This window comes from Arachis ipaensis, chromosome B4, assembly GCF_059453495.1.
Source record: "Arachis ipaensis isolate K30076 ecotype BB chromosome B4, ASM5945349v1, whole genome shotgun sequence".
NCBI classification, from domain to species: domain Eukaryota; kingdom Viridiplantae; phylum Streptophyta; class Magnoliopsida; order Fabales; family Fabaceae; genus Arachis; species Arachis ipaensis.
In genome coordinates, this window is record NC_142439.1 from 13713513 (window position 1) to 13785601 (window position 72089).

General features: G+C 34.4%; 3 protein-coding genes across 4 annotated transcripts in view; all 3 read right to left on the reverse strand.

The window, feature by feature from the left end:
- Positions 1 to 5209, reverse strand: part of EMB1441 (zinc knuckle (CCHC-type) family protein) — a 7882-nt gene extending 2673 nt beyond the window's left edge. The window contains exons 1-11 of the mRNA XM_016342283.3: positions 4894 to 5209; positions 4669 to 4781; positions 4456 to 4552; positions 4245 to 4369; positions 3289 to 3781; positions 2993 to 3178; positions 2465 to 2758; positions 1946 to 2098; positions 1195 to 1349; positions 560 to 665; positions 1 to 443 (exon numbers count right to left, since the gene is read on the reverse strand). The exon at positions 1 to 443 is cut by the window's left edge and continues 502 nt beyond it. Coding sequence (XP_016197769.1) covers positions 1 to 443; positions 560 to 665; positions 1195 to 1349; positions 1946 to 2098; positions 2465 to 2758; positions 2993 to 3178; positions 3289 to 3781; positions 4245 to 4369; positions 4456 to 4552; positions 4669 to 4781; positions 4894 to 4998 — 2270 coding nt within the window. The 5' untranslated portion in view covers positions 4999 to 5209. The remainder of the gene's footprint in view (positions 444 to 559; positions 666 to 1194; positions 1350 to 1945; positions 2099 to 2464; positions 2759 to 2992; positions 3179 to 3288; positions 3782 to 4244; positions 4370 to 4455; positions 4553 to 4668; positions 4782 to 4893) is intronic.
- A 6659-nt stretch (positions 5210 to 11868) lies between these two features.
- On the reverse strand, positions 11869 to 13275 carry LOC148566717 (uncharacterized). Its single transcript, XM_088484397.1, has 5 exons — positions 13234 to 13275; positions 12927 to 13168; positions 12749 to 12827; positions 12380 to 12555; positions 11869 to 12208 (listed from the first exon to the last, which is right to left on the reverse strand). The coding sequence occupies exons 1-5, from the start codon at positions 13273 to 13275 to the stop codon at positions 11869 to 11871; spliced, it is 879 nt and encodes a 292-aa protein (XP_088340523.1).
- Positions 13276 to 28164: 14889 nt separating this feature from the next.
- On the reverse strand, positions 28165 to 43908 carry LOC107638882 (E3 ubiquitin-protein ligase UPL6). Of its 2 annotated transcripts, none has more exons than XR_015880934.1 (26): positions 43287 to 43721; positions 41601 to 41698; positions 39440 to 39567; positions 38283 to 38394; positions 37771 to 37951; positions 37404 to 37586; positions 36656 to 36838; positions 36288 to 36363; positions 35470 to 35585; positions 35062 to 35363; positions 34735 to 34831; positions 33859 to 34002; positions 33338 to 33421; positions 33168 to 33254; positions 32891 to 33031; positions 32674 to 32799; positions 32205 to 32303; positions 31654 to 31721; positions 31083 to 31149; positions 30287 to 30612; positions 30118 to 30207; positions 29637 to 29717; positions 29424 to 29497; positions 29272 to 29343; positions 29071 to 29160; positions 28165 to 28589 (listed from the first exon to the last, which is right to left on the reverse strand). XR_015880934.1 is itself a non-coding variant. In XM_016342282.3 (26 exons), the coding sequence occupies exons 1-26, from the start codon at positions 43443 to 43445 to the stop codon at positions 28523 to 28525; spliced, it is 3096 nt and encodes a 1031-aa protein (XP_016197768.1). In that variant the 5' UTR covers positions 43446 to 43908; the 3' UTR covers positions 28165 to 28522. The 2 variants fall into 2 exon arrangements, 1 of the variants encoding a protein (XP_016197768.1); XM_016342282.3 differs by having other exon boundaries at positions 30287 to 30457; positions 43287 to 43908.
- Positions 43909 to 72089: the final 28181 nt, after the last annotated feature.

Below are 72089 nucleotides of genomic sequence, written 5' to 3' on the forward strand. Positions count from 1 at the left end.
GTTGTTTCAGCGTTGATAGTAGCCGAACCTGTCTGAGATGTGTCTGCAGTAAAGCTTTCGTGTAAGGGCTTCTGTGAATCTGCACTCAAACTACCATTGCTTTCTAAGTCTGCAGCAGATTTTGTATCACTAACATCCTTCTCAGACTCTGAATCAGATTGATCTTCAATTGGACCAGTTTCATCATTATCATCTACTGCTTCCTCTTCTCCTCTTACTCTCCTTTCATTTATATGTGATCCCAAAGAACTCTCATCCAAACGAAATAGCAGTCCAAAACCCATGATAAGAGGGTGTGGTGGAAGAAAATTTTTCTTTCCCCGGATCATGAAACTTCCAACTGTCAGATATTCCCCTGTAGGAGCAGTTTTACTAACCTGATGTGGATAAACCCACCACGCACTAGTAACAATTTTTGAATCCCATGCCTGGCTATGGCATACCTACATTTCAAAATGATAGGCATGGGTTAATGGCTAGCATTTAATTCCGGTCATGAAAATGAAACAAAATAAAGTAAATCTAAATGGAGCATGGGATGAGAAGATGTTTAACATACTGTAAAACATCCTGCTTGGTTTAGTGTAAGAGGTGGAACTGGTTGATCAGGCTTGTGATTCTTGATAACTGTACTGGAAGCACCATGGAGATCGGCATGCACATAGCTATTGCATATATCAAATCAACAAAATAAGAGAGAATCAGACATCAAATTATACTTCAGAATAAAACACTTTGGTATGTTTCAGAGTATCATAAAATCAATATTTACTTCTAAACCATGATTACAGTTGTTTCAGGCGCATCAAACTGCTACTTGGATTAAACATTTTGCTTTATTGACCGAAATGAAACAGTACAAGTAATTTAAATTGCACAATAATGAGAAAAGAAGTTGACTCCAGAGGAAACCACAATAACCAAACATAATTGAGGTGAAATATCTTAGACACCAAAATTTCAAGTCCTGACCCCATACTCTTTTTTTGTTATTAAGATTGCCAAAAAATAAAAAGAGCACAACTAGCAAGATGACCCCATTAACTTTAAGATATACTCAAGTTTTCTTGATATGAAGAATGTGAGTTTAAACCTTATTATTAATCATTACACAATAACTTTTATATGTCAATGTTTTAAACTTCAAAATTTAGTTTAGAGCCATGGTAGTGTAATACATCATTAGATACTTACAGATCTCCTTTTGACATATATCGCTTCACTATCATCTCATTTTGTTGGGCATCACGTCCACTAATAATCAAATAGTTCTCACTGCTAATGAACCAATTAAATTTCTCAAACCAGTGAACTTTTCGCATATGTGAAATTGTGGCAACACTTTTTTCCTGAAAATAAAATTGTTAAACAAATGAGCAAATTACATAAGTAGTCTTTTATTTTAAGATTAAAAAGAATAGATGAAAAGTTGCAAAAGCAGTCATATATAAAATGATGATCAAGAAAAGAAAAAAGAAAAAGACTATTAGCTTGGTTGTCATGCAGTTCTACATATTGCTCATTCAGCGATAAAATGGCTATCTTTATCTAAATATTTATTTTATTTATTTTTGGGTTAGACAAAGAAACTAAAGACTACTGAGGCACCCTCCAAAACAATAAAAGGACAGCAAAAAGGAAGAGCCTAATATCATAGATATAGCAAAAGGATAATTTTATTCCATGATCATAGCATGGATTCATTAGCAATAAATAAAAGCAATGGAGAATATTTATTAAGAAAATAAGTTCATCACATTATAGGAAGAAAAATTTCCAGAGCAGAGGATAAGATCCTCCCTTTTTTTAGAAATAAAAAAGCTTGCAAAGTGGCAGAAATTCCTAGTATTATGATCTGGTAACAGCATCTCTCTAATCGTAATCCAATAACTATTTAGCTATATATACAGTAGATTAAAGATAGGCAAATCCAATTTATATCAACCTGATTAAGCTGTAGGCGAGTCTTTTTCTCTGCAGCTTTAAACGCCTTTTCATGCGCAGTCATAGTCTTTTCCTGTTTGCTCTCTTGCTTTTTCTTCAGTTCATACCACCTCCGAGCATTGGCATGAGCTGAGAGAGCTAAATCAACTTCAACCTTGAAAGCAAACATAATATGGTTACTAATGTCACATATTGAAAAGGGGGGAGGTGGGGTGGGGGAAATCACACATATTCTTTGGGAAAGAAAATTCAACAAAACCAAATAGATGGTGAAACTGACAACAAAAACTAATGGACCTTAGTGAAAATCTGAGAGTAAAAATGACTTATTGGCTTAGACATGGTTTATGATTGAATGCGATAATCGTCTAATAATCGAATCCGTATAACAGATATCCCACATAGTGGGATAAGACTTTGTTGTTGTTGTATAACAGATCTCACCTAGTACATAACAAGATTGTTCTTGTTTTTAGAAATGAATTTCTACTTCAACAAGAAGTGATAAATAAATAAGAACCTTATCTACAGGGAGTGTCTTCTCATCATCATCCATTTCATCAAGATTGTTTGCCAACAGTAAAGTCATGCAGTTCCTCTCAAGATGGAGCTTGTCAATGAGACTAGCAACAGGGTTTCCAGCTTTCTTTTCATCTTTCACCATACGTGAAAGGTCATCCCAGTTCATACCCTTTGCAAGAGCTACACGAACAGCTAATATAGCAGCATCCACATCTTCTAAGTTGTATTCTATCAATTCTGCCATTTTAACACAGTGATCAGCTTCTTTCCTCAATGTGTGCACTCGATTTTCCTACACAGAGAAATGATAGATATAATTGTTTTACATGTTAGCACCATCAATGAAATCAATAATACTTGAACAGCAAGTTTTTTCACTTTTTTCTCAACTTCACATGAAAGCTATGTCTGTTTATTAGATCTGAAAGAGACTTCAAATATTAGGACATAAACGTGTATTTAGTCTTATAAGAGGTACTTCTTTTGGGTTAGAATCCAGGAGTGTGAAACTGGCATGGGTACCAACCTGATCCTGGCGTATTTTATTCAGCTTCTGAGCAGCTGAGTTTTCTTTGGCTTTCTGCTGTTGTTCAGACCTTTGGCTCTCAATTTTGCTGTAGAACTCATCCAAGGAAGCATCAAATGTCTCAAATTTTGTGTAATCCCTTGACTTAAACTGGTTGAGTAAGATTGGGCAGAACTCGTCATAAATCTGCATCAACATATACAGAATACCACAAAATCATTTGAGTATGCATTTTTGTCCCTAATTCTCTCCCATACTCACTATGCCCCCATAATTATAGAGAAATAGAATAAAACCTGGCTAACACTTCCTGTTTGAGAGGAAGAATCCTTTCCCAAATTTTGTTTCTGCATCAAAATGTATCCTTCAGGAACTATTTCACCAGAAATAACATCCAGCATCCAATCTTCAAACTTTGCAACAGCTTGGACCAAAGCCTGAACGGTAGCATCATCCCATGTTTTATCTTTGGGAGCTTTTGTATTGGGGATTAACCCAGCATCTAATATTATATGCTCAGAAAGGGCAGGTCCATAACCAAGTGCCTCCCCAAGGACACTTTTCAATGTGGCAGATGACTTCCCGCCTTTACGGAATCCATGCTTTTCTTTTCCTGTATTAGCAATATCAGCTTCATTTCCATTGGCCTTAACAGCCTCATCATTGTCATCTTCCTTAGAGGTCATTAGCGCTGTCTGCAACTTTTGGGCAGTAGTTCGCTCAAATACTCGACAGCTTTCTATGGGATAACGATGACGTGACATGATTGCAAGCCCCTTATCGTCATCCCTGTTATTGATGAATTGCCATCATTCCAAATACTAGACATTTAAGAATTCCAATAGAAATTCTAAACGAGCACTAATAGTATAACTTAGTCAAAGCAATTGCATTATGATACCCAAGTAAAGTTATGTAATTAGTCCCATTTTCAAAGGACTACCATAAGTCCATAACATTCAGAATAAGGCACAAGAAAATTGACAATCCTACATATGTGCTATGTAAGAAATCAACATCTTATCACAGTATCCTTATCCTCCACAGCTATTCTAATTTGCTCTCTCAAGTCTTGACATATTCTTCTTTTATCACAAACTCCTACCACTGTTAAGCTAGTAAAAAGAATATAAAGTACAAGAATTCGGATTTTCATCTGTTTTGTCTATTAATAATTAATGTCTCACAGTTCTTACTATACATATCAAGGGGAAGGAACGATTTGATATTAGGGACAAGCACAAGAATTAACCTATGAGATCGCAGGAGAGTCAGGACAGTAAAGTTAGCATCTGTAAGGAGGATGTTCCCCTGGGCATAGAGTTCCAATATAACATAGTTTGCATTCTCCCCCAATCCAAATTGAAAGAGAATAATCTGACACAGTTTAAAGAAAACAAAAATCAAAACATAAAATAAATTTCTACAAATTAATAGGAGAACAAAAAAGATAGGGGTAATACCCTATCATAGCCAAGCTGCCTAACATCTTCAAGCCTCCTAGTCCGAATATGCTTCCTCAATTTGAGAGTAAAACCAGAAGGAGTATTGCTCTTATCACTATAATAATCATGATCAAACAACCAATTAAATTAAGATCACTGAATGCTCTAGTATTAAAATTGAAACTATAATAAACAAATTAGAATGTAATGATGTGAAGATTGAAGGATTACCGCATGTACACAGTGGTGTGCAATCTGACGCCACTTTCCATGAGAAGGAGGACCTTTTCGCTTTCGCCGGATTCCGAAACTCCGCTACTGTTCATCAGCTTGAAGACATACGTCTGCATAATAAGATTGAGATCAAAATCAAAATTAAAATAATTAGTAAGGATTTAATTTTGATTGAAGATTAAAAAAAAAAAGAATATGAGAATAGAGAAGTGTTTTTCCTACCTTGGGAGTGAGGTCGTAGACATTGGAGCAACGCATTCCGATCAAGCGACGAAGGCACTTAACCTCCGCCGCCACGTCAGCAGTGTTCATCCGCACCTTCACCATGTTTGTGTTGTGTGGGTTTAGGGTTCGGTAGATGAGAGAAAGAGGTTAGTGTGTTGAAGTTGAAGAAATGATCGGAATGCAGTGCTGTCTATAGAGTTGAGGAAGAAGAACGAAGAAGGAAGTAAATACGTCGTCGTTGTTTTGTAACAGAGTAACCAATCAAAATGGTACCAAAAAACCATCCCAAAACATGATAACAACAAATATGGGCAATTTACTTTTTGAGAGGGTAACAATTATATTTCTTTTACTTGCGTGTCCTGATTTATTGATTTGCATATTAAACTTCAAAACGGCGTCGTTTTGAAGGAAAAAAAAAAAAAAAAAAGGGCTATCAGCTATGCACGAACCCTAATAGCCACCACTCTCAGTATCTCTCAACTCTCACCCTCCCACAGCCCTTCATTGTCGTCGCACCTCTCCTCCATCGCTGTCGCGGAGCTCCTCTCCTCCATCGCCGTCGTCGAGCTCCTCTCCTCCATCGCCGTCGCCGAGCTCGCCACCTCCACCGTCGTCGCCCAGCTCTCCACCTCGGTTCATGTATGCGGGCATGTTTCTGTTCATGGTTCTGTTCCTATTTGAGTTCATGTTCCTATTTATGTTCATGTTTCTGTTCCTCTCTATCACAGAAAACATGCTCTTTGATGTTTATCTGGATTACATGATTTTGAGTTGCTGCTTCATGTTTATCTGGATTACATGATTTTGGTTTCTGTTTGATGAATCTTGAATCTGTTTTTGGCTTTCTATTATGATGCGTTGAAGGCAGCTGGGGATTATTTTTGCTGCTTCATGAATCTGAGTTCAATTTTTGCTGCTTCAATTTTTGCTGCTTCAATTTTGAGTTGTTGTTTCTTCAATTTTGCTACTTCATGAATCTGAGTTCAATTTTTGCTGCTTCAATTTTGCTGCTTCAATTTTGAGTTGCTGTTTCATGAATTTTGCTGCTTCATGAATCTGAGTTCAATTTTTGCTGCTTCAATTTTGCTGCTTCAATTTTAAGTTGCTGTTTCATGAATTTTGCTATTTTATTTTTTGTTTAGTTATCAATTTTGATGTTTGAAGTTGTTTGTAAACCTCTAATCTTAAGTAATGGATAATTTATTATGTGAAATATTAAATTTTATTAAGTTATAAATTATTGAATTTTGTTAAGTTTAATAATTTTATTTAATATTTAATTAAACTGGTTGAACCCCGGTCGAACTAGTGAACCATTGAACCAGTGACCTCACCGGTTTAGTGACCGGTCCGGTTCTCGCAACCTTGATTATTATGTAAATCGTAGGTTATTACGTTTTACAATTTACACATAAATCGTGCTAGTTTTTTACAGTTTATAAATGAAACAAAATGAGCATAAACCGTGCTAGCTTCTCATGGATTATGCATGAAAAACATAGGTGAAAACCGTGCTAACTTCTCATAGTTTATGAGTAAACTGTGTGATCATAAAACTCCTTAAGTTACTACGGTTTATACTTGGAGGTGTATAAATACATAATCCGCGTTAAGTAAACTCTGAGAGTTTGAGAGAGCATTCGGAGAAGTCTTTGGGGTGATTTTTAGCCTTTGGGTGGTGGAGCGATGGAAGACGAAACTCGCATGTACCGATTAAATGGCATTGCGCACGTGACTGGGAACATCGACCAAGAGGTTAGTTATACTACCTTATTATTATTATTGTTATTGTTATTGTTATTGTTAGAGAAAATAGGAAACTAATATGAGAAATATAAAATGTCGTGTTTTAGTTATGGATAAAGAATATATATGGATGGTAAAGTTGTGTTAATGGGTGATTTTAATGCCATTTCTAATCAATTGGAGAAAGCAGGTGGGGGTGCTAATCTCCTTCTTCTATTGAAATTTTTAACAGTTTTATTGATGATAATTCTCTGATTGATATTGGTATGGTCGGAAGACCGTTCACTTGGTCAAATAGACGGAGGGGTGACGAGTTGATACAGGAAAGACTGGACCGATTCCTGGTAGGAGTTGATTGGCAGCAACTCTATCCCAATTCAACGGTTCTTAGACTGTCAGAATCAGGCGCGGATCACTCCTCTCTTCTCTTAGACTCTAATCCGAGAACTGAGAGATGTAAACGCCGATTCAAATTCCAAGAAAGATGGTGTTCCAATGATGAAATAAGGCAGATTGTTAGAGAGGTTTGGCACGAACAGATTGATGGTTCAGCCATGTATATCCTAGCTCAAAAAATAAAACATTGTCGGCATAAGATTGTCAGATGGCAGCAAGAACACAGATCTAATTCGAAGGTGGATATTGATTTACTACAGTCTGAATTAGAGGAACTTCATTTAGCAGGAATTCATGGAGGCGACATCATTTCAGAAATAAAGGACAAACTTGAAAAAGCATTGCAAAATGAGGAATCTTATTGGAAAGATAAGTCTAGAGTCAAATGGCTCAAATCCGGTGATCAGAATACAGCTTTCTTCCATCAGAAATTTAGAAATCGAACCCAAAGGAATAGAATTTGGCAACTAACTGGCAGTGATGGTGAAGTGGCTACTTCAAATGCTGGTATTGCTTCTGTGGCTGAATCTTATTTCAAGGACATCTTTTCCTCCACTTGTCATGAGAACCCTGAACCTCTGTTTACTGATTTTAAACCTAAGGTTACAGCCGTAGGCTTCAAAGACCAGTGACTATGGAGGAAGTGAAACATGCAACATTTAGCATTCATCCTCAAAGTGCCCCAGGAGACGATGGTATGACAGCAAAATTTTTTCAAAGCTTCTGGAACATACTTAGTGGTGATGTGTTTCAAGCAGTTAAGAGCTTCTTTTCAGGGGGTAGAATTTTGAAGGGTTTTAACCACACTCAGATCTGTCTTATTCCCAAGATTTCTGATGCTAAAGATATGATTCAGGTAAGACCAATAAGCCTATCTTCAGTCTTTTACAAGATTATCTCCAAAGTATTTGTACATAGACTTCAGGGTATGATGAATAGACTAATTACCCCTACGCAGAGTGCTTTTATTAAAGGCAGATTAATCTCTGATAATATCCTAATTGCTCACGAGTGTATGCATTACTTGAAAAACAAAAAAAGGGGACTCGAAAATGAAATGGCGCTAAAATTAGATATGAGTAAGGCATATGATAGGGTGGAATGACACTTTCTTTGGTTTATATTGGAGAAGTTTGGTTTTGACTCGCGGTGGATCATGTGGATTCGAGAATTAGTGACAACTGTTTCTTATTCTGTTATTGTGGAAGGACAACCTTATGGTTTCTTCAAACCAAATAGAGGTATTTGACAAGGAGATCCTCTATCTCCCTATCTTTTTCTTTTCTGTGCAGAAAGTCTCTCCTTCTTGCTACACAAGGCAGAACAAAACAGACTAATTCAGGGTCTTCAGATACATAGGCGATGTCCCAAGGTCAACCACCTCCTCTTTGCTGATGATTCCATCTTATTCTGTAAGGCTAATCCTGAAGTATGTTCAAATATCCTGCATTTATTGAATTCTTATGAAAGCATCAATGGCCAGAGGGTAAATCTTAATAAATCTGCTGTATTCTTTAGCCACAACACTTCCTCCACTACTCGTACACTACTGGCTAACTCTATGAATATTAATCATATTGGGGCTCAGGATAAATACCTTGGTTTGCCTTCTACAGTCTCTAAATCGAAAAAGGCTTCTTTTAGTATGATCAAAGAAAAGGTTCGGAAAAGAATCCAAGGGTGGAAGCGCAATCTTCTATCGTCAGGTGGTAGACATGTATTGCTTAAATCAGTGGGAGAAGCTATTCCTATTTATACATTGTCTTGCTTCAAGTTGCCTGATGGTTTAATTTCGAAAATTCACTCTCTACTTTCTCAGTTCTGGTGGGGACAAAAAGGTTATGAAAGGCGAATGGCTTGGATTAGCTGGGACACTATGACTCGCCCACGAAAGGAAGGAGGCCTTGGATTTAAAGATCTCAAAATCCAAAATCTGGCGCTTTTAGGCAAACAGTTTTGGCGACTCGTAACACAGCCTACTTCCTTATTATCCAAAATCCTAAGAGGTAAATACTTTAGCAATGGTAATGCTATAATGGCAGAAATTGGAGTCTTACCTTCTTGGGGATGGAGGAGCATACTGGAAGGCCGAAAGATTGTTGAAAAAGGTCTTAATTGGGCTGTGGGTACTGGAGAGAATATCTGAACCTTTGAGGATCCTTGGCTGCCCCCTCCGTATCCTTTAATGATTTCTGACATGCCAAATAGACAAGCTATTTCTGAGTTGGTTCCAAGAGTTAAAGATCTAATTACTGAAGATAGGAATTGGAATCAGAATCTCATTCAAGAATTATTTTCCCAAGACGTTGCAAACAGAATTTTGTCAATTAAAATTCAGCAGAGTAGGGACAAATTGCAATGGGATTTGAACAAATCCAAGCAATATGATACAGCTTCAGGTTACAGAATTGGCTATTTATTTTACTATCCGCCTCTGGAGCTTTGCCCTAATTATATGCAGCAGAAAAAGCCGTGGATTGATTTATGGAAGTTGAACTTGCCTCACAAAATTAAGCTATTTATCTGGAAATCTCTACATGGCCGGCTTCAGGTGCTTGCTTAGATTCATCACCGCATCCCGTCTATATCACCAATATGCCCCTGCTGTCATGAAGCAACCGAAACAGTCACTCATTGTTTGATCGATTGCTCTAGAATTAAAGATGTATGGTCTCAGAGTTATCTTCGTGACTGTTTCCCCCTCAGAGTCCTAACGACTTTTGGACATGGTGGACTGCATCAACAGAGATGCTTAACCCGTTGAAGAATGCTGACTGTAATCCTCAATTGCTTGCCATCATTTGCTAGAACTGCTGGAAAGCTCACAACCAGTTGATTTTTTAAGGTTCTACTTCAATGCCGTCTACCATTCTAGCAAGCTCTGTCAAGTTGCTCCGTAAAATCCAAAGAACTCCCAATTTAGGTCGTCATTTCCATGAGGCAAGCTCTTAGTTTCATTCAATTTGATTTATCATTCTTTCTTCTTTAAGATTTTTCTTCGTTTTTCGACCACGCACCGTTGGATGAATACCTTCAGTGTAGTGTTTTTGGAAAATCTCCACCTTTCATTACGCTGTCCTGCTTTTGGACATCTTTGTATTTCATTTTTCAATAATTAATGAAATATAACCTACTATCTTTGAAAAAAAAGAATATATATGCTCAAGTTGTATGTTTATACTAAATTTTTTAAATTAGATTTACTCTTATTAATATTTTAAGTATGATGAGGATTACATGATATATGTGAACCACTCTGTTTTATGTTTTGATGTGTGGCAAATTAGTTTTGTCGTTAATGAATCGTAAATTTTTTGGATTTCTTGAGTGTCGAAATAATTCCTTATCCACATGTTCCAACCTACTAAGGTTATTACCTGTGTTAGGAGACAACAAAATATGCCTCTACATGAACAGATTATACCGTATCTGGAGACCGCGGGCTTGTATCACTTGGCTAGGCTGAACAGCCAGTGGTTCTGGATTGATGAGCCTCTACTTAGCGCATTCGTTGAGAGGTGGCGCCCTGAGACCCATACCTTTCACATGCCGTTTGGGGAGTGCACTATCACTTTGCAAGATGTGGCATATCAGCTGGGTTTGCCCATCGATGGGGAGGCCGTTAGTGGGTGCCTGACTGACTTTGAGAATCTGATGGAGAACGGAAGACCAGCATGGGAGTGGTTTCGGGAGTTGTTTAGCGAGTTACCGCCACCGAATAAAGTCAAGCAGATGACGGTTCACTTCACATGGTTCCATGAGAGGTTTCGGGTTCCCCCAGCAAATGCGAGTGAAGAGATCGTGCGTATCTACGCGCGTGCTTATATTATGATGTTGTTGTCGTCTCAACTGTTTGCGGACAAGAACGCAAACCAGGTTCACCTTCGCTGGTTGCCATATTTGGCATCGATGGAAGACTTGGGAAGATATAGTTGGGGCTCGGCTGCACTGGCCTGGTTGTATAGATGTCTGTGTCATGGGACAAACAGAAATGTTGTGAACTTGGCCGGACCGTTACAGCTACTACAGTCTTGGATTTTTTGGAGGTTTCCCAGTCTCAGACCTAGTGGTTTTGATGTGTTTGAATTTTTGCTGGCATCCAGGTATGGTTTATTGTTTTGTGTGGATAACATATTTAATTTGATGTGCTGTCATTCCTAATGAAATGCTCACAATGATACTTGTAGGTGGGCAACATATCTGCCGACAACTGATGCAGGAGATCAAAGAGTGGTGTCAGCACGCCTCTGTTTGGATAGATTTCATGATCGCGACATGAGTCGTTTAGCTTTTGCTCTTAGAAGTAGTCGTTCATGTTTACTGTGATGGTCTTATCTAACATTACCTTCTCCGTTACAGTTTATGTGGGAGCCTTATTCTGCTCCCGATGTGGTAGCTGTTGTTCATCCGGATATACTTATTGAGGAGCACCGTAGGCTATGGATGGCGGTCACGAGTCTAATATATTTTGCTGCGATAGAGTGGCATCAGGTGGATATAGAGTGGTACCGCAGTTCGGCGGAGTTCAGCATCTCCCTCAGTTTGCTCTAAGCATAGATTGGCTCCATCCGAAGGATGGTAGGGGTGGAGATCGAGTGAGCGCAACATGCAATGGCGTGACAACATGGGTAATGTAAAGCCTGAAAGTAGCCACAGTCGCATGTGTGGTCCTTAAGAGAAACTCGATAGCTACCTAGCGAGAAGTTTCCAGTCGGTGTCGTTTCAGCCACCGTATACTCCGATTAGTGCCTGTCGTATAACGTGACGGTGAAGCACCTGGAGTCTCTCATGTTCCGCTCTATTGCTTTCATCAACGCCTGACAAAATTCATGCCCAGTTCCCAGCTGTGCCTCCGCCATGTCCACGGACCACGAATAGCTCAGCAAGCCTCCCGTAAGTTGACTTAACCAATGAAGTGACTGGGAGGTTGCGAGTTCCCTTTAGGACAGAATTCACACATTCACTAATATTGGTTGTCATGTGCCCAAACTGTCTCCCGCTATCCTGATGCTGGGTCCACTTGTCATATTCCATCCGATTTGCCCAATCACACATGGCTGGATTCTCAGTCCGCATAATGTCAAACCAGTAATAAAACTCTGCTTCAGTCTTTGCATAGGCAGCATTCACCAACATCCTCCTTGCGTCTTTACCTTTGAAGCTTAGGCTAAAATTTGCCACCACATGACGAATATAGAACGCTTGAAAAGAATGTGGAGGCAGCTAACCATTCTCGGGGGCCTCAAGGGCAGCCTTGATGCGATTATGCCTGTCGGAGATAACAAGAATACCCTTCTATGGCGTCACATGCTCTCGTAGGTTGGACAAGAAAAAGGACCATGACTCCGCATTTTCTCCCTCCACAAGGGCGAACGCTATCGGGAGGATGTTCGAGTTCCCATCCTGCGCTATCGCCAACAGCAACGTGTCTCCATACTTGCCATACAAGTGGGTACCGTCAATGCTCACAAGGGGCTTGCAATGTTGGAAGGCCTCAATGCATGGTGGAAATGTCTAGAAAAGACGATGAAAGTACACTGTAGACTCATCGACCTGATCCCCAAGTCTAACAGGAGAGGTCTTCAACACTGTAACTGTTCCGGCCATGGTCGACTGGACCCCTAGCATCCAACGTGGCAACTCGGCATACGACTCTTCCCAATCTCCGTATATTTTGTGCTATTGCCTTCTGTTTTGCCATCCAAACCTTCCTGTAACTAGGCCTGAACCCATAATCGGCTTCCGTTGCTTGTTGCAAGACCTTTACCGTTACCGCAGCATCCGCCCTAACCAATGGATAAATCCTCGCACAGATAACGTGGTAAACAAGCTGTCGGTGATAACTGGAAATGGAAGTGGCCAAGCAAGTGTGCGGACCGTTGTACCTCCTGACCTCCCAAGTACCCTTTCGTGCACGAAGCGATACGCGAATCAACCAACTACAACCTTTGCCGAACTTCTTGCATTTCCCATGATACTTCAGATGATCCGACTCTAACATTCTGTACTCAACACCTCGACGGATGCTATAGTCCTTCACACTCAAAACAGCTTCATCTTTATTCTGGAATGATTGTCCAATCTGAAACTCTGTAGAAAAACCCCCAATAGTAGCACCTCCGTCTGCCTGTTGCCCCAAAACCTCCAAGTTTAGAGTGGAGAAGTGAGGAGGATACTACTGTGTGCCAGAACTTGAAGGGCCATGCTGTGTATGTGGATTGACACATGTGTCATTATCGCTGTCCCCAATTATATCTACAGGCTCCTGGTCAAAGTCGTCATCCTACATTGCATTCTCAACTCGATCAGGTTTCCCGAACCCTTGAACATCGTGCATAATGCCACGACCAGTATCCACCTCAAATGTTTGCTACCGGACCCCACGATTCTCGAACGGTACAGAAGCGACTGCCTCCGTTCGATCTAAATCAGCCGCAAAGGAAGGGAATGCAACATGCGAAACAGTTGGTGTGGCCGCAGGCATCGAACTAGACGCACCGCCCACGGCAGTCGAGCTATGAACCGGAGCTGATGCCCCAGAACTATCGACACCATCCTCCAACTTCGCATACAGCTCGTGTATTCTGACCTCTGAAAAACTCCTAATACAATGAAACAGAACCCGAATATCTTCATCGGCCGCTATCACAAACGTATCATACTTAACACCGGTCAACACAACTGCGATAGGAATCTTGTAGAATAGCTTTTTCGCCCACTTGCTCCCAAATACCCCAAACTTCTGCAAGATGCTGTTCTTTATATCTGACAAAGTGCTTGATGAACTGATAAATACACTCAACGGTTCTCTATCAGTAAACTTCACACTGTATTTTTTGCTTCTTTGAATTTTTCCAGAGCAATGCACTAAGACAAGAAAACTCTCTTCCTCACTTGCCATTGTGAAAATGCTCCTCTTCAACAGCTTGAATCTCACTCATATATATAAAATTTTTCTCTTCATAAACCGTGGCAAGTAACAAAGGTTTTCGCATTTACATATCCCTTCATAAACTGTGGCAAGTAACAAGGTTTTATGATCAAAGTTCTCTCTTCATAATCCGTGGGAAGCTACCACAGTTTATGCTCATTTTGTCTCATTCATAAACCGTGGAAAGCTAGCACGGTTTATGTGTAAATTGTAAAATGTGGTAACCTACCACGGTTTACATAATAATGAATCACTACATGCAAGTAAAGGAAATAAAATTGTTACATTTGAGTAAACAATTCTCTCTTTTATTTTATTCAAGTAAATTACCCAACAAATAAGTTTTAATAAATTAGATATCAAAAATATATTCTAAAAATATATTTTAGAGATAAGATTTTAATGTAAATTTTTATGATTATTATTAGAAAAATAAAAAAACTTATTTTTAAAAATTGATAATTTTATGTTAAATGATTTTTTAAAATAAAATTAGTGTGAATGACAATATTTTTTTGAAAAATGAAAAAAATAAAGATCAAATTTTGTTTTGAATTTTTCTATGCACTTACTAAATATTTATTCAAATATTGTGACAAAAATTCGTATAGAATGGATAAGCCGTTTACTAAATTCAAAAGTTTTTTTAAATAATTCAGAAACTGTTTTATCGATAACATATTTCAAAACCATTTTTGTAATATTTCGAGTTCTAAATTGATAATAGTTAATCCTTTTTAATATGAAAAAATATAAAAAAAACTAACAACTAATGATACAGCTAACTGCATCTAACAAAAAAAATGTCCAAACAGAGAAAACAACACCAAAAAATCAACATAATTTCACTCACACCCCAACCCCAATAAAAAAAGCCCACACAAATCCTTGTCCCTCTCTTCTTCCCATTGCCGCCGTTGACAGCTGCACGCCGCTCCTCTCTCCCATTGTCTAGCGTACCCCTCTGCCAGAGCCGCACGTTGTGCCCTTCTCTTCCACTGCCGCACGTCGCGCCCCACTGCTTGTCATCCACGCCCTTCTCTCCCAAATCCAACTGCCACGCGTCCAACCGCCGAGGGTTGCCGCACGACGCTGTTGTTGCTGCACACCACCGCGACTTGCACTAGAACGCCGTGTCTCGCCACATCCAAACGTGGTGCTCTGGTCACATCGCTTTTTTATATTTTGGATGTTTCTTCTCTTCGGATTTTGGATAATTTTTTAATAGTTTTAGATTTTTTTTTTTACTTTGTTTTTAGATGTTATATTTTCTAATATTTTTTTGAATATTTCGTTTGGTTAGATTTTGAAAATTTTTAAATGATTTTAGATATCTCTATTTTATTAAATTTGGGATATTTTTGTTACGTTTGGAATGTTTTAGAAATTTTTATAACGATTTTAAAAATAATTTTATATATTTTTAAAAATTTTAGATTTTTCTATTAAATTTTTAGATGTTTTTTATAATAGATCGATTTTTATTGGATTCTTAAATTCAAGACTAAACTAAAAATCCAAATATTCCCAAAAAAATTTAGATGGATATTTTAATTCATTAGTTGTGGAACTAATTTATGTTATAATAACTGTTTTTGAGATATAATTATTTTATAATAAAATCTGTTAAAAAATTTATAATTATATTATGTATATATAAAAATTTGTCACATATATAAAATATATAAATATAAAATATATATTAAAAATAAATTAAATAATATATGTATTTAACTATTTATATATAGATATACAATAGCTGCTTTTTTGTATACATAATAATTTTAAAAATTTTATTGAGAACAATAAAGTGAATATTTTATCAAAACACTAATTTTTGAAAATTTTCAAAATATTAAAAGTTTGTTGGAACCAAAGTTTTCAATCTAAAATTTGTTATAAGATCAATATATACATGATTTGTACATGTCATAATAATATTATTTGATTTATATAAAAGATTTTAGTTATTGAGATAAAATTTTGTTGTTATTGTTGACTTGTTATATATATTTAGATTGAATACTATAACTTTTTTTGTCACTATGTTTCAACTCAACAAGTTAATGACTAATCTGCAATATGCAAATTTAAACTTCATTTAAGGATTTATAGTTAACTATTGGATTGTTACATCAATAATGCCCTGCATCCAAGTGATTTTCCTAACCAAGTCCATCTAAGTAATTTACTCTCACGCGTTACGCCACTTATTTGTAACAGAGCTTCAACGTAAACCTTCCATTCTTCAATGTAAAGCTTCCATTCTTCGTTCCTCTTCAACGTAAAGCTTCCATTCTTCGTTTTCTTCTTCATATTTTTTATTTCGTTCCTCTGATTTTCGATCTGCATTTACGTTCTTTTGAATCGAACAGTGTATTGTTCTTCTGAATCGAATGTATTATTCTTATCAAAATAATGAATGATTCAAGTTCAAATCAGAGCAAGAGCGATTTGGATTATTCTTCTGAATCGAATCAAGTGGACGGAGTTTGATGATCACATTTTTCGGTTTATTTGTTATTACATAATGGTCTTGTTATGATAATATTTTCGGTTCATTGTTCAACAATTTTTATTTAACGCAGAAGTTTCTAAATTTGAATAATGCACATTTTTCGGTTCATTTGTTATTACACAATGATCTTGTTATTATAATATTTTGGTTCACTCTTCAACAAATTTGAATTAAATGGAATGAAATGCAATTAAATAAAGTGATAATGAATAATTTCATCCTTCTTTGTTAAAACCAGTGTTGTTTATGTATTTGAATTTGGATAGAATGTAGGAGTTTCTAAAGTCATATAATGCACAATTTTTGGTTCATTTGTTATTACACAATAGTCTTGTGTATGATAGTATTTCAGTTCATTTTGCAGTCTAGGTATATTGTTGATGAACAATTTGTCCCAAAGGTTAGGATGACTTTCAAGATACTTGAAGAAGCTGGAAAGTTCTACAAAGATTATTCCAAACTTGTTGGTTTTTCTACGAGAATAAGAAACACCACTTGAAAGGGAGATGAAATTAAGAATCAACTAATTACATGTAGTAGAAAGGAAAAATGGAATCCAAGATATCTCCAACTCTAAAGACAAACCCCTCAGCTGGAATAAATTGTCCAGCCAGGATTTATGTACATATATTGAAGGATGTTGGTCATTGGATAATTTCTAAAGTTGTTATGAATCATTCACATCCTTGCTGTCTAGATCGAGCAGAGATGCTTAAACAACACATGGAGTTAAGCATGTTTGTGCGTCGTACGATTGAAAATAATGAGGAAGCTGGAATCAGACTGAGTAAAATATATCAGTCATTAGTAGCAGCAGTGGGTGGTCATCGTGAACTAAGTTTTATTGAAAAAGATGTGAGGAATTACATTATAAGGGAAGTACGGAATGTTTCCGAACAAGATGATGCTAAAGAATTTGGGAAGTACTTATTAAGAATGAAAGAAAAGAATCAAAATTTCTATTTTGAGCCTAACCTTGAAGTTGATCACTCTATCAAAAACACATTTTGGGTAGATGCAAGAAGCAGGACTGCGTACGAGTATTTTGGAGATGTTGTTTCATTTGATATGACTTACAACACAAACAGGTATTCGGTTCATTGTGATATACTATTCGGTTCATATGGATAACTAGTTTCGGTTCATAACAAAAAAAATTTGTGTGTCCACTGCAGGTACAATTTGATTTTCGGTTCTTTTGTCGGTGTGAATCACCACGATCAGTCGATACTTCTCGGATGTGCTTTGATGAAAAATGAAAAAATTCAGTCAATTAATTGGTTATTTGAATGTTGGCTTTGTTGCATGGGCGGAAAGGCGCCAAAAGGGATTCTTACTGAGCAATGTGCATCGATGCAAAAGGCTATTAAGAAATGTATGCCAACAACAATTCACCGGTGGTGTATTTGGCATATCATGAAGAAGATCTAGAGTAAATTAAATGGCTACAAGCGACATGAAAAATTCGAACAAGAAATGAGTCATGTTGTTTAGAACTCATTTACAAAAATGCATTTGACAGAAATTGGAATGATTTTCTCATGAAGTATGGTGCTGGAGGCAATAAGTTGCTTTCAGGTAACCGTGGTTTCATTCGAATTAATTGATGTTGTTATTTTTTTTGTTCAGACGGGGATAACTTTCGGTTCATTTTCTCGTCTGATTTTTGCATTGTGCCTCATTTTGCAGAGCTTTTTGAAGATCGTCATTTATGGATTCCAGTTTATCTTGATCACTACTTTTGGGCCGGGATGAGAAGCACACAAAGGAGCGAGAGCATGCATGCTTTTTTAACAAGTTTATCACACGCAATAGCTCATTGATTCAATTTGTGAAGCAATATGATAATTGCCTAGGAAGCAGAGAGCAAAGAGAGAGAGAATTTGATGCTACAGATTTTCATACTATGATACTGTGTGCAACAAAATCATCAATAGAGGCTCAATTTCAGCATGTGTATACTCACGAGAAGTTTAAGAAAGTTCAAGCACAATTTAGAGGAAAGGTGAATTGCATCACAAGATCAACGTAGTCCGCTCTAGGTTTTATGGCATATGAAGTTGTAGAGTAAGTTTCTAACTCAACATTCAACAAGTTTGTTGTTACATACGATTCGATATCACGCGAAGTAAAGTGTCAGTGCTTATTGTTCGAGTCAAGGGATATACTGTGCCGTCATTCTCTGAGTGCCTTAAGTTTTGAGTGAGTAGATAAAATGGCACCAAAAAATATATATTGGAACACTAGAGTAAGAACGTAAAGAGGAGACACACACGTATCAAGAGCAGCCAAGACGAGCCTTTATTGGAGCAAAGAAGCAAGAGGTTTGACGATTTAGTATTTTGGTCGCACAATAGTTGTGAATTTGTGTCAGAATCTGAGGAGTTAACTGAAATTCTGCACCAAATTTTTGATAATGTCATGGCTGAGATGCAAGAATATCAAACGAAAAGTAAATGTAAATGTTCGTTATCTCACGAAGACACTACATTGAATGATGTTAACGACCTTCAAAGTCTCCCACATGTTAGAACAAGAGGACGTCCCAAGAATATATTGGAATCAAATTTGAAAAAAGGATCGCAAATGCATCCAAAAAAAAGAAAAAGCCAACTCTAAGTGAAGTAACATTGATTTCCTTTTGATTAGGGAAAATGTGTTTATGCATGTTAGTAAGTTTGCTAATATATGATTTATTTCTTTTGCAGTTGAACCTTTTAGATAGTAGATCAATGATTCAGTCTAGCTCCAGCCTTTATCATGCAGAGGATATGAATTATCCTAGAGAGGATGATAGAAGTTTTGGTGTTTATTAAAATAAATTTCGATTCATTTGTATTTTAGTCACATAATGTTTTCCTATTTGATGAAAATGAAAGTTAATTTCTGAATTGTGTTATGTTTTGTTGAATAGTCACATTTTGGTTTTTCAAATTAGCTTCTGCAATTGTGTTGTATCAAACAATTTAGGTATTTCTTAGAATACATTTCAGTTCCTTTTATGTCTAAATTTCGGTGCATTTGTATCTTTGCCGCTCTTTAGGTTTGATAAATACATTCAATCTATTCAGTATGAACTGAGATTCATTCAAATTAATGTGATCTCACTACAACCCAGACATTTCTAATAAATAAATCAAAAGGAATTTAAGAAAAGATTTTCAAATATATACATTAACATTTACAATGAGTCAAAGAAGTGCTTGCCTCTTTACAATTCCTTATAAAATAGTGTTCATTACAATTTTACAGATTTGAAACTATTTACTTGCTATTTTCCCAGATGATAATTTACAAAAAGGATTTGAGAGGAAAACGGATGGCTTTGGGATTTTTATGCGTTCAGATGCTTCGATGACTTTGTCTCTGAATTTATTTACCTTGTCCAAGAGAATGGTTGGATCATATTCCCGCCTGAAAGCATCTACTTCTTCCTACAATTCAATTGAAAGAAATTACTTAATATGAACCCAATTGAACTAAGAAATGAACTGAAATTTATTAATTTAGAAGTAGAGGATCAACTGTTTAATGATACTTACCTATTTTCAGTTTTTACATTTGTATTTTCTATTTTTGATCTTTTTGGGATCAATTGTTTCTAGTCATTTCATGACATATATTCTGTAATCATAACTAAGAAAGAAATAAAATAGTAAAATATGATTAATAGGAGAGACATAGAAAAGCACAGTAAAACATATTAGTAATAGTACTATAGCAAAGAAAGAATAATAGGAAGATTGATATGATGTTCGTTGACTACTAATCGTAATATATGGTGCTTCAACGCCCTTTTTGTTGTCCACCAAAGGTGTTGCCGTAGCATAGACCCTCATTTGGGATACTATTAAGCCCTGAAAATGATACAAAAAGTGCAGTTCAGTTCAGTAATAATTGAACGAAACGAAGCCCACAAACAATACTCAATCAGGCACAAAGAGTGATTGATATGATTTAATTAGAGCAGAATGGCTAGCAATAAGAGATAACTTAAAACAAAAATATATATTATGTAAATAACTTACAACAAATTTATTCAAAGCTTTTCTTTCCTCAGGTATATATTTTTTCTTGATGGGATCAAGCACATGAAAGGCCTTCTTCTGAACATCACCAATCCACAACCACCAATGGCCTATATGACAAACTAGTGCAAACAACTGAAGTTTGGAAAAATGATAGAATATTTTAGTCTAAATGATAGCAAACGACAGAATTATTAAAGAAGTTTTAGAAATCACAACTTACAAATGGATGCGATGCTAGTTTTTTTTTTTGTCAAGAAAAGGCAAGTAGTCCTTAAATTCATTGATTTGTTAGGCCTTCTTAGTGTTTGGATCAATGTATTCGTGGTTGTGCTTCCCCAACATGAAATTCTGCAAAATGAACCGAAATAAATTAATAAATGAACCAAATTACTTAAGGAATAACAAATTTGGTCAATAGTTATCAGTAGCATCAAGTAAACCTCAATTAACACACAAATAAATCGAAATTAACTCAGATATGAACAAGTAGTGAAAAAGATTCAATCATCAACAAAAATACATCGAATTCATTTCTGGATTCAAATGAACCTCAATTAAACTAAGAAATGAACCGAAATTATTTAAGGAATGAAAATTTTGGCTTACCACAATATCTATCGGCACACAATATATTTCTTCATCAAATCTGCGACATTTTCTATTGTTGAGAACCATACACAGTGCGGAGACCCCCTATAGGACCAATATTTATTAGATATATGAGAATATAAATTTTTAGAAAAATCATTAATGTTAATGTAATAGCTGAAGAATTATCGTATTTTTTACGTCTTGTTTGGGTGTTAGAGACAAAAAGTGGCATCTACCCCCTCTAGATGAGCTTTATAGTCCAACATGAATATGATTTCAAACTTATTGCTTACCCTTTCTTTGTCAATCTTTATTTTCGTCATCCACTGATAACATTTTTCCCTCAGCTCCTATGTTATTTTGTTTTCTTTCACCGGAGTCTTGTACACTTCAGGGGTGCTCAAACTCGACTCCACACTTGTTTTCTCTATATATTGCAATGCTGCTGTCACCCCAACATCCATCACTGCCTCTACTAACTTTTCAAGTTGTGTTACTATTGATTGAGAGGTCGGTGGACTTATGTCAAGGCTGAACGAAGGTACGTCATCTTCCCAATGCCGAGGATGTGGAGAATTGCAAGATAACATAGGAAAATTTTTTAAAATAATCAAAACTAATAAAAAGGATTTTAAGTAAAACTTACACATTAAAATGAGCTTTTGGCTTTCATTGCCTTGCCGAAGTTTCTTCGTGAGTTTGTTGTTGGGGTTTTGGAGGATAGTTGGATTTTACAGAAAAATATTTAATAATGAACCAAAATTATTATTATATAGCATTAAAACTAATAAATTGGATTTTAAGTAAAACTTACTCATTTACAAGAACTTCTTGCTCTAATTCCCTTGTCGAAGTTTATTCGAGAGCTTGCTGTTGAGGTTTTGGAGGCAGCTGGATTACACATAAATGTGTTTAATAATAAACCGAAATTATTATTATATAGCATCAAAACTAATAAATTGGATTTTAAGTAAAACTTACTCATTTACAGGAGCTTCTGGCTCTGATTCCCTTTCCAAAGTTTTTATAGGGGCTTGTTGTTGAGTTTGGGGTTGGTAGCTGGATTACATAGTAATATGTTTTAAAATGAACCGAAATTATTATTATATAGCATAAAAACTAATAAAAAGTATTTTAAGTAGAACTTACTCATTAGCAGAAGCTTCTTTTGTTTGAGTTTCCAAAGAGACAGAGGTAAAGGTTTTTTGTTGTTTTAGTTCTTTCACAAGAGAACTTGGAAGAGCAATTGCAATAGAAATTCTAATGAAGATAAACAAGAAAAGAGTTAATGTTGAATGATTAGAATAGGAAAATAAATTGGGAATCTGCACATTGATTATAATAGGAAAGTAAATTGGAAAACTCACATATCCAGAGGTTGAGATTGATTTTCTTCTCGAACTAGAAGGATTTATTCTTGACGACCAGTTGTTGGGCTACTGATAGTAAGTAAAATTCCGTGTCAATAATTTTAAAAAAATTATTACCTAAATTTAAAAGACCAACGTAAGTATTTCAACTTGCATAGTTGGAAGTTCTAAATTCTTTTTTTCTTTTTTTTCATGCCATTTTTTTTTTTTGTAAAAAATGTAACTGGGGATTCAAGGGTGTTTTTTTCTAATAAAAAGATATGAAATTAAAATCATCAACCAAGGTATTCTAATTAAAAGCAGAAGAAGTAAATAAATGTTAAGAGAAATTATTTAGTATTGCTCGGTGCGTTTATAGACCTTCCCAAGCTCGTCTGTGTTTGAAACACAGGTTCACTTTCATTGCCCAAATTTATAGACGACAGTCTAAGCAAAAAAATAAATATTATTCAGTAAAACCAAAAAATTACATCAGGTTTTAGGAAAAACTTAGTAGAGAAAGAAAAAGAAGTTTATATAAGAAACTTAATCTTACATCTGTGATAAATTATATTGCGTGTCCGTCGAGTCACAGTCATTTCTTTGTATTTCATCCAGAACATTTGTTTTTACAGCACCATCACTTTTTCTCTTCATTCTTTTTTGTTTTCTTTTTTACTCATCTCCTCTAGTTCTTCGCTTCTAACAATTCATTCAAAAAGAAATGAACCGAAATTTTTAAATGAATAAGTTAACAGGTTCAACAAATTCAAGTGAAACTAAACCAAATGAACCTCAATTAAACAAAAAAAATAAACCAAAATTATAAATACTTATCAGCATCATCAAGTGAACCTCAAATAATTCACAAATAAACCAAAATTATTTCAGATCTAAACAAGCAGTCAAAAAGACTCAATCATTAAAAATAGAATATATATTTATAACAATAAAATAATCATTTTTGAATATTACTCATGTTTGGATTCATTTTCGTTTTCCGAATCCGTCTGAACAATCTTCCTTTTTTTGCTTTGTTTCTTTCCCACTTTTTGTGGTTGTTTTCTTTTCTTTGGTGGTGTTTTCTCCATTTCTTCTTCTTCTCTGCAATACATACAAAAAATTTTGTTAAAATAACAATATAAAACTTTAAATAAATAGGTAGTTTCCAATAAGTGATGGTGAGAAGTATACTCATATACAGAAACAGTTTCTTCTTCCGAAGACGAATGCATGATGACAAGCTTCTTTTCTTCTTTCTCCTTTTTTTTCCTTCATTTCCCCTTCTTTTCTTCTTTCTCTCCCTCCCTCAAATTCTGCTCCTTTCACAATTCCCTAAAACAGAAGCTTATTTAGCTAGCACAATAAATTAGAAGCACCTCAACCGAAATTTTAAGGAAAATGATTTTTTTTATTTACCATTTTATTATTTTCTTCAAAGGCAATTCGGTCGACCAGTCTCCTCCGTGTCCAGTACGCCACCCATGGTGGCCCAGAAGCATCATCTGCTTTTGCATTAGGGAATTTCATTTCATGGAAATATATTATCATTAATATAACGACGCAGCCATCAACTGAAAGTTTGTTTCCTGCTCTCTGGGCTTTGATCCCCTTGATCAGGAAGCTCAGCAAATGAGACACCCAATTCGATTATCGAACTATCTCCACATGAAGGACAGGTGGCTTATAGACCGCGGAGATTGTGCTTATTGTTGTCAGCAACAAAAAACATTTTTGGATGAAGACAATGAACGTCCTCTTGAATTTCATCAAGTTTTTCTCCCCTTCAACACTCATCTCAATAACATATTTTGTCAAAGACGCCAAAGTAGCACCTTTGAAGCTGTCAATAATTTCCTTCTGCTACTCATTCAGTCTGTTGTATTCAACTTTTTCAGAAAAATTATCCCCTATAATATTTTAATATAAACAAATCAGTTTAGATTTGAACAAGTAGGCAAAAAAGCTTAATCATTAACAAAAACACATCGAATTTATTTTCTGTATCCAAATGAACCTCAAATAAGTTAACGAATGAACCGAAATTGCTTAAGGAATAAAAAATTTTGTCAATACTTATCGGCAGCATTAAGTGAACCTCAATTAACACACAAATGAACCAAAATTAGTTTAAATTTGGACATGCACTCAAAAAGGCTCAATCATAAACAAAAACACATTCAATTCATTTCTGGATCCAAATGAACCCCAAATAAACTAAGAAATGAATCAAATTATTTATCAGAACCAATACACTAACAACACAGTTATATTCAATTCCCTAGTTATAGAGAAAAACAAATGTAAAAACTGGAAAGTATAATACCGCATAAATTTAGGCCCAGTGCATCTTCTATCTTGGCAGGAGTTATGTAGATTTTCCCATAGCGCGTGTCCAAGAATTCATGATAGAGATCAAAGAAAAGAATCAATTCCCTCAAGAGCTTGTGTGAGACATTCAATTCTGGGATATGTCTCAGTGCACCAAATCCCATTTTGTCAACGATAGCTTTCTTTTGTTCACTCAAGTCAGCAAATACCTTAGCTATCGATCTCGTTGAGCATCTCAAATCGTGAGTTTTTTGCAAGGATTTGAAACATTATGTTATATGATATATTGTTGAGTTGAGTACACAACTAATTTAAATGATGATGACAAACATTGAATTATTGGGATAAATACCCAATTAGTTTTGATTGTTTTTAGTTAGGGATGTAGGCCAAATAAATGAAACAGCCCAAACAAAGAGAAACAAGGAAAGAGGAGCTGCCCATATCTTCAATCGAAGTCCAAGTAAAAGTATCAAACATATCTATTGGGCCGAATAAATTGACAAAAAAATCCAAGCCCAATGCAATTCATCCAAGTTGAAGCCAACATTCACATTGCTTGCTTCGGTCATATTCTTGAGGAAAGAGAGAGTTTTTTTTCTTGGTTCATTCACCAGAGAAGAAAGAAAGAGAAAAGTAGATCAAGAAAGCAAAGGTCTAATCGCCCAAATCAAATCAGGTTAAGCTAAGTCAGAGGACAAAGGTGATTTATTACTATTTGTATACAATTTATTTTCTTCACCCCTTCTTCAAACTTCTGCAACGCCAATTTGGGATATATGGAGAAAGTGATTTCTGATAATCACTGTTGTGAATCAAAGACTCAAATTGTTACTTGGGGCCAAAGCACTATCTCAAGGGTTTTGATTTGGGTTTACCACTGAACAAGCTTTTTCTTGCTGCTATGAGGTCTTCGGTCAAGTAAAAAGGACCAGCTTTGAGATCCCTAATTTGGGGGTTAAATAAAGAATGAGAGGTGACAAGCTAAGCAAGCTAAGAGTCCAAAGAGTTTACTTGAGAATAACAAAAAACCGTGACTCTGCACAAGGTACAAAAAGGAAAAATGCTTTTCTATTTTGAAGACAAGGAGAGAGAACCAAAATCTGGATTTTTTTTAGAGCTTTTCTATGAAGAGTTCAACGTTTTGGATAGTGTTTCTAAGCTAAAGAAACATTCTGCCAAGATGAAAAGCTTCAATCAAAGATAACGAAATCTGGTTCAACTTATAGCAACAAAGGCTGTTATGCATCAATCTACTTCATGTTTTACTGATTTGTATTTCAGTTTCAATGTATATCTTTCTGTATTGTCTTTGAGAGGTAAAAGTCTGAGAGAGAGACATTGAGAAAAAGCCTAAGTGTGAAAAAGGCTGAGTGAAACACTTGAGAGAAAAGCGAAGAGTGATTTCAGATTTCCTTTGGTTGTAATTTTATGTCTTGTGTCATGTACCAGTGAGGTGCTCCTTGCTAAGTTGGGTAAGCACTTAGTGTAAAGAGTTAGGTATTAGCATAACCAAGTCAAGTTTAGGAAGAAACTTGTGTGTCCAGATAGGATTGTGTGAATCCTAGGAAATTGGTGTATGTAATACTTTGGCTATAGTGAAAATTTCACCATTGTTGTGGAGACTGGATGTAGGTTGCATTGCACAAGGCAACTGAACTAAGATATATAATTGTGTCAACTTCTTCCTTTCTCTTGCTGTTTTGTTTTCTGAAATTTATGAGACAAAATGAAATTGTCTCTTAAATTTTTTGCTGCACAATTCAAACAGAAATCAAGTTTGAAGTTGGGTATAAAGACATAATCCAATCAAAGTAAAAGAAGGCCATAGATTCAACCCCCATTCTCTAAGCTTTTTGTAACCTTCATATATTTATAATACAAAAATAGAGTTGATTTAATGTGTATATGCTTACATTGTAATGTGACTTCTTTTTTGAGATAGTCTTCTTTTTCATTTTGACTGCAAGGAATAAAATATTTAGTCAATACTTAACAACAACATCAAGTGAATCTTAGTTAATTCACAAATGAACCGAAATTAGTTCAGATTTAAACAAAAACTAACTAAACAAGCACACATGAACAAGTTCATCAAATTCAAGCGAAACGAAACTAAATGAACCTAAATTCTTAAGGAATAAAAAATTTTTTCAATTCTTAATAGTAGCATCAGGTGAATCTCAGTCAATTTACAAATGAACCGAAATTGGTTCAGATTTGAACAAAAAACTAACTAAACAACCCCACATGAACAAGTTCAGCAAACTCAAGCAAAACCAAACCAAATGAACCTAAATTTCTTAAGGTATAACAAATTTGGTCAATACTTAACGGTAGCATCAAGTGAACCTCAGTTAATTCACAAATGAATCGAATTTGGTTCAGATTTGAATAAAAAGTCATAAAGACTCAATCAACAAAAAAATACATTTAATTCATTTCTGCATGCAAATGAACTCAATTAAACTAAGAAATGAACCGAATTATTTATTAGAACCAATAAACTAATAACACAGTTCTATTCGATGCTCTAGTTACAGAGAAAAACAAGAAAAACTAAATCAGAAAAACTCAATCTACTAAACCCTAAACTGAACTAGTAAAATTGCAAGAATTGTGAGGTGCGAAGGAGAAAACTGAACATAATAACAAGTAATTTTGTCAGTACCTTGAGAAATCTTTGTTATTCTTTTTCTATGTTTTTTGTTGATGATCTCAAATGCACCGTCGGATTTTGCAGTTGTTTCCGCAGAGAAATTGAAAGATTTTTGATAGATTTTGATAGAGATTTCAAATTTCTTTGTTGTAATTTTGAGTTGGAGGAACAAACAGTTTTTCATATTCTAGCGCGAAGAGATAGGTAACGTTTGGGGTTTGGGCACATGTAACATGCTTTCATTAATGAGTAGTTTTTGTTAGAATTGGACCTGCTTGGTTGGACTTCGATACAAAAAAATTTGGATGTGTAGCTCAACTATTGTTACATACACAAGGCAAAATTTAAACATCCCAACATTTAAACGGAGTGATAACCATGAACCCAAATTGGTTTAAACATTATAACTTTAAACAAGTGTAAAATGAAAATTTGTAGTGTGTAAAATTGATATGTTCTTTGTAGACGTGAAATTTGAAAATAAGCATGACGTATTCTTTTACAATGTTTATTATTTGGTTATCCATTCATTTACTAATGTTCCATGAATATTTTCATTTAACGGTTAGGCTATTACAAAGCATGTTCTCAAATTTAAATCAACTATTAATCTATTATAAGTTTCCTAATTTATATTTACTCTTTAAATTAAAGTAATATATATAGGCAGGACAGAAATCTCAATCGAAAAGGAAAACTATTATTAGAGGTACTTGTGCGAGAATAGAAATATCGTGAGTAGTTTCTACAATTATTTCTTCCTACAAAAACATTACAAAATACAAAATATCCTAGTCCTAATCTATTTTAGAGATAATACAAAAACATCCTGCCAACACATTAACTTTACAAATAACTTTATATTTCAGTTATATTTACATTTTGACACAAATTGATGAACAAGATGAATATGAATATACATGTACATGTCATTTCTGTACTCGGTTCTCCTTATACCATTTGATTATTTGTTTGTAATTTTTGCTATTCTACTCTGGCAATTGCATTTAGTCATTCTCTGCAAGTGTGGAATCTAACCATGTGGTTGAACTAAAATTACACGGCCTCCATTTAACTCAAATCAAATCCAGCTTCGGCATTTATAGCATACAATAATTTGGTTTCCATTTGCTCCTTACTGCATTGGGATGTGAAAAAAATAGTTAACAAAGCAACAAAAAGAGAATGATGTAATTCAACAGAAGAGTTATTAATAGAAAACGAAAACACTTTCTCAGGATTGCATTCAGACTGTATTTGATAAGTTTTTTCAGAAAGAAAATACAGACATGCCTAGGAAATGAAAATATAGCCAATATAGAAAGTTTTTTCCTCCATCTTTATCTCCATTGTCCCCAGTTTTTGGAAAGACAAAATTTGGCAAACTTTGTCTTCGAAAGAGATATATTGCCTGTTCCCTGTCAGTCTCTTCCAAACAGATTTGCCACCAGATTCCATTGTCTGTATTTTTGTTTTAAAATAGTTATCAAATGTAGTCTGGAACATACATTTTCAATTCAGGCCTTTTTGAGTTCCACCAGACAAACAGGGTTTAGAACCAAAATTTCACTATTCTAAACTGCAAAGATAAGGCAAAACAATAGGGCACAGTGATAAACCTTGTATAAGGCGGAAGCTTGAGCAGATTCATACAAGTAGCTGATGTGGGTAATCGATCTAGGGCTTCATCAATAGCATTACCACCAGCCCTGAAAGAACACAAGTTAATTTCTGCTGTAAGCCTTGTATGTACAAAAGTTACTTCGAAAAACACCACTTTTTAAGTGAATGAATATACAATTAAAAATTAAAGCATTCACCTTTGTATGCAAAACAAAGGTTCAAGATACCGGAAACCAAGCAATGGTCCGCGAGAGCAGCCTGTCACAAATCTGAAAAGATGATAACTTTGTTAACCATACTAAGATCTGATATACATAAGAGCCACTAAATTCTATAATGTGTATCTTACTTCAAAAACTTTTTCTTGTTTTCCGTGGAAAATCCTTTGAGAACTTCCCAGAACATCTCAATCACATAATGCTCCTAAAAGAAGAAAAATATGTAGAATTCGTGAGAGTCAATAAGAACAGAGGTTAAGAGGTAAAGTGCTAACAAAAATTGCAAGGCCAAAATTCAATCTAGGAACACTAATAAGCAAAAATGCCTGAGACAGATAAATTACGCTATGATAGCCTCCTGCATAATTTGTATGAAGTCGCAAATCATCAACATCCAAGCTGTCAAGTGAACCCGATATCAAAAGCTGTGGAAAACGATAATGTCAAACAACTTTTACTCAATAAAAAAAGTCACCATAAAAATTAAATTACGGATACAAGAAAATAAGTTCAGATTTACAAATCTACAGGACATTTGATAGACTCAAACCAAGATTATTATAAAATGCAAAACTAGCAACTAGAGATACTACTTATAAAGAATTGAATAGCGCAACAAAAGGAAGAGGAAGCATGCAAGGAACTAGTAAAAAAAATTTCAATTGAGGTAGAAACTGATTCAAGGCATGCAACATTACTAAAAGCAAATTGAACAGTTGTCAATCCTATACATCATCAGGTCCACCAGGCAACAGTAAATATTAATAAATACAAATCAACAAAACTGGCTTTTCAGGCTAAAAGTGGATCAGGTTATAAGAAAACCTGCAGTTCTTGCTCGTTAAACATATCAATCCAATCTTTCTGAATAAGTTGCTGAAATCCTCTCAGGAAATGAGAACTTTGTTGACGTATCTGAAACCATCATCATTCTTAAGTAAATCAAAACATAAATTGATTGTTACAAATACATCTATTTCAAATTAAACTTTACCTGAGAATTCAAGCGATGATTAGCTACAAGATGGATAAAAGTAATGACATTCTCATTAGTGACACGTTTGTTTTTCCCACCAGGTAGGAGCTCCTCTTCAGTTTGCTCTCCATATTCATTGTTTACTATAACAAAGTATAGTTCCAACTCCGAAATGTTACCCTCATAATGCTGTCAGTCACAAACAGATGAATCAGATCAAAGAGGACAATGCCATGCCACAGGAGCGGAGCTACGATAAAATTTGGGGAGGGGCCAAAGTTTACACATAACTTATGAGAAAAAAGTTGAAGTTTAGGGGGGGCAATGTATGAGTGGCTCCGCCCCTGCCATGCCATGCAAGCAATCTATGATCAGTTCTCCCAAACTATATGAGTTAAACTTCACCTCACCCCCAGGTACCCCATACCCAAGACAATATAGCAAGAAAGACCTTGTTGAACACCCCCACCCCCTGCCACAAAACACAAATAACCTTTGCTATTCTGGAGGTTATTATAATTTTTTTTAATTTAAAATGGTGAAAATTGACATAAATTTTTAGTGATAAGACTCAATTGTTGTTGGTCCTCTAATGACAATTTACGCCCTCATATTAGTACTAGAAGATCAAGCAAATCAGCCCTTAAAAAGTTGAACCTGAGTGTGCTAGTTGACATTTGAGGACAAATTTAATGTCAAATAAAGGGAGGACTACCATGTGCACAAATATTTTTGAAAAACCAAGTGTACAATTATACTTAAAAGAGCTGGAGCTTTCTCATAACAAGACAAATGAGAACTAATATTATATTACCTTTAGAAATATAAGATGACGATACAATTCTGGGTCCAAAGATGGCAAGTCATTCAAATAGTTGTGCCTGATGGGAGGGAAATAAAAGCTGTGAGCAAACAGGAAGTATCCATTTATTTTTTGATAAAAGAAGAAACACTAACAAAGAGAGAAGGATGTTACAGAAGGCATGGAGGACCAGAAATTCTCAATTCACAAAATACTAGGTTAGAACACCCCCCCCCCCACCCCCCCAAAAAACAAAAAAAAAAAAAGAAAAAAAAAACTACAACAAAGCTTTCAGTCTCTCTGCATATCCGAGTCTGAGGGAGACAGCCCTCTAAAGAGATCACGCAACTTGTACCAAGTAGAAGCAAGGCACCACTTATAGCACAATAATTTCTCATCATACATGTTAATCTACTAAACTTTTTATAGATGTTCACAGAACATTCATTTTAAGATATTCAATATATTTGCCACAATGGACATGGAAGCTACCACTACAACATCTAATAATTTGAGCATTCGACAACTTCAAGTTAAATGAAAAAACTATCATAAGCACACTAAGAGACACCAGAAGTCTTACTTTTGTTTCAATTTGCTCAAAAAGAAAGTAGCAAATGGTAAATCAACCAGAATCCCTTCAAACATTGCCTGCAAGTGCAACTTGTAAGTGTGAAGTTCCAATCAAACAATCAATCAAGAAAAATATGCATAAGTATCATTATCATTATTAGTGCCATGTCTGTGCCAATCCAACGTATCCTTATTTAGATGTTAGAAATAATATTTTTAACTGAAAACATGAAAAATTTACATTATGAGCTAAAAAGTTGCCAAAACATGAAACAGCTTATGAGGTTGGAGACTTCTGAAGTTAAAAATAAAAAAATTAACATAACTATTCAAATAAAACCATGTGTAGGAATCTTTTTCATATATAGTACATTATCACCACCATTATTACAACAACAACAACAATAATAATAATGGTAGGACGCTGATCAAGCAAATAAAAGTTAAAACTTAAAACCATGTGACCAAGATAACAGAATACCAAAATTAGAAGATTCAGTCACTATGCAAGGCCCCGCTTTATTAAAAAAGGACAAGAGGAAAGCGGAAACAAGAACACACCTTTGCAAGGAGTGTACCAAGAAAGTGGAAAAATTGAAGATGTTGTTCATGTATCATCCCTGATCCAGGATTGGGATAAAGCTGGTGATCTGCTGTTTCCTGTATAAATTGACCTTTTTCATCATAATGGAAAGCAATATATCACAAGGTAAGCTTATCCATTTCCATAAATCCATGGTGACATGATATGGATATTTGGTGGTTGTTTTAATATGGACATTTCAGATGTCACACTTACACACTCCCCCCAAACCATTTTAACCATATTTTTAGTCCCACATACACAATAGGTGCTACTTTAGTGCAAACTGCAAAGGCTTTGCTACAGTGTTCAAAGTAATATCAATTCCAAAACTAATTCTCCTTAAAGCTTAAGCTATCATGAATGGTTTTATAATATTATATCTTGACAACTATAAAAAATAAACAGTAGAACAGAAAATAAACAGTAGCACAGTGCTAAAATGACCTTAAATAATCCATACTGCACATCAAAGGCAGCACGTGTGATGTTCTCCATGAAATCTTTGAATATTCCACCTCCATCTATTCCAGCCTCTTCAACTCCAAATTCATTTACAAAACTCACACGAATCTGCACAAAGGATCATTTACTAATTACCATAAAGACCAGAACCAGGGAATGGCTAATAAACTCGAGGATAAGCCTCAGAAAAGGACATCACCAATCCCTGAAGATCATCTTCTGACAACTGGCTCATTTGATTATAAGCATCCTCCAAGATATGATCTCGTCTTATTCTGAATCTGTTTCTAGTAAATAAGGCCTGAGATCCATGTTGTTGCCGAACATCAGCTAGTTGAGACTGGTGAAAAAATAAACAGGGCATAATCAAACATACGAAAAATGCCAGACTCCAAAACTGTTCACTGCCATCCATTGTAATATGATACAAAATTGACCCATATATGAAGCAAATAAAAGTTCAGAACGATTCTTACAGTGAATATTTTAACCCTGCTTGTAAATGGTATCAACAAAGCAGCCTGTTTTAAAACTTCATTTGCTCGTGTCTTTTCCATCAAAGCCTGTGGAAAGAGGATTATACAACTACCAAAATAAGTTTTCGTTAATTTTATCTAAAAACAATAGTCTGCAGCAGAGATAATACCTGAGAGATGAAGGAGTCATTCACCCCATCAGCATGGAAGTCAGTGGGGGAAGTAAACTGTCGACGATTGTTCCAATCTTGCAGCTATCAGAAAGAATCAAAAGGAAAGTCAGAAAAGGATAAACAAAAGTAGCTTACATATGGTTATTGGTCACAAATACATATAGATGCCTATTCAGGGAACAGATACCAAAATCTTTTAATATATATAAAAATAAAATTAGAACTGGGAAAACCTCTAAATATCATTTTGTTTAATAGGAAAGCATATAGAAGGCTAAGAAGAGTGAAAAAACGACTAAAAAGAGGTCAAGATATCCTTTGAAATGGAATAGGAAAAATAAAACAAAAGCAAGAAAATAAGTGGCAAAATCCCTACTCCAAAGTAGAAAACATAAATTTACAAAAGATAATTCCCTCAAAATATTTATAACCAAGAACCACAGAAGCCATTAATATGTACGTATCCCTAAGTATATAACAAAGGAATAGAATAACAATGTTTGTTGCTACGGTTCTACCTGGGAGAGCAGCTCAGAGACCACAATGCTAACCCTCTGTTGAATGGCTTCAATAGATTGCCTTTTACTAACCGTGGTAACTGGAACAGATTTTACTGGAGTAGCAGATGATGTATGATTCACCCACAACAACTGCCACAGAACCTGTGGAAGCAGCAAAGTTAACTTAAATTCACTCCAACTTCAAATAAGGTCATATAGTATTATTGTATAGAGCAATTTTGATAAAACCTTGGCAGCAATGCAATATAGTGGCCAAGACTACTACTTTTCCATGATGCAACAACTCCAGTTCTCTGGACTTGGATATTCACATGGATATACAACCTTGCAAAGATTAAAGGCACCTTATTTCTATATTGCTTTAGAAGCATGGGTATTCCTAAATTGTTGTCATACCTGTACCAAATACTTATCTGGTACTAGTACTTATTGGGTTAATCCCAATATCACTTCAGTACAATTTAGTCTAAATTAAACAAATAGATTTTCTGGGTCTGTCACTGGGTTTGATCTTCTACTAAAAACAACACATTGCTATTTAACTACCTTCAAAACCTCTTCTGCCTTCTTTTTTAAATTTTTTCCCTATGCTTATGTTTTGATTTTTGCAATGTCTCTGCTTAAAATTTTATAATATATTTCGTCATATCCATATCCTAGTTTTGAAAATCATGTCACATACGTAACAGTACTAGTAAATGTATCCATGTAACTGCTCAAGGTTCAAAGAGAAAAGGTAAAAAGGAAAAGAGGGGGGGGGGTTCCATTCAGCAACACATCAATAAATTTCCTTTTCCCACGGACTATAGATGTCAACCTCAAAACTCTCAACAATTTTAATTAGAAAGGTAAATAATCCATAACAACCATTACCTGTTTTAACAGAATGATTAGGCTTCTAATGTCCTCCAGTGATAGTGGTTTCCCCTGCTCATAGAACTCCTCATTATCAACTATCATGAGCATGTGCCTGATGAACAAAAAATAGGATATATAAATGAATTACCTAAGGTTCAAACTAGAACATGTAATTAAAAAGGTCAAAAGACAGTGGCTCATAGACACAATAGTTGATGAATCCATATGACATCTTTTCTCTTTTTTGTTTTTTTGGGTTAAAATGAAGATTATTAAGAGAGTACAATGCTAGGATCTATTAAACAATCTATTAAACAAGTCAACAGTACAAAAGTTTCTTACTTGTAGACAGGACAGAATACAGCCAGAGGTAACAGCCAACCAGGTGCGTCACCAGAAAGGTAAGATAACCACTCAGACAAAGATAACCGTTGTTTATTCTCATGACACTGCTTCATAAATTTCCATAACATAGGAACAAGTTCGGTTCTGTAAGCAAGCACAGTCATAATCCTTTCAAGTGGCAATGTGTTGAAGATAACGTATAAAAATCCACAAATAGCACCAACAGCTGCAACCTCCCGATCATCTGGCCCATAATCTGAACCATTGACAGATGAAATATCTCTAAATAATATATTTGTCTGCAGATGTCAAGAGATCACAATTCTAGATCAAATTTTTCCAGAAAAACACTATCAAAATTCTGTGGATGACACTAGATACAAATGTCATTACAAAATAGCATACCAATTGTAGAAGGAAGCGAGTATCTATGGCATTGCAAATTTGTTGCTCCAATTTCCTGTCCAAAGCTACTTCCATGACTTCATCATCACCAGTGTCATCCTCACGAGTCACGGAATCTGAAATTAACAGTCACCAGTCACCATTAAGAGAGAGAGAGGGAAGGGGAGGACTGCATGAGTGAGAACCATCTCAGTTTTTATAAAAGTGATGATAAATTTAATAATTATGATGAAGCAAAGTAGTCAAGCCACATCATCTTGCTCAAGTCTAATTCAGAAACGATAGTTCAGTTATTTTTGTGTAGTAAGATTACTAGCCTCTAATAAATAATTTGCTTTTAAGTACTTATAGAACAATGGATATGCCATTTGACTTTTAAGCAATCTCTCAAGCGTCGGCATACACTTCAAAAGTCTTTGCAGGTAAAACAAGGCTGTATAGGCTTATAGCATACCGTATGCCAAGCAGTTCTTTTGAGCATTTGGCTGGAGTGCAGTTCCTAAAATTGTGTCTACACTGAAATTTGTTTTGGATAGAATTATGTTTTTTCCTGTCTAATGTTCTCCATCCATGGTTGTTACATATTTCAAGGGAGCTTCTCTTCTATGGAAGATATTAAACTGCCTGTTGCCTTTCTGAGACACTTAGGGTCACTGTTCTATTTTGTTTTATTCATTTTGGAGGACTGCTCATCCTCCCCATAAATGCATTTTCCTTCTTTCTACCTACTAACATATTTTTTAATTCAAAATAGTATATAAAAAGAATCTTCAGTCAAACAAAAATGAAAAATTCAACAGTGTGGTAAGAAAGCATACTTTCTTTCTTATTCAACAGTTTCAGCGATGGGTGTGACTCAAGCAAAAATGTAGCAATAGCTGCAAGGTCCATGGCCTGAATAGAAAAAAAAAAAAAAAAAAAAAAATCAATATTAAGATAAGATGAGGCTTTAAGCGAATATTTATCAAAATAGAAAGAAGGAAAAAACCACATTAAAGCAAATAATTCCTTTAAATAAAGGTACAGCAAATACCAAAGCTCGCTAACTGCATCAAATGTATTACATCAAGGAAAAAAAATTAAAAAAAAGGGTTGAGCCAGATAAAAGCACACATGAGATATATGAAGCAATTTAAACTTAGAATGATAATAAAAGATGGTAAACTGCAATGACTAATCTCATTACCATATCAAACGAACAGTCAGGTTGTGACAAAGCAATTCCCGCGGTTTCTAATATATTTCCAAGCAGACAGGCATAGGTAGGAATTTCATCAGATATGTCCTTAGGTAGAAAATTGATTAGATCTGGAACAAGAGTTGCCATCTGATGAACATAATGTTGATTCAGGCCTTGTGTTGCATAAACCTGAGAAGCAAACATAACCCAGTTTCTCACAAGATTTGCCAGAGTTAATAGAAACCAAATAGTTCTGGCACATCAACAAACTCTAGCACGCAGGCAGGACATATAAAAAAGGAAGAGCAACCATTGGGAGCCTAAGCAATAAAAGGTACAGGAATAATAATTCACTTTTAATAAGTTTGAGATCTCCCCACCTCCTCCCAGGGTTTTCACATTGTTAGTTGCATATCAATTGATTATGAATGGTATCAACAAGATAGAATACAAGCTAAGGTTGCAGTATAATATTTCCTACTGATGACCTAAAGGAGCTTAAAATTCACTAAAAAATTGTTTGAGGCTGGACCTTAGTACTTTCTTAGAGTGGTTCCCAGTGAATTCCCCAAACCAAGGTTTCAATATTAATTTTCTAGATCTTGTAAACTATATAACATCTTATCTTATATTTGTTTCTCTCTTGATATGTTCAAAACATATGTAGATTCCTGATGATTAGCACCTCTCACCTTCCACTTATCACCCAAATAAAGAAAAAAGAACCATAAAATAGAATTAGTACAAAACATACCTGTCTTAAGTCTGGAAAAGCATTCCACAGGAACGGAATTGTAAGGATTTGCGAAGAGAAGTCATATCTTGGATCAAAATATGAACAGATACATGGCTTCTGACCAATATGACACATTACAACAGTAAGCACACGTTCCAATGATGATCCCTTTGCGGGGTAAATACGATTATCTACATCATCCTGGAGCAGATCATTAAGCTTAGGACTTTAAGCATTTATTTGCAAAATGGTATAAGAGGTCAAATTATATTGGTTATTTTAAACTGTCAATATAAAAAAGTAAATTCATAATATATTTAAATGAAAGTTTCTTGAAACCCATTAAGGAACTTCAATAATAAATGTGAAAGGATTTATATGTTACCTTTGCTGTGAGAATAATCTCTCTAAGTAGACCAAATGCATTGTTTTGAAACATATGTCCTACTATCTTACAGCTCCATGGAAGTTTGATATCTATCAATAACACTAAAACTTCCAATAAAGGAATAGCTGTTACACTAGATTCCTCAGGAACCAATAAAAATTGATCCTTCAACTGATTTCTGTCCAGTGAAAAAAAAAATTAAGCAAGATAGCACAAGAAACCCAAAAACACGGTACATAGAAAAGATTATCTACCAAACCAAAAAGAGATTTTTAAAGTAATGCTTCAAACGAAATAGTATAGCAACAACAAAAACCAAGCTGAATATCCTTCAAAAGGTTCCATAACAAGTACGGTTTCCAGGTTATGTCATAAGATACATACAAATCACCTAATATTGAAGCACAAGAGAGTGGAAGTAATGTTGCCCCCTTCTGACCATCATATGCATGTTATATTTGGAACTCCCATAGAAAGTAATGAAGTTAAATTAAGCCAATGAATCCTACCTATTCTGATGTAAGGCTCGAATACAAGTATATACCAACTGCTTCACCCGATAGTTGACCAGAGGACAAGTGGATGAGTAATCTAAACCAGAAAAAAGCCTCACAACGTCCCCTGTTGCATATATTTCATTAGTTTCAACCCCAACAGTACATATTACAGAAACAGCAAGGATGAAGGCAAATATTTATGAAATTTCAATTTGCTTCACTTCTAACAAGCACTAGAGATATATAATTGAGAAAAATAGTTACATATTTCAATTTTCAGTACCATGTAGAAGAAAACTAATCACATTTAAATCTGTTAGTCGATTTTCTTTTTCTATTATTTTCTAAGATATCAACACCTTTGTGTCTCTATGTCATCCAAAAATATAATGAGACATCCAAATTCATCCTTGGCCGAACAATCAACATAAGGCGCAACACAGAAAAATTCAAAGGAAAAAGAATAAAGCTTCAACCAATTTCTTAATTGAACTATCCTCACAAAACCATCTGAAATATGTTCACGTTTTTCCATATAAAACCCACTCTGAAGACATCCCCATCAAAGACAAGCGATTGAGCTGGTAGGCAGATTAGTTGCACACACTGATGAAGCTTGGAAAAATTAAATGCCAAGGGAAAGAGGTAATTAAGTCATGAGAGGATGTATGGAGAAACAATAAAAGATAATACCCCAAACCAATTCTATCCACTTTTGTAAATCAACTAAAAATTAACATATTCGAGAATGGAAAGTCTTAGGTAACCCTTACCGAAAAGAAAAATCACCTAAAGTGGTTTGATCAAATATGACCAACAGAGGGTCCAATGAGAAAATGGGATCAGTGGGAAATATTCCTATTAAGGGTCAACGATAAGGAGATATCATTAGAGAAGATTATGTTCCAAATTTTAAACATGTTCTGAATTCTTTACAAAATTTATTTTTGGATAGTAAAAGATGGTGTCAATTTATCAATGTTAGTTGGCTCCACCAGTAGATAAGGTTGTTTTTGTTGTTTGCTTAATATAAATATTTTTTGAAGGGTAGATAGGTTAACTGTGAAGGAAATAAAAATTTGCAAAATCTAGCTGAAAATTCTATAACCAATAGCAGTAGAAAATAAACTGCATAAACCATGCCTAAAGGATTGCTGATTGACAATTACCACTCTGTTGAACAAACTGTTGAAGCAGTCGACAAATATTCACAAGAGCTAAAACATCATCATTATTTTCTGCATTAAAGAAAAAGAGGAACTGCCGGAGGAAATCAGAATCTGGACCAAAAGCACTCCTGAATGCACACAAAATGGTATTAATTTGAGCTGTCATGGTGCAATGCTCAGTGAAAAACATGCTAAAGAATATCAATAATTTTTAAAGAAACGGTTACTGAAAGATCGTTAGTAGGTCTCATGTAACAACTAGTTATTATAGCCATGTGTTGCATGCTGTTCTAATCTAATATTTATGGAATTGATAAATGAATAGTATGTTTAACTTGTTTCACCTTAAGATATTTTTGTAATAAAAGATGTTTAGAAGAAAAATTTTGGTCAAATTTTTTAATGCAAAACAAATCAATCTAAATATAGTCAATAAGCATGATCTCGCTGTCATGTGATTGGCTACATTAGATGATCAGACAATGCCTCAAAAATCTATTGTAAATCATGTCAACGATCAAACCATTAAAATTTAAATCTCTTCTGATAGTATCACCTATAATTATTCTAGATCTCCCTTTCCAATCATTGGATTACTTTCCATCTAATCTACTTTCATTATTCCCACAATTTTCTCCCTAATGCATTTATTCTTTATCACATCTGGTCTATTATGTCCAATAAGCTAATGCAAGTTGCAACATCCTCATCTTGGCAACATGAATCTTACTTCCTTATTAGCATTTTTGCTTCTAACACTAAATATCCCATGCAAAATTTCCAATCATATAACTAGACAGTAAACTTTTCCTTTAAGCATGGAGAATACATGTATTTTTATCATAGATAACACCTTAAACACTAACCCATTTCAATTATTAAATACATCTTCCTCTATTTCCACATCATTATGGATGATGAATCTAAGATACTCATGTGACATATGGTATTGTTGCCATTTTTACCTCAAAGTTTGGATGAATTCTTGCTAAGCCTACAATTGATATATTTCACCTTACATCTAGTTAAATGCCCTTAAAACTTGTCTCTACAGCTTTGCCTTCCCATTTATTTCCTCTCTCTTCTCTCCTATTAACCCTATTATCATAATCATATGCATGAACCATGATACAAAATATTGATATCTCTAATAAACATATCAGAGACCAGGGATAAAAAAAAGGTGAGAATCAGATCTGACTTTGGTGCAACCCAATTATAGGTGCGGGGAAGAACTTCTATTTCCTTGTCTTCTTACACTAGTGCTGACCCACTAGTCATGAACCTATGAGTAATCCAAATTCCTTTCTTTTCTTAAAGCCTTCTACAAAACCTCATTTGGTGCCCTATTTTACAACGTTTACAAATCAATAAAACCATATATAAATATGTTGATCTACAACACATAGTCCACCAATCTTCGTAGTAACTACATTGATTCCATTCCAGACCACCCAGACAATCAAGCATAAAACCAAACTTTGTTTTCTATAATGTGAATCTCTTGCCTTAGGGGCTGTTTGTGAGTTTGGAGTTTGGAGTTTGGAAAGTGAGGGAGGGAGAAGGCTTGTTTGTAGTATAAAATTTACATTATAAGCCTTTAGTTCTCCTCCCTTTCCCTCCAACACCCAATTCACTTAAGAATCCGTTAATCCCTATGGCTGATAAGGTAGATCCCTATTTTATTTTTATTTTCCTTTTTTTTTTTTAGAAAAAAAAAAGAATATCACTAAGATGGACAGAAAAATAATAGAGAGATTGAAGGAGGATAAGAGATTCTCTATACAATAGCAAAAAAATAGCCACAAGGTATTTGAATTTAACATAACTAGTTGTCTTGATGGAATCATTAATTATTCCTAGACTTCATATAATCTTGCAAAGAATGAAATTTTAAAAAATGAAACAATGAAATTTCAAAAAGAAAATGAATGAAAAATTGAATAAGAAAAATAAAGTAATAGATTAAAATTTTAAAAATGAAGATTTTGGGACAATACACAGCTTTCTCAGAAGAACTAAAAAAGTGAAAAGACCAAAAAGTAAAAACAAAAAAGAGATAAGAAAATAAAGGAATCAAAATAAAATTTAGGAAAATTGCCTTGTGACAGTTTCAGTGGAAGAACTTTAAAAATATCATAGATGCAATATCTAATTTTACCTGTCTAAATTCTGGCAGTACTTCCCATAGATTTTATGGCATTTCTCTCGCAGCTTAGACTGTTCATTCCGGACAACTTTTCTCCCTCTGTAGCATTTCTGTAGCAAGAATTGCTCAATAATTTGCAAGAAACTTATGAAATGTAGATTACCACTCATAATTATTATGATAAAAGAGTATCATTAAGACCAAGAGATGAATAATACAAGGACTATCTATGTGGCATAGGTTTCCAATATCTCAATATGCCTAAAAGGGAAAGACCTCTAAAAATGTATGAGGTTTACACCAACAGATGCTAAATGTCTAATCCTATCCCATAAAACTTGTTTGTGTGACAATCTATCTGTGCAGGAATAGCGCTCCAACCAAATTATCCAAATGGTGAAGATTACCCCTCACCATCAGTTTGCCTTCCCATTGATAGGTATGCATTTTATTGAATTACTACAAGCATGAAACTAAAACCTAGCTGGCTAAACTCAAAACTCTAAACCCCTAAACCTAGTTGGAGGTTGGTAAGAATAGGCCCTCTTAAAGGTCAAGATGTTAGGTCAAGATTCATGAATGATTATGACCTCAACATAAAATGCCAAAGCTAAAGCCACTATCCAGTGGAATCGATCCTCTGAATTGGAAAATCTACTAGACCATGTCAAGTATGAATTTATACCACTGATTGAACAATCTTGGTGACGCATGTTAGAACTCACCTTATCATTTAGTGAAGAAGTTTCGCACTTGACTGGAAAATCTACTTGACCATGTCAAGTGTGAATATTGATTTAACACTCCTATTGGACCCCTACCCACCTTCTCAATTAGTGATGATAATCCACACTTGACATTCTTCTATCACAAAACAACACCAAAACTCTCTTCCATTTCATCAATCTGGCTTGAATCTCAATTACATCTCTCTTTTCCCCCAACAATGTATGTAATGAATCCAAGATAATCAAGTTGTGCAACTTCTATGTGGTGTAATGACCAATTTCCAAGTTAAAATTTGCTTGCTTCTTGCTGAACTGATGTTCCATGCACTCCTCCTAGCTTCTACTTAAATAAAAGTAATGTGCTCCACAGCTATTCTCCATGAACCACAGCCTAAGCCTCTAACTTGCCATCTATTTCCTCTCTCAACTCTCTAAGACTATATCCTTTGCAAATAAAACACATTATTAGGTAAGTGCACCAATGACTTTGGACTCATTTCATTTTCAAAGACCCTAGACGATATTGAATTTTTCTTTTATTTGTTTTTTTTTTTTTTTCCTTTTTATGCTACTAGATTGGCTTTTTCTAGACTCAATTCACTTGGAGAATGCATAATACAAATAAAATTCCGGAGGAGTTTTACACTACATAATCCAATGATCCTTTTGTAAACCAAATAGGAATATGCCAAGTCTACTAATATTTAATGCTTCCTTTAGTAACATTAGCACAGATTAATAAATTATATCACTTATCACTCCTTAACCCAAAACAACAGCAACTTCACAATTCCAAAGTCATAAAAATTAAAAAACCAGTAACAGATACAAATCCGCTAAATAAAAGAAAATAAAATAAAGGAAGAAAAGCACATTCACTTGCTTATCAATTATCTATCATTTAACATCACAAACATCCTAACAGATTGAGTAATTTAAAAATCAAATAAAATAAAATTGCACCACGAACCTGAATCTTAATCGCAGCAGAATTCTGCTGGCGCAACCACATGCGGCGATTTCGCTCCAACCTTGTCTGCTCCAGAAGATTCTTCCGGTCCCTTTCCTTCGAGCTGCGACCACCTAAATCAATGCGCTTACGCGTCGAAGGATCACCGCTGAAGAACATGATTATTACTTCACCTGAATCTTCTCCTTTATTCCTTTCGTTCAATTTGTTCACTGCACGAGTTTTGGGGCCAAAAATCCGCGCCCTACACTGGAAGCGAATCTGCAATTGAGGCGCAGTTGAAAATCTCGCGAATGTGAATGAGTTTTGCGACGAGAAAATGAGAAACGAAACGAAACGAGTGATGAGTTGTTTGTTTGAAACGCGAGAAAGAGGAAGCAGGTGAGGTGAGGTAGGTAGGAATATATTAAGAGCGAGAGCTCCGAAAGGAGGAGGCACTGTTCTGAATTCTGATTAGGAAAATAAAATAAAAAATGTGAATTACGTGCATTGCATGGTGAAAGAAAAAAATACGAAAATGAAAAAAATTAATAAAATTGGAATTTTTGTTTTGCAGAAACGGTTTCTGAGGTGACGTAGGAAACGAACTGAGTGTGCAGTTGAAGGAGACGTCAAAAAGGAACTCATTCCATTTCTTATTTGTACCACCTGTAATAAAAAGTAACTTCACATTAATTTTTGTGTCATAAACAGTAAATAAGAATTCAAAATATTTTTCTTTTCTCTATTAGAAGGAACTAATTTTAGTTTATGTTGTAGTTTCACTTAATTAATTAATTAATTAAAATATTTAAAATTAATATAATTAACTTTTTTCAATAATATAATTTAAATTTATAAATTTAAAAATAATTTACTATTAAAAAATATTAATATTAAATAAATTCATATATAACAATAATACATAATATATAATTCGGAATTACACTAATTTATAAAATTAATTAATAAAAAAAAACATAATTAAGCTCTATAATTGACGACAAACATTGTAAAATTGTCATTTGTTTTTAATCAAGTCCTCTTTCAATTGTGAAATTGGCTAATTTTGCAACGACTAGTTTCGCAACGGCTAATTTTAATAATGTGGTTAGTATTTTAAATTTTAAAAATAAAAATTATTTAATAAATTAATTATGATTTAATTATTTAATTATATAAGTGTTAGCATTTTAATTATTTAATCTAATTAATTATTATAATTATTAACAAATTAATTATGATTTAATTATTTAAATAATTAATATAAATTATTAATTACATAAAAAATAATTATTTACTATAATTATTTATTATAATAATAATTAATTTAATTATTATTTAATCATTTAATATAATTATTTAATTATTTTAATTTTATATAATTATTTATTTTTAATAATAACTTGCCAAGTGGCAAGTTATTATTGGTTACGATGAGTCCCTCTAAACAGGGACTCTCTTCTTGAACAATGTGCTAGGACTCATTCATGATATGCTTCAACGGTAGGTTCCTCAAAGTGTCAGAAAAAAGTGGAATGGGAACCAGCCGTTGGAACCACTCCTTTATATCATCAGCGTTCAAATCACTCCTTATGTTTTGACTAGCTTGATCGTAGCATCCAGCAAATTGTGCAACAGCCTTGTTAATCTTATACCATCGTTTCTTACATGCAACTACCCCCCTTGTCATGTCGGAGCAAAATTCTACACAATAGCTATGAATTCGACTCTAAAATGTTTTCCCCTTTTGATCAGTACCAACTACAGCGCCAGTTGAAACATTTAACCATGCACTGATCAGCATCTCATCCTCTTTCCAATGTCAGTGTTGAATACTATCTTGCCTCCGATCTTCAATATTATCATCATTGAGGTCGATAGCATCTAATCCACGAGGGTTGGCAAAATCTGAATATTGCGAATTTGGACTAGATTGTATAGGAGTCTGAGAGAATGGGTTAGAAGAGCCACCAACACCAGATGAGTTATGTCTTGATGCACTGAATTGAGTTGGAAATAGCAAGAAAGTTGGAGTAACATTTCCGATAGAGGGGTTAAATATGGATAAAAATGGAAAATGGGGTATTTGTGAATTTTGATTTTGCGGTTGGAATATAGGAAATTGATTATTATAAGGAGCTTGAAAATTGAAATTAGAAAGATTTTGTGGATTTGGATTTTGAAATGTATTTGGTAGTGTGAAGTTTTGATTTGGAACTTGAGAGTTTGAGGTTTGAGATTGTTGGGTATTTGGTATTTGAGAAAAGTTTTGTAAGTAATTGAAGAAAGAGTTGAGTTGGTTTGGATCCATTTTTTCGAACAAAAAATAATAGTAGCAGAACTTTGATTTCGTAAACTTGAAAGTGATGAAGAAGAGTAGTAGAGAGTGTGAGAATAGAAGTGTATCTAAATGGTATATATAGAGTAACAAAATATTAATTTATTAATAATAACGATAATATAGTAACGGCTAGTTTCTAACGGCTAATTTTACGACAGCTAGTTTTGCAACGGCTAATTTAATATAATAATATAAATATAAATAATATTTAATATTAATTATGATATAAATAATTAATATAAATTATTAATTAAATAAAAATTTAATTATTTAATCTAATTAATTATTATAATTATTAATAAATTAATTATAATTTAATTACTTAATTAATTATTAGTTAAATAATTAATATAAATTATTAATTATATAAAAATAACAATATTTAATATAATTAATCATTATAATTATTATTGAATTAATTATTATTTAATTAATTAACATTTTATACAATTATTTATTTAATTAATATTAATTATTATTTATTTGACAAGTGTGGATTGGCTAATGGGAGTCCCATTTAAAGGGACTCCCTCGTCTTGAAATGAGTGAAGGAACTCACTTGAGTTTCACTCCAACGCTCAAATTCTCTTTTCTCTCTGACAAAATAGTAACCGGACTCCAAAATTTAGCCCGTTAAAGATGCTCTTACACTGTTACACATACCTCGTTCAAGAAAAATTCTTATAAATTCCGAGAGAATTAGTGATTATTCTCATTTTTTAATTTAACTTTAAAAATTAATAATAAAATAATATTCGAATATTAAATTCTAAATTTTAAATCTTGAATTTTAAATTATAAAATTCTAAATTTAAAATCTTAAAATAAAAACAAACATTTAATTGACAAAATAATGAATTAATGACATAATGTAAAACAGTAAAAGTTATTCATTTATTTTCAAAATGCAGAAGAAATTTTTCTCATTTAAAAATAAAAAATATTGGAAAGAACTATTTTTCACAAAGAGTAATTATTATTTATTTATTTTAATTTTTAATTTTTAATTTTAATTTATTTACTATTTTATTGTTAATTTTGTCATTTAATTATTAGTTAAAGTTGATTATTTAATAAAATTATATTTGTAATTGTTCTGGGAGTTCTCTGAAACGGTGATTTGGACCTCAACGTGAGGTCCAGACTCCTTCTTGAGGTCGCGTCCTTTTGTGCTGGTGCCAAAGTGCCGCTGTTCGAGTTCCTGATGAGAAAGTGGGAGTGGTACTTGTAAGACCCAGAATTTTTAGAAAAATTTTATTATGAGCTAATTTTAATTTATTTATTCATTAAAGACTTTAATCTCAAAAATTATTTTATTATAAATAATTAAAGCAAATTTTGATAAATTGAATTTAAAATAAATTAAGATTTTATCTGATTTTTTACAATTATTGAGTGTTTTCTATATTTAAATTATAAAATTTAGTAGTCGTAAAAGATTAAAAATTTTATATGATTTAATTTAAATAATTGAGAATTTAAAATTTAATGCTTTACTTTTATAAACAAAGAAAATAAATTATATTATCTGTAATTTTAAATTAGAATACTTGTTTAAAAGTCAATTAGCAAATTAATAATTAAAAAATATTCTTAAAAGTAAATTTAAGAAATTAAACTAGATTTTAAATTTATACATTATATCCTAATTTTATTAAAATGATCATAATCTATTAACCCTAATTTTACCCTAACTCTACCCACACTCACTCATCGCCACTCACACTAACCCCAAACCCTCCACCGCCACACCCCTTTCCCAAAATGCAACACAGCTTAAAAAAAAAAAAGGAAGAAAGAAAAGTGTAACACCCTAATATTCAAATCCTTATGCTCGAGTCATAAGTCAATGATAATAAGGTGGTACGACTCTCAAGGTGAATTTTTATTACATAATTATAAGTGAAATTGAAAGGAGTATTAATCGAGAAGCCTGAAAGGAGTAAAAATAAAATCGCGAAGTTGTATCACTCACGCATCGACGACTAAAAGATAAAGCGTGAAGTCGAAAACGATATACAGATAAAGGCATTAAGGGGAATAAGAGAAGGACAGTATATGTATAATATAAGTAAATAGCCACTAGTCGTGACCCGCGAAGTTTAGGCCGGTTAGGGTACAGTATTAAAGTAGTTGGCAACAATATCTCCTAATCTCTCCCGAAATTAACATAAGAGCCGCTATAGGTAAGTTCAAAAGAGTTCAATACATAATATGAGCTTTTCCAAATAAAGGTGGAGAGATTCTAAGCAAAATATAAAGTAGAGAATATAAAGGTCTTCGCCATCTCTCAGATGAACCACAGCTCACTTCTGAGCACCTGGACCTGTATCTGAAAAACAAGAGATATATACGGAATGAGAACCCCCGACCCATGGGTTCCTAGTACGGTAAAAGTGCCAAATAAATACAACGTATTGTAATAAAAACTCACTAAGCATCCTAAACTTCTTTTCACCAAATATTCATCCTATGTTCTCGCTAATCCATAAATAGGCAACTGTCATAAGGGAATGTTAAATCTAATTCATCTCCCTCATGTTTTTCAACTTTCTAACTCTCTAACGAATTAGAATCAGAATCATAATCAAACCATCACAGTTATTCTGTCTCAACAATTCTATATCAATACGTCATATCCTCACCTGGAGCAAGTGAAATCACTTCACTGCGTCTACCCAGGAGCTCAATTTATCTCATTATCTACCTGGAGCAAGTGAAATCACTTCACTACGTCTACCCAGGGTGCTCAATTTATCTCATTCAGTAATTATCATTTTAAATTAATCATATCATTATTCCATCTTAACAAGAACAGCCCTCAGCATCAACCGACACCAGCATGAGGGACCTCTCAGTTGTACAAACACAATCAATACAGACAAGTAATACACAATTAAGGTACAAGTAGAACAGATAGCATGCGCATATAGTCAGGTAACATAGCATATATGATATAGCAATCCAAACAAATAGGCAAACCCAAACAATTCAAACATATGCAAATGATGTATGTCTGTCCTATGACTGATGATATCATCTATCAGTTATATAGCCAACCCAACACGTCCTGGTAGCTAACCATGGACAAAAAACCCATCGCGGAGCAAGTAGGTTTGAGCTACAACCCCCTTGCTACTACCCGCTCAACCCAGAGCCAGTGGAATAACCACTAATGCGACTACTACCCAGGCGGGTGTTTAAAAGCTCAACCTGGAGCGAGTGGAATCACCACTACTGCCGTTACTACCCATGCGTCAGAATCTCTGACCTGGAGCAAGTAAGACGAACCACGACCCTTGCTACTGCCCAGGATCTCAAAACATACATTCATTCAGTTCAGAATCAATCATCATTGTTATCAAATCTTAAACATTAACCTGGAGCAAGCGGGACGAACCACCACCCTTGCTACTACCCAGGTATCACAAATACACATTTATTCATAATCACCCTTCATTATTATCAATTCTCAGACAATTACCCGGAGTAAGCGGGACGAACCACCCTTGCTACTACCCAGGTATCACAAATACATTCATTCAAAACTCCATAATTAAACTCATTTATCATAATCCTCATTCCCCAGCTCATACCCGGAGCAAGTGGACAACGCCACTGCCTACTACCCGGGGTCACACGTCACATTCAACATTTTTCATCATTATTCATTTACCACATTCATTAATCATATATGCATATGCGGCATACTCGCCACATGTTCAAGCTTCCTCAATCAATCATAATCATTTAATCATTAATCATATACATGTACAAACTCAACCATATTTCAATGCTTGTCACAGCCATCCGACTCATAACATACACAGCACTCTCACCATCATCCTCAGCAACTCATACAATCATCATTACTCATCATTCATTATTGATTCTTACTTTACTTCATCCACATGTTACCACATGTCCTAGCTTCTTTTCATTACTAGGCATGCTATAAAGATTTAAGACTTAGAGGATGAAAATGGAGGCTAGAAGTCTGAAATTCGGCTTTAAAACTCAAAAATTAATTTCTACCAAAACCAAGGTCACGTGTGTGCATCGCCCACGCGCACGCGTGGAAGGCTAAAAAAGTAGAGTGACGCGTGAAAGTCGCCCATGCGCACGTGTGGGAGTAAGAAAAGTAGAGTGATGCGTGCGCGTCAGCCACGCGTACGTGTGGGTGCGTTATGTACTTATCGCACAAACCCAGCACAGTACTCACTCAACTCTCTGGATTTTCTACGAGGCATTCGCATCAGTGTAGCGACGCGTACGCCTCGGCCAGGCACACGCGTGGGTCAGTAAAAATCGAGATTGACGTGTGCGCGTCGGCCACGCATGCGCGTGGAAGCACGATATTCCAAAATTTTTACTAAGTTAAAAAGCTGCAAAATTATATTTTCAAACCCCAAACTTCCAACACACATAACTTCTTCTACAAAATTCTTTTTTCATTCATTTCTGAACCGTTGGAAAGATCTTTGAATAAACTTTCATAAAAATCTAATTTTGAAGAATTTCAAACTCCATGGACTGAGTTACAAGCCGCCAAAATTGGTCAAAAATCAGTTTCTACCCAAAAATAGAAATCACCAATTTTTCCAATGTTCACAAGCCAAATTCATTTTCACTCATCCAAATGATCACAACCTAACCACCTTCACATAATTACACTCAACCAAAAACCAAACCTACCTCATCTACACAATTTCACCCAAAACTATCAAATTCCACACCTCAATTCCTCAAACCTTATTATTCAACAATCAAACCAATTATTCGCACATTCAACATCTAAAATACATCCAATCTCTTATATCATCACACAATACACACATCAACTTACCTTCCTTACCTCTTTCCGGCCTCCGGCCCAAGATTCACGGCCTCTGGCCCAAATTCAAAATTTAAATGCATATTCCACAAACCAATACTCATTATCCAATTCATCATATCCTCAACACACCAAACATGCAAATTCACACCATTCTCAACCCAATCATTAATTTACATTACATATCAACTATGCATATTAGCACCAATCAATCACATAATCCAAACTTAATCCTAGGGACATCTAGCCTAGAAATTCTCATCACACCACACGGTACTTAAAATCAAACTTAAATCGTACCTCTTGTAGCCAAAACAATTGAATTTCTTCTTGAGAGTCTCCACCAATCCTTAGCTCCAAGCCTCACCAAAGCTCCTCAAGCAACACCAACCTCCCAATTGTACACCAAAATCACCCAATACTCTAATATAATCAATTTTCACACTTATAATCAACCTAGGGTTCATGAAATTGATAAATCACAAGGTTTAGAGGGTTCTTTACCTTAACCCACAAAATTAGTTGATGGAATCACCAATGGCTCATACTAGAGTACTCCTAAACAACCAAAATCACAAGATTTCCTCAAAACCTAAACTAAATTCGAATTTAAAGAGAAAAACGAAAACTGGGAAGAAGAAAATAGATTAATCACCACAAAACTTAGATAGAATTGTAGAGGATGAGAAGAGTGATGTGTGACCGAAAACGGTTCGTCAATCGGAGTTCTGTAGCTCAAGTTATGGTGATTTGAAGTTGGAACTAGGATTAGGTTTTCTCCTTTCTTCTCTCTTCTCTCAATTTCGGCCCTCACCCACTAAATGGGAGTTATAACTGCTGAATGGCCTTAAGTTAAGGCTTATATATACTGGACTTGGGTCCACTTGGGCCCAATTCACTTGGTTTAGTCCGTTGGCCCAATTTTAGGCCAAAACCTTTAAGATTAGCGCTTTAAATCGTATTTTAAATATTTCTACCTTTCCTAATTATAAATCCTAATTTCTTAACCTTATTTACTTATAATCAATTTTCTTAGCTGCAGTACCACACAGATCTCAGCCGGTACTATTGGTCAAAATTTCAGTGCGTGTTTTTACGCAGAAAACTATGTTTTCCGACTCAGACAAATCCACTGAGTCCAAATATCATATTTAAATAATCAAATTCCGATTGCTAGATTTTCTAACCATATTCACTCCTATTTAATTTATTATTAAATTAATTACAGTTTGACCGGATTTTACAAAAAGAGAAAGAGAGAAAGAAATCCGCGGGAAGAGAGGAAGAGAGCTGTGATCGAGAAAGGGAAGAGAGGAGAGCGACAGAGCCGCTACCAGCTGGCCATCGCCGAGCCCGTCACCCTTGCCGTTCGTCAAGGGCGGAGCTACATAGAGAAAAAGGGGGGCGATGACCTCCCTAATTTTATTTTTTTACATGTAAATTATATGTAAATTTCAGTTTAGCCCCCCTTAAATTTTATTTTAGTCTTATGTTATTGTGTAAATATTTTTGGCCCCCCTCTAATATTTCATCTAGCTCCGCCCCTGCCATTTGTCCTTATCGCCGCCAGTTGAAGAGAGATGCAATGGAGAGAGAGAGAGGGGGTGCGCGGAGGGTGGTCGCCGTTCATGGAGTCCGCGCCAGTGCCATCGCGGAGGAGCATCCCTGTCATCAACGAGCTATCGCCATCGCCGACTGGAACCCTCGCCGTCGTTGTCCTCATCCAAACCGCTGTTGAGCCTGAAGTTAAAGGGGGAGAAAACGCGATGGGAGAAAGGAAGGAGGGGGATGTTCCCTTTGTCGCCAAGCCACAGCCGCCGCTGTCGAAGCCCCTGTCGCCGTCGCCAATGTTGGGTCATCACCGGAGGAATTCACCGCTTCTGGAGCTCACCGAAACTGCTTGGGGTTATTGCCACTCCTTCTGATTCTGTTCAAACTGCGCCGCTGCACCTCGGGACCCCGGGAATGGCGTCATGGTTGTCAGGACCACCGCTTGAGCTGCTGCTGTTCGGTTCAGTCATTTTTCCTTAGTTACGGTAAGCGTTTTGGTTCTGAAAACCCTTTTTAGTCGTTGTTCTGTTATTTTACGCTGAGGTTTTGTGGTATTAATTTCTATAAGATTGAGTTTCGATTATTATATGTTGCGATTAGAGTTGCTGTGGTTGCTGTGAAAGTGGTTTGCAGTTGAGGTTGGGGCTGCCGCAGTTGCGGGCTGAGAGAAAATAGAGTTTTGTCACGTAATTAAGTCACAAACGAGGTAGGGGCCCCCTTAAACTAATTTTATTTCCGATAATTGTTATAAATTGATATTGATGCAAAAATATATTTTGGTGATTATGAGAGTCTTATGGATTGAACTAAGTTGTTCTTGATAATTATGATTGTTTGTCTGGTGGGATTATTGACTGTTTGAGAAGGATGAATATTCTGAGTTATTCATTTTGTTAAATTGGCAGTTGTCGAATTGGTATTCTTGAGATTTGAAAATGTTTCGTTATTGAAAATGAGTTGATTTTTGAAAAGCTTTAATATTGGAATTTAGTTTAATTCTGGAAATGATTTCGTTTAAAACAAATTTGAAAAGGATTTGATAGTGGAAACAGTTTGATTATTAGAAATGAGTTACTGATTGGAAATGGTTGAGAAGGGTTTGAGGAATATTTGGATGGAACCCGAGAAGGGTGGCAGAATCCGAATTTTAGAGATGTTGCCAAAATTTTTATAAAAATCGGAAAGTTTCGTTTGAAGTGATTATTTAGAAAGATTTGGTTTTAAAGATTATATGTTTTAAGTTTGATTTATTTAGAAAAGAATGAATTATGTTTTACGCTTAAATTATTGATGAACTGAATGGTAGTCGTGATAATGAGGAATGATGAATTTGAAATTTCAATGAGATATGAACTGATATGAATTGATGATGAAAATGAACTAAAAGTAAATGAGACTTGCAAAATTGAAACAAATTGTTGACCTTCTGTACGTAAGATGTGACTGGGCACTTTAACTCCCCGAGTTCCCCATAGGCATGCATATATATAAATATATATGAATTTGAACTTGGGGCTTTGTCTCTCCCCATGGATGAGCTTGAAATTTTTTCCATGGATATTATTGAGCTTGGGATGCACGTACAGAGGGAATGTCCAATAGTTAGCTACCAGGACATGTCGGGTTGGCTGTATAACCGACAGATGAGCTCATTAGCATAGGACAAACATACATCATATGTATTTGTATGTTTTGCTTGGGTGTGCATTGTTTTAGTTTGCCTATCTGTTTAACTATGCTTATCTACTATTTGGCCTACTTGTTGTATTTGCATCCTATCTATGTTTTTCTTGTTTGTATTGTATGTATGTGCAACTGAGAGATCCCTTATGCTGGTGGTGGTGAAGTTGAAGGTTATTTTTCTGATGTGATTATTTGATTGCTGATTTGGTTGAGTTACTTGAGTTGGGGGGCTGTGATTGGTTTTTGATTGAGATATTAGTAAAGTATGAAAAATTAAGCTGGTTCAGCATAGACTTAATGAACCTATGCTTAGATCAGGTTGGTCATTCATACAGTCTAGAAAACTGATTAAGATTTTCTTATAAAAAAAGAAAAGTTTTGGATTTCTGAAAAATTAAATATTATTTTTTGAAAAGGTTTTGAATGATTAGCCATTAGTTTTTAAAAGATTCATAGGACGAACGATAATCACTGCCTTGAAATAAATTCTTCTTTTTAAACGTATCTTCTTATAACAATTCTTAAACCCTCTACTGAGAACCCTTTTGAGGACGATGTTCTCACTCCCCTACAGAATTTCTTTTTTAGTGGCAAGTTCAGGAAGATTTGGCATGCACGAAACCACGATCGAACTATAGAGCTTTATGTATATATATGTTTTCATTCTCTGTATTTGATTTAGTCTTAGATTTTATTTTACTCCTCGTCCTTTGTCATTTTAAGTTTTAGAGGGGCAGAACTTGTATATTAAAAAGTTTTGGATAAGTCTATGTATTTATTATTATGTGAATATGATATGTGATTTTAAAGTAAATATTTTTCACTTTAATAATTAAAGATTCGATTCATATTTGCAAAGGCTCAATATTAAATAAATATAGTATCAAATTAAAGGATTAGAGGTAAGTAACGCCTAAACTTTTAGTACGATCATGAGTTGTTAAAAGTAAGGGTGTTACAGTACCTGCAAGAGACTCCAATACTTAAGTTAGCAAGGGTTTTAAGTAGGTTTTTTAATAGATTGGATCTTTAATATACCTGAGAGTGTTAGTATATTTATAATAGGAAAAGATAACCACCTTTTAAATTAGTGCCACCTTTAATGGTGGATAATTATTCCAAGAAAGTTGTTGAGATCTCTCCTCTAAATAGGTGGGAGCTAGATATCTTAGGAGTTAGTTACTTATTCGAATAAGTAGTGCTAAAGTACGTCCGACCTCTATGAGGTCGGGTAGGAGTAGATAAGGCCACCTTTGTTGGGTGGGCTTTTGTTCTTTTTAGGCCTAGCCTTATTTTGGATCAAGATATGAACAGTGCCTCTGCTTGAGCCTGGACTTTTATGAGGTCGGGCTCAAGCATTTGTAGGTTCAGTTTCCTAAGTCAGGTATACCGTATTTGGTAAGTCGGATACTTGACGTGTTTTCAAAAACTTTTGAAACGTTGGATCCCTTTATGGCACAGCGCCCATTACTTTTGTGGTTTCCTTGGGAACTGCGCACGTCATTAATGAGGGGCGTTGATTTACTCTTTTTCCCCTTGCATTTTATAAATACTTATTTTTCTTCCTCTTTCTTCTTTTTCATTTTTTAATTGCTTCGTCTTCACTTCTTTTCACCATTTCTTTGCAACTTTTATTCTTCTTTCAAGATTTCTTTATCTTGAATTCTTGTTTGGGTATTTTTGCTCGTACGTTGGAGACTTTGGATCGTACGTGTCTTGCTATTTATTGTACGTAAACTCTACTTCGTGTTTCTTTAAGGTTGGTTCCTTTGATCTTTTGAACTTTTCTTTATGTTCTGGATAATGTGTCTCTACTTTTGTCAATATTTCTTTGTATGCTTGCTGATTTTATATAAATTGATTGTGAAAAGTTGCTTCTTTTGTTGTTGTTGTGAATCTGAATGTAGGGGTTTATTCTTTATTGCCCCAATGGTGCCATTTTCTTATTAAAGAGGCCATCCTTTTCACATTTTGTAGATGTAGCATAACTGTTGTGTGTTAGACGGGTTTTGTAACGCTCTTGACCCAACCTCTTTTGAATACAAATGCTTGTGTTGTTTATTCTTGTCGTACCAACTTGTAGTGATGATCTGATTTTATTGCATTGTAGGTATAACTTTTATGTCTCGGTCCTTAGTTCACAACATGTCGTCTAAAGTTCCGTCCGACATGACTTGGGTAGATATATCTGTTCTTACTCCTGTCCCTGTTATTGATAATGAATACGCTAAAACCTTTCGTAGACATCATAGGTTATGTTTGAATCGGGAGGATGAGAGGAGTTATGAGATTGTGGTTGTCGATCCTAAGAAAAGGGTCTGTTTCTCCCGACTTGATAGGTCGAAACGTCACTTCATCTATGTGTATAATCGCTTTTTTACCAGGTTAGAGGTTAGTCTTCCCTTTTCCGACTTTGAAAGTGAAGTCCTTAAAGCCTGTAATGTTGCCCCTACCCAATTGCATCCCAATTGTTGAGGTTTCTTGAAAATATACTAACTTCTATGTCGGAAGCTTGATGTCCAACCTTCTCTTAAGATCTTCTCTTATCTTTTTGTCTTTACCAAGGCTTCCAGTTCCAAAAAATAGGGTTGGGTTTCTTTCTGAACTGTCCAGGGGAGAAAAGTCTTTGCCATATTTGACAATTCTTTTCACGATTTTAAAAATTACTTTTCAAGATCCGTTCTATTGAGGGTCTCCGACCTTTCTTTCTGAGTGAGGAAAATGAGCCTATTTTCCCTTTATACTGGAAAAAACATCCTGTAATAGTTACGTATAATGTGGATGACTTAGATGAGATTGATGAGAGTGTAATCGGTCTATTCCAGAAGTGTTGGGGCCGAGCTCCTTATCTGGATACCAAGAAGTTTTTAGGAAATCCAAGCCAACTTCAATCCGAACTAGATAGTCTTGTTTTCATTTTTTAAATGTAGTTTTGTTGACTTTGTTTTTATGGTTGATGTGATCTAACCTTAATGCCGTGCAGATAAAATGGCTCCCAAGCGACCGCGATGAAAACACTTTGGACCGCAAGAAAAATGTTATTGCTCGAAACATATAATTGAAACAAGTCGGTGAAACTGCCAATCTCTCCTCCCCTTCCAAATCAAAATCAGGTGCCTCAGACTCTTTAAAGATTACTCCTGATCTGACTCCCCAGCCCATCCTTCCTTCCTTCTTCTAGCTTGGCCAAAGAAATAATTTTTCCTCCACCTTCCAATCCTGAGTCGAACCCTAAAAGGTGTAAAACTTCAGAATTGAGGGTATTTATGAGCTGAGTTTTAATGCTATTTCTTGGAGTGAGAAGCACATTCTTTCCCACAGCTTTATCAGTATGGATGACGTGCCATAAAGAGTCATCTCCAGCTTATGGCCAGAGGTGGAGTCTGGGCAGCCGAGATTTGCGCAGCTTTGTTAAGGGAGTTGGAAAAGAGTCCTATTGGTGCTACTTAGTGCTCTTTGACTGATTTACAGGTTGAAGTGGCATCCTTGAGGGAGTCAAAGAAGGAGTGGGATGGTGAAAGGGAATCTGTTCTTTCCGACCTTAGAAAAGCTCGGGCAAGAACAAAACAGGAAGAGACAGCTTTAGCCATGGCGAAGGGCTTAAAAAGAAGGTTGATGAGAGTTATATCCGAGTCTTTGGGGAAACCATAATCGAAGGCATGGACGAGATGGTAGTGAATCTAAGGGCTCAATTTCGAGTTGTTGCTCTCGAAGCATACCTTTCCCTCATTGGTCCAGACAATATTGTAGTTGACAAAAAGATTGTTCCCGCCTCTGATGATGAAGGGGACACTCCTATGCCCGATCCAAAGACCTTGGGGGCCTAAGTCGGACAAGCTTCTCAAGCTCCCGCTTCTCAATTGGATGGTGAGCCCCTCCCTTCTACAACTCTCCCGACTTCTGCGGTGTCGATGTCCGAATCTCTCCCAACATCTTCTACCCAGTCTGAAGATGTCATTACTAGTGGACAGCTCCTCCCTCTGTAATTTCTAGCTTTAAATGGCCTGACTTGTGGGTCTTATATGAACAATTTAACTTTTTTGAAATAGTTGTAATTTGAACAACTTTTATTTTTTGTTAAAAACCTTTTTCCACTATCCTGATAGTGGCTTTTGGCATGAATGATTGTGTTGTTAAACATCTTTCCTTAGTTGGTACAGCTATTAGTTCAATAGAAGTTTCTATTGTTTTAATAACTTTCAATGCTATTTTTTGCTAAGTTGGAAAATACATCGGCGAAGTAAACTGTTCATTTCTGAACCTTTCTTAAATAAGTATTATTTTTCCTTAGATGTCTGAGTTTCGACTTCAAGTAGTCAGACTTTCTCAAGTTACTCTTACATTTCGTTTTAGGTCTGACTCGATTAAGGTCAGACCACAAACTGCTTATATAACTTCTTACACTAATTTGTACCTCGTCGCTTCATCTTGCTGACCATTCAGGTGGGCAATGATTTTCACAGTTTTTGAGCTTAAATTAATGCATTTGAATGGGAAAGTTGGTAAAAAATGAATTATTATTAATAGAAAAATATTTACATAAGTTGGCTTACTACTAAGGATTTTCTTTTTACCCTTAGCCGTTGCTATGGTGCCTCATTAAAACCCCTTTCAAAAAAATCCTTCTCGAAAAAAAACCATGAAGCCAGGAAAAAGAGTACACCAGGAAACAAGGTGCACTTGCTAAATGTAGTACCTTTTAAAGTTACATGCGTGCCACGACCCTGGGAACTCATTCCCCTTTAAGTCGGACACTTTATAGTAACCTTTTCCTAAGACTTCGACAACCTTGTAAGATCCTTTCCAGTTTGCAGCCAGCTTTCCCTCGTCCGACTTCTGAACTCTGATATCATTTCGGATTAGTATGAGGTTGTTCGTGGTGAAGCTTCTTCTGATGATTTTCTTGTTGTACCTTAAGGCCATCCTTTGTTTTAGTGCTTCTTATTTTATCCGAGCTTGTTCTCGAACTTCTCGAAGGAGGTCAAGTTCTTCCTTTTGTGCTTGGACATTGATCACTTCATCATAAAATCTAACTCTTGGAGATTTTTCAACGATCTCTACAGGAATCATAACCTCTATGCCATAAGCAAGTCAGAAAGATAATTTCTCAGTTGTTGAGTGGGAGTTGTTCGATATTCTCATAAGACTTGAGGGAGCTCATCTGTCCATGCTCTCTTTGCATCTTGTAGTAGGCATTTTAACCCGGCTAATACGATTTTGTTTTAGCTTCGGCTTGTCCATTGGCATGAGAGTGTTCTATCGATGTGAACTGGTGCTTAATCTTGAGGCTGGAGTATGAAACTCCAAACCTAGTGACAATATTTTTGTAGAGAAGCTTCTAACTTTTTTGCGCTGTAATAGTTGCCAAAGATTCTGCCTCAATCCACTTAGTAAAATAATCAATACCTACTATGAGGTGCTTTACTTGTCCAGGGGCTTGTGGGAATGGTCCGAGCATATCTAAGCCCCATTTTGCAAACGGCCAAGGTAAGGTAACACTAATTAGTTCTTCTAGAGGCACTACATGGAAGTTGGCATGTTTTTGACAAGGTGGACACTTTTTAATGAAGTCGGCCGCTTCTCTTTGCAAGGTCGGTCAAAAGAACCCGGTTCAGATCTCTTTCTTGGCTAGTGATCGTGCTCCTAAGTGGTTTTCACATATGCCATTATGAACTTCTTCTAAGACCTCCTTAGTCTTGGAGGTCAGGACACACTTCAATAGAGGTGTGGATACCCCTCTTTTGTAGAGAACATTGTGGACAAAGGTATAATTTTGTGCTTCCCTTATAAGCCTCTTTGCTTCCCTTTTCGTCTTTAGAAAAGATATTGAATTTAAGATATTTGACTATGGAAGTCAACCATCCTAAACTTTGGTTGGATATGGCCATTGTGTCCGACTTGTTATCTTCCTTCAGCACTGATGGTGCATGGAGAGTTTCCTAGATCAGGCTTCTATTGTTGCCCCCTGGTTTGGTGCTAGCTAATTTAGAGAGGGCATCAACTCGGGTATTAGATTTTTGAGCTATATGTCGGACCTCTCTTTCTGAGAACTGAGCTAATTATTCTCGTGCTTCATCCAGCTACTTCTTCATGTTGGGATATTTAGCTTGATAAGTCCTGTTGACTTGGAAGGCTATCACTTGAGAGTCACTAAACACGATCAACCTTTCTTCCCCGACTTCTTTAGCCAACTTCAAGCCAGCAAGTGAGGCTTCATATTCTGCTTGATTGTTAGAAGCAAGAAACTCGAACTTTAATGATAGTTCAATTCGAGTTCCTTTTTCATTTTTCAGAATAATCCCTGCTCCACATCCAGCTTTATTGGATGATCCATCCACATATAGACTCCAGGTTGTAGGGTTTTTGTGGCCTTCAGTGTATTCAAAAGTCGGTCAGATACTGAGATTTGATTACTGTCCAATTTCATACCTTAAGTCGAATTCGGACAATTCTATGGCCCATTATAGCATCCTTCCTGCAATGCCCATCTTCTGTAGAATATGCTTTATGGGTTAATTAGTTCAGACATTTATAGTGTAAGCTTGAAAATAAGGCCGGAGCCTTCTGGAAGTGATGATAAGGGTGTATGCAAACTTCTCTATCTTTTGATAGTTTAGTTCTGCCCCCCTACATAGCCTTGCTCACAAAGTAGATGGGTTGTTGTTCGTGTTCTTCTTCTCGGACCAAGGGTGAGGCTATAGTTCGACTTGCTACTGCTAGATAGAGAATGAGCTCCTCCCATGGGACAAGTAGGGTGAGGATTGGGGATTGACATAGAAATATTTTAACGTTTTTGAAGGCTTGTTCGTATTACTGAGTCCATTCAAATTGGTTCCCTTTTCTTGAGTATTGAGAACAAGGGTAGAGACTTTAAGGCTAATCCTCCTAGGAACCTAGACAACGCTGCCAACCTCCCATTTAGTTGTTGGACTTTCTTTATACAAGTCGGGTTTTTCATTTCTAATATTGATGTGCATTTTTCGGGTTGGCCTTTATACCTCTTTGAGTGAGCATGAAGCATAAGAACTTACCGGCCTCCACTACAAAGGTGCACTTTGAAGGATTAAGTCTCATCCCGTGCTTTCTTATTGTGGTAAATACCTCGGTTAGGTCGAACAAAAGATAAAGGTTGTCTCTGATCTTGACAAGCATGTTGTCCACATACACTTCCATCAATTTTTCTAGCTGAGATGAAAACACCTTGTTCATCAATTTTTGATATGTGGCCCCGTCATTTTTCAATCCAAAGGGCATTACTACATAACAATAGTTAGCCTTTGGAGTAATAAAAGATGTATTCTCCTGGTCCAGCTTGTACATCGGGATTTGATTGTAACCTGACTATGCATCCATAAAAGAGAGACATCTATATCCTGAAGCTGAATCAACCAAGGCATCAATTCTTCGAAGAAGATATGGATCCTTGGGACAAACTTTGTTGAGGTTGGTGTAATCAACACACATCCTTTATTTTCCATTTTCTTTTTCACAAGGACCACATTAGCCAACCATAAAGGATATTTTACCTCCCTTATAAACCCGACCTCTAGCAAAGCTTGCACTTGTTCTTCTACTACTTGTGTTCTTTCAGGACCGAGTTTCTGCCGCTTTTGCTGGACAGATCGGGAGCCTGGATAAATGACGAGTTTGTGATTCATGACGTTGGGGTCAATACCGGGCATATCATAGGCTTTCCAGGCGAAGTGGTTGGAGTTTCTTTATAAGAGATCAATAAGATTTGCCTTTAAACTTTCATCAAAATCGGCTCCTATACTTGTTGTCTTTTTTATCTAATCTCCGATTTAAACCTTTTTTACCTTTCCCTCAGGTTGTGGATGCAGGTCTTCTGGTACTCGGACACTGCTGAGCTCAATAGTATTGACTTCCTTACCTTTGGTACCACCCCTTAGGTTGAGACTTTCATTGTAACACTTTCTTACTGATTTCTAGTCTCCTTTTATAGTGGCAATTCCTTCTGCAGTTGGGAACTTCATGCATAGGTGAAGTGTAGAAATGACTGCAACTAATCGGTTCAAGGTTGTCTGTCCTATCAAAGCATTGTAGGCTGATGCCATTTCCACCACAATGTAGTCGACACTTAAAGTCCTTGATTTCATACCTTTACCAAAAGTGGTATATAATGAGATGAAACCAAGTCGGATCGGTGTATTTTCTAACCCAAAAAGATTGTCTGGATAAGCCTTTAGATCTTTTTCTTTTAACCCAAGTTTATCAAAAGCAGGCTTAAATAGTATGTCGGTCGAATTCTTTTAGTCCACCAAAGTTCTTGGAGATTTGTATTAGCAAGGGTCATTGTAATTACCACAAGGTCGTCGTGACTAAGTGTCACTCCTTGTGCATCCTCATTGGAGAATGAGATTGTGGGCAGATCGGGAGCTCCACTGTCTTCTCCGATTTGATATACCTCCTTAAGATGTCTTTTGCGTGAGGACTTAGTAACTCCTCCTCCTGAAAATCCTCCATTTATCATGTGTATGTGCCTATCAGGGGTTTGTGGTGGCTAATCTCGCCGACTTCCCTCTTCATCTCCTCTCTTCCTCTTTCCTAGGTCGTCTGACCTTTTAGCGAGGTACCTTTCTAGCCGACCTTCTCTAACCAACTTTTCTATAACATTTTTCAGATCATAACAATCATTGGTGGAATGCCTGTATAGTTTGTGACACTCCCAATATTCTGTCTGACTTTTAATTTTTTTGTGTTTAATGGGGCGAGGAGGTGGAAGTTTTTCAGTGTGACAAATCTCCTGGTAGATATCAACAAGTTTTTCTTTGTCTCCTTCTCCTTATTCTGACCTTGTTAGGGAAGGTTTGGCTTTGGGATTGGATCTCTAAGTTGAGAGTTCTCCTCCATGTTGATATACTTTTCTGCCCACTCTTGTACTTCATACAAGGAAGTCGGGTGTCGCTTGGATATAGATTGAGAAATTAGACATTCTCTAAGACCGTTAACCAACCCCATTATCACTACTTCAGGAGGTAAGTTTTGTATTTTCAAGCAAGCTTTGTTGAATCTTTTCATATAATCTCGGAGTATTTTTCCGACTTCTTGTTTGACCCCTAAGAGACTTGGAACATGTTTGACTTTATCCTTCTGAAATGAAAATCAGGTAAGAAACTTCCTTGCCAAGTCATCAAAACAAGTCACTGACCTGGGTGGTAAGTTATCAAACTACTTCATTACTGCTTTGGTCAGCATTTTCAAGAAGGCCTTGCAGCGAGTTGCGTCAGACACATCAGCCAGGTACATCTGACTTTTGAAATTGCTAAGGTGATGTCTCTGGTCGGTCGTTCCGTCATAGAGATTCATGTCGGGACTTTTAAAGTTCCTGGGAACCCTAACTCGCATGATTTCTTCGATGAACATATCCTCCCCCCAAGAGGACTTTCCTTCGGATCCGCCCGAGTTATCCGACTTCGAAGGTCGGCCTCTAATTTTGAGAGCTTTTTCTCTAGCTCTCTTTGTCGTCGTACTTCTTTCCATGATTCTCTTTTCGCTTCTTGCTATTGTTCAGCCTCCTACTCGAGTTGTTCCAATCGGCCACGATACCCTTGTATGAGCCCCAGTATCTCTGTGGGATGAGGAGGCTCTTCGTCCTCAGGTGAATGTACCTCCGACTGTAGTCGTCGGGTATGAGGATTTTGTGATGCTCCTTCCCTATTAGGATTACTTGATCTTTCTTGTCGCGGGGTACAACAAGGGCTCGTTCGTCATTGTGAGGTTCTGACTCGAACTCAGATGCAGTGCATTTGTCTTCAAATCGTTCGTCCGCCATGGTGAGGTGTAGATCTCCAGGTCCCCGGCAACAGCGCTAATGTTTCGGGGGTTACCTGAAATGGTGATTTGGGCTTGGACATGAGGTCCAAACTCCTTCTTGAGGCAGTGTCTGACTTGTATTGGTGCCGAGGTACCGTTGTTCGAGTTCCTCGTGAGGCGGTAGGGGGTAGTACCTGCAGGAGACTCCGATACTTAAGTTAGCAAAGGCTTTATGCAGGTTTTTTAGTAGATTAGGTCTTTAATATACCTGAGGGTGTTAGTATATTTATAGTAGAAAAAGATAACCACCTTTTAGAGTAGTTCCACCTTTAATGGTGGATAATTGTTTCCTTTTCCTAGGAAAGTTGTTGAGATCTCCCCTCTAGATAGGTGCGAGATATCTTAGGAGTTAGTTACTTATTCATATAAGTAGGGCTGAACTACCATCGTTGCGTCCGACCTCTATGAAGCCTCCTTTGTTGGGTGGGCTTTTGTTCTTTTTGGGTCTGGCCTTATTTTGGGCCAGGATATGAACAGTAATATAAAATTATCAATTAACTTTTTTAGTCAACAATTGGTTAAAAAAAAATCTATTCTCGTCAAAATATTCTAGAACTTTTACTTTTAGCCTAAGGTATTTGTTTTTGGTCCAGATCAGTCAGTTTTTTTCTTTTTGTCGGATAGTTCAGATCAGTATAGTCGTTCTTATCATTTAGGCCCATTTCTTTTTTTTTAATCACAATATTTCAACGCCAATCCACCACAAATGTGAATTCTATTTAAAGATCTGTCGCTGTCTAATGGGTTGCTGCATATACAAGGTGGGATTTGAACTTCAACATTTATTTAAGCAGACGAATAAATTAAACTGACTACTCGACCAACTTAAATTGGTTTTTATTGTTTCGGCGTTACTCCCTACTCCCTAGTGTTTCTTTTTTTTGGTCAAGCTACTCCCTAGTTTTTCTTACATGAATAAGTTTATGGGCCCATACCCAAATAAGATGTAATCATTTTGGGCAAAGAAAAAAAGAAGAGTCCAAATTTGCAACCAAACGCCCGATAATCAATTCTGACAGAGCTGGGCTTTCATGTATGAGAACCAGCAACAAAGGAAATTTCTTGGAGAAATCATACGTTCGCACACACACAAAAAGGCAGGAAACTGTACCCCCCAAAAAAAAGGGCAGGAAACTCTGTATGTAGTGCGAACTGCGAAGAAACAATGTCACCCTATTGTAGCAAAATAAAACTCCAACACCCTGTTTCGTATGATTCTTTAATTTCTACCAGTTGACTAATTTTCAAACATAAAGATGTTTGTTTCATCTGAAACATATATAATAGTTAGTGGATATTATAATTGACCACACCACACATATATACATTCATACACATCCCACATTTTAATAGTAGTTGAATATGAGAATTGGTTGAATGTCAAAGGTTATTAGGTGTAAATGCAAAATAACGGTTAAAATTCCATTTCTTCTAGCATTGATCCATAAGAAACATATATAACTGACTAATTATTTTTTTCTTATTTTTGTCTTACATTTAAATTAATATTAGTCATTTTTTTTTATATTTTTTTTAATTAAAAATGTTGACCTCTGACATTTTCCTTGACTCAATGCCGGGTAATATAAAACATGCGCTTACTCGAGCATTTATATATAAATATACACACACTTACCTGGCTGAGTCACTAATCAACAAAACCACCTAGTTAGGAGTATTCTTTACAACAATGTAAGAAGATATTTTAGTAGTTGACCTCTGACCTTATAGAGTTATAGTTGAGTCATTGACTCTTTTTCTGGTTTTTTTTTTCCCTCCTTTATTGTTACTTTAGTTTAGCACTTGACATTTGTTTTTTACTTGCTAACCTTGTTGAAAATTGCTATTCTTAGAGATGAAATTAAATATTTTCAGTGCGAATCAAGTGGCAGGTTTAAGATATATCTTTATAGAAGTATTTAGTATTATATTTTAATAAAATATAAAGATATTATTAACTCAGTTTTAGAGGATGGGGGAGTAATCTCGGATGATGTGTTTGGCAAATACATTAGAAAAAGAAAAATATGTTTTAATTTTTTGAAAGTTTCAACTTTTGATTTGACTAATTTATTTTTACAAAAAACAACAATTCTTAACTTCTCCATTTTACTAATAGACTTTTAGCCATAAACACTTAATATTTATTTTTTTTATTAACTTTATCCTTTATATATGTTATTGTATTATTTATAAAATTTTTATTATTTCTCTTTATATGAATTTTTTTTATTATTTATTATTTTTATCTTTTATTAAATTTTTGTTTGATATTATACATTTTTATCATTGTGATTTTGTGTATTATATTTATTATTATATTTTTATAATATGATTTATTGATCCCATTAGATAAAGTAAATTAAACAAATAAATTAATTATAAATAATAATAATAATAATAATAATAATAATAATAAATTATAGTATACTAAAAAAGAATACTAAAAATATACTATATAAAAACATATAAAAAAGTATTAAAAAATTAACATGCATAAAAAAATAATATTATAATTTAATGTCATGTCTTTTTTAATAATTATCTATCTAAAAGTAATTTTAATTAATATTATCCAAATAATATTTATTTTATCAAAATTAATTTTGATATAAAGTTACAAATATAAATCATGTTGACACAAACTTACTTCTATTCAAAATCAATTTTATAAAATCACTCTCATTCAAACTCTAGTCTGATAAATCACAATCCAAACACACACTTAATCTTTAATAAACTTTTTAGTTAACTTATTAGTAATAGAGAAGCATAACCGTAAAAGCAAGTTTAATTTTAATAAATTTGATTCGACTAAAAGAACGATGATGTTGGGTTTTACCCAAACCACGTGTTTTCTAAGAGCATTTCCAACACATGAATCCCCCAAAATTTCATTTTTCCGTTTTCTTACACAATATTGGAGAGGAAAAAAGTAGCTCCCTGCTGATCATGCTTTGAGGAGAGAGAGTTCTTCTTTAGAGGAATTTATGATATCCAATGATAATTTATCAGGTGACAAGTTATCTTTAAAAATAATTATATTAAATTATAGTTAATTAAATAATTATATTAAATAATTAAATTATAATTAATTAATTAATAATTATAATAAATTATAATTAATAATTTATATTAATTATTTAAATCATAATTAATATAAAAAATTATATTAATAAAATTGTTTACATAAAAAAATTAATTATTACATATTATAAAATAATTTTTGAATGAATTGTTTATTTTTATTTATAAAATTTAAAATGCAAACAGCATTATAAAATTAGCCGTTAAAATAATTTTTGTAATTTTACATATGGCAATTTATTAAATAATTAAATAATTAAATTATAATTAATATATTAATTAAATATATTAATTATTTAAATAATAATTAATATAAATAATTATATTAAATTAATATTAAATATTATTTATATTGTTATATTAAATTATAATTAATTAAATTTATTTTTAAAAAATAAATTTAATTTTGACATCTTATAAAATAATTTTTGGTTGAGTTACTTATTTTTATTTATAAAATTTAAAATGCTAACCATATTATAAAATTAGCGGTTATAAAATTAGTCGTTGAAAATTAGCCATTACTATGTTATCATTATTATTAATAAATTAATATTTTATTATTTTATATATACTACTTACATACACTTCTATTCTCACACTTTCTTCTACTCTTCTTAATCTTTTTTTAAGTTTACGAAATCAAAGTTATACTGATATTATTTGTGATATAACTTTTTAAATTAGTCAATATTATTATGCCGTTATTGTTAGATATAAATTTTTTTAAATATTAATATTTTTTAATAGTGAATTATTTTTTAATTTATAAATTTAAATAATATTATTGTAAAAAAAATAATAACTACATTAATTTTAATTATTTTAATTAATTAATTAAGTGAGACTACAACAGAGATTAAAGTTAGTTTTTCCAATAAAAAAGAAAAAGATATTTTAAATTCTTGTTTATTGTTTGTAACATAAAAATTAATGTGAAATTATTTTTTATGACATATGAACTATAAATAAAGATTGGGATGAATTTTTTATCAGATGATTTAACGCGAAGGTTTTTTCACAAGGAAGTAGGTCACAACTTTCAAGCGCTATTCGTTTTGAAGGGACGTAGGAAGCGGTTCTCATATGGCACTGTTGTTGTGTGGAATGTGATGTTTCTTCATTATTTTTTTATCATATAGATATAAATTAAAATATGTAAACGGTTGAGATTGGAGGGGTGTTACTTTAGTAGAAAGAAAGCAGGATAATTCATGCAGGTGAGGCAACCTGATCAGAAAGTTTCTCGTGTCACAAGGGAGGGTAATGTATCATAAGAGCGAGTCCAATGGTAAAATGAATTGGAGCCTCATTCACGTCGTTTGAAGTTGTGGGAAGCCATGCTCAGAAAGACTTGCTTTCTTTTAACGATAACCTATAATATTAGGACATGTGTTAATAGAATTAAAAAAATTAAATAATATTTTGTTAATAAAATTGAAAATACTTTATATACATACATAGTATGCGATGATCGTTAATATTAATAAGTTATCTAATATGTATTAACTTTATATATACTAGCGGCATTTTTTTATTGTTTTTTAAAAAATGAATTTTATTTTTTTGTTAATATATTATTCACTTTTTAAATTTATTAGATAAATATTTTTTTATTATTCTAATATTGGCATAACCTTATTTATATCATATTTTGTTGAAATTAAAATTACTATTAAAAAATCTTTAAAATACTAAATTATAAATATACACAATAAAAAGGTATATATGTTATAAAAAAACATAGTTCAAAAAATAATGGTAATAATATAATTCTAATAATTTAGAAAGAGTATATATAAATCAAAATACATGTTAGTTATTTACAAAAGATTAATTATGCTTGAATGTTACGAATATTTATATTTGTCTTCATATTTTTTAAGTGGTAAGCCAAAATATGGATTTGAATCTAAAAATACTACAAATAGTGAAAAACAGAAGAAATGAATATGCTTATTTTTTCGTTTTTAAATATCAAACTATAAGAATAATTAATAAAAAAATAGGAGAATATAAAAATTGTATACCTAAAAAAAGTTTTTCGTAATTCATCATACATCTTCTTATTGATAACTTTTTGAGTCTTAAAAAACTGTCAAATTTATTGATCATAAAGATAACTATATAAATGCTTCAAGCTTATTTAATTAAATTGATTTCTTATTATAGAAAAGAATTCAATTAATTCAATTAAAATATGTAGAATTGAGATATTTTGTTTTGCACTGACACTACAAAATGATGTTTTAGCGACAAATTTTTAGTGGCAATAACATAATGGCCACTAATTTCTTAATTTAAGTTATATTTTTGCGGTTTAATTACTCTCTTGGTCTCTATAGTTTTGTGAAATTTTAAATTAGGTCCCTATACTTTTTTTCTTTTTAATTAGGTCCTTGCACCAAATTTTTTTTTTCAATTAAGTCCCTCTTGGTAGTAATTGGCTTAATTTTATAGGGACCCAACTAAAAAAAAGAATTAGTACAGGGACCTAAATAAAAGGAAAAAAAAAGTATAGGGACCCAATTAAAAAAAATTTGGTGCAAGGACTCAATAAAAAGAAAAAAAAGTATAGGGACTTAATTGAAAATTTTGCGATACTATAGGACCAGCAGAGTAATTAAACCTATTTTTGCGAAAATTATATATTTGCCATTATTATTGTATGTTATAGTAGCCATTATTACTATTGCCAGAAAATTATTATCTTTTTGTATTTTTAATTTAATTTTTTTAATTTATTATAGTGGCCATTGCCATTATTGCCGCTAAACTCTTATTCCCATTTTTTTCTCATCCGTAAATCAAATTGAAAACACGTACAGAAAAAGAAAAGAAAATTTCACTCTTACACAAAGCGCCGCCTTCCTCTTTCACCTGCAAGCTTTCCCAAACCCTCTACATCCCTTGTTTCTCTTCGCTTTCTCGCTCTCTCTTTTCTTCATCAATGAAAGATTGATTTTGTTACTGGACTGGGTTAACTCGCGTAACCATTGCCATCGTCGACCACCATCACCACCACCGTAACCATTGCCGATAGCCGTCGTCCATCATCCTACTCCTTGGACTTCGTTTCCATTCGATTCGCTTTAGATATATATCTCTGTCATCGTTGTTCGTCTCAGATCTGCGTCGCCAAGGTCTTCCAAAAAAATACGGTATTATTATATAAATGACATTAATTTTTATTTATCATTGACAAAATATAAATTAAATAAGATGTAATTTTTTAGAAATTTTTATTTAATAATAATTACCTGCATTAATTTTGTTTTTCACCAAAATGTGTGGTGTTCTTTTGAGTTCATGGCTGAAAAGAAAGAGTTAAATTTTTAAAATAATCAATATATATGTCTAAATATATGGTATTATTATATAATAAAAGTTTATTTCATTACCTTTTCTTCTTTTGATCCAATATTTTTCTTTTTATCATCTTTCATATCTCAATTTTATCTGTTTTAACTGTACCTTCTATATTAATAGAATAAATTTTGAGTGGATGAATCTGATTTAAATATCACATTTGATTAATAATATTAAAATAGAAATACGTATCATCAATGCAATTGTCACAGTCATTAATATAGTAATACTTATTACTTTATTATCGATTGGTCTCATTGAAGTAATTAACTGCTCATCCTTTCATATATTTCATAACTGTTGGAATTTTTTTTCTTGTAATTTATTGCATATATGTATCACAATATATTTCAATAATATTTCATATATTTTTTTGAATTAAATAATGATACATTCCAAATTTTATTTCTAAAACTATGAAATTAATATCAACATTTAAAGAAATAAATATTTGAATTTTTTCAAAATAAATATAAACATTGCATAAGTTAATTTCTTAAAAAATCAATATTGATATATTTTAATGATGTATCATATCATTTTAAAGTATATTTTATGTCCTTAAAGTTTGGTAAAAGTTTCAAAAATATCCCTAAATTTTATTTTGTTTCAATTTTGTTCCAGAAATTTTCAATTTGCATTAAATATATCCTCGACGGCTAAATTTTTAAAATATTTAAGACCAATCTAACAATAATATATGAAAATTATGCTTGATTTGCTTGTGTTGAGTGTTGTTCTTATGAAATTATTGTTGAATTGGTCTTAAATTTTTTGAAAAATTAGCCGTCAGGGATATATTTGATGCAAATCGAAAACTTTTGCGACAAAATTGAAACAAAATAAAACTTAGGGGTATTTTTGAAACTTTTGTCAAACTTTAGGAATAAAAGATATACTTTATCCTATAATTTATTTATGTGAATCTTAGTTGGTGCGTACCTGTTGGGTAAAGCAGATGTTCGAGTTCCTCTTTCTTATCTCTTGACATATCTTGATGAACTCTTTTGATATCAATTTATCTGTTCAAAAATCTTAGTCATTAGTTGTTAAAATTAGTGAACAAAACTATTTATTCCAATGTTGATATTAAGATAATAAAATTGTATAATATACGGTTTATATCAAGGAAAAGGCTTATGTATTTACTAAGCACATAAATTACTTGAGGTGCAGGTAACAAAATTTTTTTGAACACCACATTCCTTGTGAATTGTCTGTTTTTTTCATCTATTTTTTACTAAGATTTTTGTGGTTGACTGAGAAACACTTCGAGATAGAGCAACGTATAATTGACTATGGCTAAACACATGTTTAAGAAGATAGATCTCTATCTTAGGAATAGTTTGCCCTTGTGATTTATTTATCGTTATGGCAAAATTCAGCCTTATAGAAAATTGCTTCCTAATAAGCATGAAGGATAATTCTGAGTTTTTAGTTGTTTTGTGTTTTATCCGAAACAGAAAAGCTCTTTGTCCAGAGTGATGGCCTGTTAAGATTTCTACGTCTGTCATATTTTGAAAAGTTCCTCGACGTAGTAATCTTGTAGCATTGCATAAGTCTGCCTTAGTATTTATGTTTCTCAGTAACATCAAAGGAGCACCTTTTTTTACCTTCAATGTATGAGGTGTCAATCCACTTGTGAAGATTGAGTTAAGATATTCTTATTGATTCAGATTATTCGTATCTCCTTCTACTTCATAAAAGGATGCTAAAATTTGTTCGTCTCCCAGAAATTTGTTGATGATTATATCATTGAGCTTCTGTACATCATTATTTTTGGGTGTCAATATCGCTCTCTCCACCATGTAAGCTGCATCTCATCCATGAACTTGTAAATTTGGAAAAGTTTCTTCTATTAATTTGTGTAATAATGCCTTACATTTTCATAGTATTGCCATGTGTGCTTCTATTTGTACCAAGTCTTCATATATGGTAGGCTCAATCCCATCCCCTATGCGCATAAGATACTCCACAAAATCATGATCATTAAGAGATCGCACATTTTGTTACAACTGGAGAATTTTGTTGAATGCCCACAAATGTAATTTAATAATAGAAGCTGAAATCAATTGCAACTTACTTCCTTTCAGCAGAACCGGTAGTACTTGGCAAAAATCTC

Bases quoted from the DNA above. Each gene is read 5' to 3' on its own strand.
- LOC148566717 (XM_088484397.1), bottom strand. From the start codon at position 13,275: ATGACACATGTGTCAATCCACATACACAGCATGGCCCTTCAA. The intron at 12,828-12,926 runs GTACAACGGTCC...TCCATTGGTTAG, and splicing joins GGTACTTGGGAGGTCAGGAG to GGCGGATGCTGCGGTAACGG. The intron at 12,556-12,748 runs GTTTGGATGGCA...CGTCTTTTCTAG, and splicing joins TCAGGCCTAGTTACAGGAAG to ACATTTCCACCATGCATTGA.
- LOC107638882 (XM_016342282.3), bottom strand. From the start codon at position 43,445: ATGTTCTTCAGCGGTGATCCTTCGACGCGTAAGCGCATTGATTTAGGT. The intron at 33,422-33,858 runs GTAGAACCGTAG...TCTTTCTGATAG, and splicing joins TCTCTGAGCTGCTCTCCCAG to CTGCAAGATTGGAACAATCG. The intron at 29,498-29,636 runs GTAATTTATCTG...TTCTTCTTTTAG, and splicing joins ATGCAGGAGGCTATCATAGC to GAGCATTATGTGATTGAGAT.